The sequence below is a fragment of the Capricornis sumatraensis genome, chromosome 1, assembly GCF_032405125.1.
Source record: "Capricornis sumatraensis isolate serow.1 chromosome 1, serow.2, whole genome shotgun sequence".
NCBI classification, from domain to species: domain Eukaryota; kingdom Metazoa; phylum Chordata; class Mammalia; order Artiodactyla; family Bovidae; genus Capricornis; species Capricornis sumatraensis.
The window spans coordinates 36,755,575-36,827,663 of NC_091069.1; positions in this window are offsets into that span (position 1 = coordinate 36,755,575).

Below are 72,089 nucleotides of genomic sequence, written 5' to 3' on the forward strand. Positions count from 1 at the left end.
CAACTGTGCCACAGTTTCAAATTCAACTGTGGCACAGTTTCCTCACTCAGGGTTGGCAGAGTTTCTGGGGACCTGGCACAGTGTGCATCATAGAGAAATGTTCTATGGTCCATGGTCTATCACTAACACGCTCAACTTCCAAGCCCATGAAATCTCACAAAGGTGAGCATCTCCTCTTTCCTGGGCTCATGGCCAAGGCTGAGTGTCCAGAGTACCACATCCAGCCTGTTTTGGTGACCCATGAGCCACTCTTCTGAGACCCTCCCTCCTCCCTGAAGTACCTTCCAGGGCCACGCACTGGTGCCTACTCTCCTATGAACCCAAGAACTTTTCTTTCTCTCCTGGCCTTAGGGGATATTTAAAAATCTTCTCTCTCCTCTGGCAGTTTCAACATCGAGAGCCTCTTGAGTGCCAAGCACTTGCCTCTACTGTCTTCCCTTCTCTTGAAGCTCAACACATTCCCCTCTGAAGCACAGCTTTTGGCAAAACAAAAGCCAGGAGAATCACTGTCTTCTGAGGGGAGTAGGAAGCTCCTGGGATGAAGAAAAAGAGGCCTTGGTGGATTACAGAAAATGTCCACTGTATAGCTTTAACAATAAAGCCCCAATTACCATTGCTGGTACTAATGGTACCAAAAATCATGTTGTCACTATTAAATAAGTGCAATTATAGGAAATAATATCTTTTCCAACAGTTTTTTAATCACCCGTACATTCCATAGTAAATTTGAAAAGGTCCTCCAGCTACCTATAATCTGAATCATCACATCTTCTTCAGCCATTAGCATGTTGCCTTCCGTCTGTCTTTGATTAAGAATGGTTTTGTCTGGAACTCTCTCTCCTACTAAACTGAGAGTTTCTTAAGAGCAGGGTCTGAGTTTTTGTAACAGGTCCCAAAAGAAAACAGATGGCATGTTGAAACCGGATAATTCAAAGAGGGTTTATTTACCATGATGCAGGAAAGACACAGGAAACCTAAAGGACAGTGTGGAAATCCAGAGCTAGCAGAAACTCAGAGGAAAGAGAGGAGGTCAGGCAAATGGATCGCAGAAGGAAAGAGTGAGAAAGAGTCAGTAGCTGAGCCAAGATAACCACAGAAAAGGAGCCATGGTAGGCCAATACGCTGGCCTCTCTCTCCTCCCACCAACTGGGTTCTCCATTGGTCAAAGCCAACTATAAACCAGAAAGCATCAGCACCATTAATGTAATCCATACACCTCAGCCTTGGGGCAGAGAATGAGGTGGTTTCTGTGGGCTCCAAATATAAGTAGTTCTCCCAGGATCAGCTTTAGTCTATGCCCTCAAGAGTCTTAGAGCCTAGTAATAAAGAAGGAACCCAAACCCATATCTCTTCATCACAAGTTTAGAGCTTGCTCCACTCCCCTGGATGGAGTGAATTCCCCTGAAGATTCTGAACCCTACAACTACTTAATTCTTAGTCTGAGATATGCAATCCATCTCTTGATTATAAGGTGTTCTGTAATTCACATTGGTTATATTATTACCCCTAACTCAACCGTAAGCTCTTCTGTAAGGAAAAGACTTGTATCCGTACCTTCCTTGTAAATGTTATAGCTCTGAATATGGTATATTATCCTTATTGGCTGCTTGATACTTGTCAAATGAGTGAGCTATTGAAGTGATCTTAGAATCTCCCTATAGATTTTAACTGGAGGCGGGCATGGCAACCCACTCCAATATTCTTGCCTGGAGAATCCCTGTGGACAGAGGAGCCTGGTGGGCTAAAGTCCATGGGGTCACAAAGATCGGACACGACTGAGTGACTAAGCACAGATTTACGGTACAAGAGTAGGGAAGGCACATCTTTTTAATGACAGCCATGCCCAACTCCCATAGAGATTTTCAGGGAAAAAACTACCTAAGAGGACGTTGGTATAGCTTCAAACCTCCCTCTTCCCTTGTTCCAGTAATTAAAGCCCCAGAGGTAGTCCCATACATGCCCCAAGAACAGAAACCTAAGACAGAGGCATGGACTCATTTATTAATTTAGTCTTTGAATTAACAAATAGTTACTGAGGCTCTACCAGGTTCCACACACTGAACTAAGTATTGGGTATACCGTAGCAAACAAGACAAGTATTAGACATAAGAACTGACCAATTAATAGAAAATTGAAAAGTGCAGTAAGTGTAGTAAATATTTTTTAATGAAAGAAAGGATGGATTAAGAGATTAGCAAAGACATGGCCTAGGTGGTCAGTGCCTTGCCCACATTCCCAGCTTACCCCAGAGGTCACCATACAGTTTTTCCCATGTGGATGGCTTTCTACATTGTTTCTCTGCTTCAAAGCATTTTCTGGCCTCCAGTCTGCTCTGGCAGTTGGTACCCTAGGAACAATCTTTACCAAGTAAGGGCTGAGAGCTGTGGATAAATATGCTGACTTCCTCAGCCTTCGGAGATAATTCTAAGGCACACTGCACACAGGCTTTCTCAGGGTCTGGGAACAGAGCCCCAGGTTCCACAGCAACGACTTACTCATTACCCCACACTTGGTTGGCTTGGTTCCCTTCCCTCTATTGCTTTCTCACTCCCCTACTGGTGCTTCCTGAAGCTCCCCCCCACCAAATAAATAACTTGAATTTATATTTTTATCTCAGAGTTTCCTTTTGGGGGAAAGTAAGACCTTCAAAAGTAAGACCATAGAAAACTCACTTATATTAAGGTCAACATATGTAATAGTAAGACAACTCCAAAATGAGGAGTCTGTGACATCAGTTATATACTCCAAAAAAGAGACAAGTCACTGAAATTTTGGAAGAGAAGTGAGTCAAAGGCTGGTGGTCCTTCTTTATGGGGTGGAGAGTGATGAGGAGAGATGCTTTGTACTAGAAGAGGAGTACAAGGGGAGGTGGATGGAACAGGGAATGATGTCATGACTGCGTAACAGAAGCAGCTGGCAGCCACAGGGAAGAAGGAAAACAATTGTTTCACTCTCATCATAGAAAGACAGAACTCAGTTCCTTTTCCACCACCTCGTGGTGACATGGATTACACAAAGCTGAGATGAGGGCATTAAAATAGCAAGTGATGCCCCACATGGATTTCTTTTCTAAACTCAAATGACAGAGGAAAGCACTGTGTGAACCACTGATTGAGTTGCTTAGAATTCATGTTTAATAACCCCTCCTCACCCAATGTTAGATTTCAAAGAAAATACTACTTATTACTAACGTCGTGATTTCTCTAGTAGCCAAGATAACATCATTAAATCCTTGTCCTATAGCACAGAGAAAGAGAAGATGCTTAAAAATATTTGATGGACAAATGAATTGAGTATGGAAGGTGAGTTTGGAGAGAGTATTTCTTCCTTTTTTCTGTGTTTCTTCCTTCTTCCCATTAACATAACAGTACTGGTTCCTCCTGTCCCATCACTCACTGTGCCCTGGGAGGTATACTGAATGGCCCATCCAATCGCTGCATTTGGAAGACAAACCTGGGTAGGGTAGCCTAGCCCTTTTCTCTCCTCTTTCTCTTCAAAGTGAGGCATCCACGGGTGCATGCATTCTCTCGGTTCCAGTACCTCTAGGACAGGGTGGACAGCTTTGCCTAGTAATGGAGTTCAGCCTCCACCTAAAAGACAATCATCATTTCTAATGTCAATTATGTGATTAATAGCAATATTGTGGTCCCCATCAACTCTTTCATCTGATGTCTTAAAATTCAGTTGGCTCAACACCCAACATTATGGAAAGAGAATCACACAACTTTAATGGAACAAAAGCAGTTCAGTTCAGCCATTCAGTCCTGTCCGACTCTGCGACCCCATGGAATGCAGCACACCAGGCTTCCCTGTCCATCACCAACTCCAGGAGTTTACTCAAACTCATGTCCATCAAGTCAGTGATGCCATCCAACCATCTCATCCTCTGTCGTCCCCTTCTCCTCCTGCCTTTAATCTTTCCCAGCATCAAGGTCTTTTCCAATGAGTCAGTTCTTCGTATCATGTGGCCAAATTATTGGAGCTTCAGCTTCAGCATCAGTCCTTCCAATGAATATTCAGGACTGATTCCCTTTAGGATTGACAGGTTTGATCTCCTTGTAGTCCAAGGGACTCTTAAGAGTCTTCTCCAACACCACAGTTCAAAAGCATCAATTCTTTGGCGCTCAGATTTCTTTATAATCCAACTCTCACATCCATACATGACTACCGGAAAAACCATAGCTTTAACTACAGGGCTTTGTTGGCAAAGTAATGTCTCTGCTTTTTAATATGCTGTCTAGGTTGGCCATAGCTTTTCTTCCAAGGAACAAGCATCTTTTAATTTCATGGCTGCAGTCACCATCTGCAGTAATTTTGGAGCCCAAGAAAATAAAGTCTCTCACTGTTTCCATTGTTTCCCATCAACTTGCCATGAAGTGATGGGACTGGATGCCACGATCTTAGGTTTGTGAATGCTGAGCTTTACGCCAGTTTTTTCATTCTCCTCTTTCACTTTCATCAAGAAGCTCTTCAGTTCCTCTTCACTTTCTGCCATGAAGGGGTGTTATCTGCTTATCTGCAGTTACTGATATTTCTCCAAGCAATCTTGATTCCAGCTTGTGATTTATCCAGACTGGCATTTTGCATGATACACTCTGCATATAAGTTAAATAAGCAGGGTGACAATATACAGCCTTGACATACTCCTTTCCCAATTTGGAACCAGTTTTTTGTTTCAGGTCTGGTTCTAACTGTTGCTTCTTGATCTGCATACAGATTTCTCAGGAGGCAGGTAAGGTGGTCTGGTATTCCCATCTCTCTAAGGACTTTTCACAGTTTATTGTGAGCTCCACAGTCAAAGGCTTTGGCGTAATCAAGAGTCAAATTTCCAACATCTGTTGGATCATAGAAAAATCAAGAGAATTCCAGAAGAACATCTACTTCTGGAACAGAATAACGGGGTGAAGAAAAGAAGCCTGAGTTTGGTTGGTCTTCCCCTTACCAGCTTTTATAAACTTGAGGTTTTACTTTACTTCTCTGGGACTCAATTTCTTCACTGTTGCAAGAATTGGACAAGATGAATTTTAAAGTTTCTTTCATGATTCTCATAATGCAGGATTTGTAGGGTCATCTGCCTCTGGGAAGGTTTCCCTGTGCTACCTGCTCTGAGTGAGATATCCCTTCTCTGTGCAGCCCTGAAACCCTGTTCAGTCCTTCATGGCAGCACTTGCTGCTGCTACTGCTAAGTCGCTTCAGTCGTGTCCAACTCTGTGCGACCCCAGAGATGGCAGCCCACCAGGCTCCCCCATCCCTGGGATTCTCTAGGCAAGAATACTGGAGTGGGTTGCCATTTCCTTCTCCAATGCATGAAAGTGAAAAGTCAAAATGAAGTCCTTCAGTCGTGTCTGACTCTTCAAGACCCCATGGACTGCAGCCTACCAGGCTCCTCCATCCGTGGGATTTTCCAGGCAAGAGTACTGGAGTGGGGTCTTACTACCCTGCAATGGCCTGTATCCTGGGCTAGCAGATAAGCACCAAGGAAGGCTTCATGATTGCCTTGTTCCCTGCAGCACCCCCAGCACTTGATACGTTTCATGCTGCCACTGCTTAGTCACCTCAGTCATGTCTGGTTCTTTGCGATCCTGTGGACTGTAGCCTGCCAGGCTCCTCTGTCCATAAGATTCTCCAGTCAAGAATACTGGAATGGGTTGCTTGTCCTTCTCCAGGGGAATCTTCCCAACCCAGGGATTGAACCTGCATCTCTTACATCGCCTGGGGAGCCCCTTGATACATCTCATGGCAGGAGAGATAAATATTCACTGAATCCATAAATGTGATATAATCTAAGGGAGCAGAGTGCCCCTGTGACAGGGTGACCCCTGTCAGCTACCTTCTCCTGGGTGAAAGGAAAAGAAAAGCATCATAGTGCTGGATATAGCCACAGCTCTCATGCCACACACCCTCAAAGAACCTGGGAAGTAGACCGAACACTGGAGAGCAAGCTTGGATTTTGTATCTATTCTGAAAAATCTTCTTATATTGTTTTGCAGATAAATCTACTAATGCTGGGGAAACAATATGTCATCTTTAGGGGAGAGGCAACTCTCCCCTATATTCATCTATATTTATGGGCCTCTGCATTGGGGCTATTGTTGCGTGTGCTCAGATTCTCAGTGAGGTTTCAGCCAGTTGGAAAGCACAATAACCTCCTCTCTATTCCCATCTGCATAGGCTAAACTACAACCTTTCCCTCTACCAGTCCTACCTGACATCATGAGACTTCTCCTCCCAGGGATTGGAGGAAATGAGCAAATCAACCCTGAGCACACTTCAGGTGGCTCTGTGACCTTGCATTCCTCCCGTGACCTTTTCCATGTTACTCTTTGCATGGGCAACTTCAGCCATTACATTAGCAACACACAATTACACCTTCAAGGTAGATTCAAGTTCAGCCTCTGCCAGGACATAAATACCTTAATGAGGTGACAGCCATGCAAAACTTCTGAGTGGTGTAAATCCAGGCTCTGATAGATTGCAAAGATACGCTGGCAGGTTCATGTCCCAGAACAAAGAAAGGAAAAGAGAGGAGAGAAAAGATGGAGGAAGGGAGGGAGGGACGGAAACAGGAAGAGAAGGAGGAAGAGAGCAAAAAGAAGGAAGAAGAATGGGCCTTTCTGTGGTCATGCTGGTGGTAGTATGCAGCACAGTGTTTTTAAAAGTGATTTCTACTGTTTTTAATCCACACTTGCACCCTAATCCCTACTGCTTTAATTCCTACTGCTAAAATTCCTGCAGTCATACTCAGGGTTCCACACTCATGTTGGGCACATACTCCCAAAGGACAGAATACTCTTCAGTGCTAGGTTTTTCTTGCCTCTCTTCATATCCTCCCAATATTGCTTGGCCCATGAGGTGCAGTGAACAGACTACTACCTTCTGTCAGGGGTCCAAGGGAATATAAATCTCTCAACCAGAGGCAGAGTGCATGGGGGCAACTAGCCAGCCTCCAACACCAGCCAGGAAAGTAGAAACCAGTGCTGGTGCTCTGGCCATAAAGTGATAGAAGGACCCTCTCATTCCTGAACCTGCTCATCCATACTCAGTGTTTGGCTCAGTTCTATATTGACTGCATGGGAAAAAAAAGGCTATTATTCAAAATGTTCCTCAAGTCCTCAATCCCAAATATGTGCCAGATCCTGAGAAAGTAAGGAGAGGTAGAAGCCAGGGTCAGAGGTCAAATAAAAGGAAATGACAACGGATCTGTGAAATGCAGCCAGCCTGCAGCTATCCCTGAGACTGCTTTTCCTTTAATGGTACAGTGGCCACTCCACAGGCATGTATTTGCCTATCTTAAAGGCATAACTGTCTGAAGTGGTATGACATTTATTGTCCTGGATATTTCCCTCACAACAGTCCCATCATGTCCTATGAGTTTTACAGTGGTTGTCCCCATGATAATGAGAATAGAATGAGTAACCATCTTTCCCCAATTTACCCTGGGAATGGGAGGGACCCTGTGTGATGCTGTTCATAGAAATATAATGTCACTTCAATATACAATTTTAAAGATCATTATTTGAAAAATTAATAATAGCAAGTGTTGGTGAAGATAGAGAGAAACTGGAACCCTATACTGCTAGTGGGAAAATAAAATGGTACACAGCTTCTCTGGAAAACAGTTTGGCATGTCCTCAAAGAGTTAAACATCGTATGATAAAGCAATTCCACTCCTAGATATATGTGCAACACAAAACTTATATGCAAATGTTCATAAGAGTATTATCACAGTACCCCAGAAATGAAAACAAATCAGATATCCATCACTGATGAATGGATAAACAAAATGTGGAGAATCTGTCAATGAATGATTATTCAGCAATAAAGAGAAATAAAGCATGCTACAACAGGGATGAACCTTGAAAGCTTTATGCTAAGTAAAAGAAGTTGATAACAAAGAGGACCACATATCACATGATTCCATTTACATGAAATGTCCACAACAAGCAAATCTACAGAAAGAGAATAGATCAGCAGCTGCCAGGGAATCAGGCGATGGGGGAATAGGTAGTAACTGCTGGCTGGCACAGGTTTATTGCGGGGGTCACTAAAATGTTCTGGAATTAGACAGTGGTGGTGATAGGTGCACAACTGTGAATGGACTAAAAACACTTTTAAAAGGTAAATTTTATGTCAAGTAAATTATATCTCAAGAATAGGAAAGGTTTGGGCCTTACCCAAAGGTAAGGCTTTTGGGCCATGTGCCATTCAGCAACTCATCCTTTTTGTCATAGTCTATTCCTGGCCAACTAGAAATAACTGGCCACATGAGAAAAAATAGTTATCTAGTATTATGTCCTCAACTTTCCAAACTTGCCCCTGCCCTTTCCTACTTCTATGAAAGCTTAAATGAGTATTCTTCCCAAAGATCTCCCAATCCAATTAAAACTCATACCCCTCTTAAAAATTTTCTTTCCATTATCATACATAATATGTCCTCCTTTCCAAAGCCAATCTATCCATGGTGTTGGTGGCCATACACCCTCCAGGCTCTAAAGTCTTGCTATATCCCCAAACCCTCTCAGTTTATATCTCCAACTTCCCTTTCCGGTATATCTCTCTTTCTTGTTATACTGAAAATATGCTCAGATGGCTCAAGTCCTTAAGAGGAAATCTTCCTTGCTACTGGATCCATTTCCATTCACGATCTCATCTTTTCCCTCTCTTTTTAGGTAAACTTTTCAAAGAATGGTCACAGTCTTTCTATGAACTTCAACTTACTCTACTCTCTTTCCCACTCCCATCCTTCCTATATTGAACCAACTCTACGACCACTAGATGACTCACATACCATAGGCAGTTGGGAATTTTTTTTCCCCCTGTATGCTACTGCATGTGATATTGATGATCACCCTCTCCATCTTGAAGTCCTAGTCCTTGATTTCTAGGAGACCACACACTCCTAGTTCGTCTCCTATCTTTCCAACCATTCTTTCAGGGCCTCTTTTGACAGCTCTTTTAACTCCAGCACAATGCTTCAGTATTGGTATACTCAGGGTTTTTCTCAAACGTGCTACTCTTTGTACCCCACTTTTCTCCTTAATCATTTTAACTATATGATGATTGCTGAATGTCTCTCTCCAACCCAGACCTCTCTATCAAGCCACAAATTCATATATCCATTTGCCTGATGGATTTATCTATCCAGTCATCCCTCATGTACCTTAAATTTAGCATGTCCAAAACAAAGCTCCAATACTTTAATGTGAAGAACCAACTCATTGGAAAAGACCCTGATGCTGGGAAAGATTAAGGGCAGGAGAAGAGGGGGCAACAGAGGATGAGATAGTTGGATGGCATCATCAACTCAACAGACATGAGTTTGAGCAAACTCTGGGAGACAGTGAAGGTCAGGGAAGCCTGGCATGCTGCCATTCATGGGGTCGCAAAGAGTTGGACATGACTGAGGGAACAACAACAAAGGACAATGCTTGTCCTTCCTCTGTGGTTACCTACAGATTGCTGCAAGCTGCTGCATGCACAATGACCACCAACACCAGGCTGTTGACTGTCTGAGGGGTGGGTCATTACAGACAGCACCAGCAGCAAATGAGTCTGTGCCGGGCAAATGTCACAGAGCAGGTAGAGGCTCTGGTTGGGAAACCTTTTGCCTTACAGAGTGTTGAGTATTTATTTGGATTAATGGCTTTCAGGGTTGCAAGATTTCAAATGTAAATCAAATATTTATTGGTGATAGATGGCAAGAAGAAAGAGTATAATTTGAAGGTAATCATTTATGTATTTCCTCTCCTCCAGCATTGAATTTTAAACCCATAAACCGGGACCCAAGTGGTAATAATCATATTTATAATTCCTTGCACTCATACAGTGCTTTAGCACTTTCAGTCTTCCCTTATTTTTTTTTAAGGGTTCACTTTATTTAATTTAATTTTTTTTATTTTTTTAATTTTAAAATCTTTAATTCTTACATGCATTCCCAAACATGAACCCCCCCTCCCACCTCCCTCCCCATAACATCTCTCTGGGTCATCCCCATGCACCAGCCCCAAGCATGCTGTATCCTGCATCAGACATCAGTCTTCCCTTAAGTTATTCATTTTGGCTTTAAGTCATATACCTGTGCAAGTAAGATCTGTTATTCCCATTCTACTGATGAGGAATATGAGACTCCAGGTGTTGAGTGATTTATCTATAGGTCAAGGATCAGAACCCACACTGCCTGATACCAAAGTCACAGCTCTCACCAAAATACCACACTGCCTCCTCACCTCCTTTCCTTGAGAGTCCCCACAAAGCATAGTAACGATATTAGTTGACGGTTTTTCAGGTTGCCACACCCTGTCATACACATACATATTTTATATACATTTTATTTTTACAACAACCTGTGAGATGGATACTACCATAGTTTCTGACAGGGGCTTCCAGAGCAAGAATTGTGACTATGACTAGACTAGAGAGGTGAGTCAGAGATAAAAGGTACTGCTTGACCAGCCACTATTTTCCTCAAAATCCTTTGCTGTATCTGGCTTCCCTTGAGAGATCCAGATGAATGCCAGGTCCTGGCTATTTCTGATCATTAATCAAATGCACAGCACAATCGTCACAGAAACGTTCTTCCTTGAGCATTCTCTCAAAATGAATCTATCATCTTAGTTTAAGTCCTCAACCATCATTCTTACAGATAGTTGTCTGTTTGTACAAACCAAACTTCCAACCTTTTAAAATTTTTGTCAGCCTTGCAGATGATGAGCCTTCACTTCCCAGGTGTATCTGACCTTTCTGGACTCTTCAGTGTCAGCCAACAGCTCTTTTTCTTGACCCACTTAAGCTTCCTTTTACATTTGTTTAACCTCACAGAGAATTTGATGAGTTCTCTGTTCCTAATAATGGCCAATCATCTCCTGCAATCATGAAATGAAGTACTTCTTTTCACTGTGGCTGCAAGGCTAGGCTAGCTCAATGACCTTGGATACACTGCAGCAATAAGGTCCGTTGTGTTGCTACCTGACTCTATCATTCCTGAGTCACCAGGTAACAAGGAAGGCACTTTCTATACTTCATATTATGTGTTCTGTTAAATTTTATATCGCAGAATACTGGGATCATAATCTGACCTTTCCTGTCTTTAGATAAACTAAAATCTTCAAAGTACCTGATAAAAAATTTGGCTTTAGAGTATGAACAATTCCTCCTATGCCAAGCTAACAGACAAGATCCTTCTTCCTTAGTTTCTCTTAGAAAATAAAGTTTAATGATATCTTGATCTATTTTAAACTCTAGATTCCCCTGTTTTGTATATTCTTACACTAATTTCTTCTTTACTGGAGTCATAATCTATTTTAACAAGATATATATTCAGTGATGTTGTCTTCCACACTAATGTGGTAGAAAGAATTCTAGGCCTCAACTCACTAGGTCTGAGTTCTAGTCCTAGCTCTACCACATCTGACTCGGGGGGTACCAGAAAGCCTCTATGAGTCTCCTCTTTCTGATACATAAAACGAGGTAACACCCCAGTCATCAGGGAGTGCTGCACCATGAGAGCAGCTCATATGTGTAGGTGGAATACTACTGCTCTCACCACATCCATCACTTCCAGATGACTGTTACAGACTGAGGGAGGAAGACACCATATCTAAGAATTCATTCAGGTCAAATGATTACTTTAAAAGAGTATTAAATAATTATTACATCATTATCAAATCACTAATATTATAGTTTGATATTATTTAAAAAGAAAATATCCAAGGTCTTTGACCACCTTTCTCTTTAGAGCAATGGACCTGGGATGCATGGAAGGATGAAGAAAGAACAACTGATCCAGCACTCTCTGCTCCTGACAGCATAATCTATGCAGATGATATTGCAGAAAAGGTCATGTCATTTTTCCTTTATACCACTGCTTCAGAGAAATACTGTGTGTCTCTGTGAGATGTCTGTGTGTGTGTGTGTGCATGCACACATGTGTGCAGGTTTGAAGACAAGGAATAAAGAAGGGACCTACAGTCGCAATGATGGATCTCCAGTGGGCATCAGACCTTGCACTGCCAAACTCCACCCTGAAATATCCCATTAAAGTATCTCTTTCCCATCCTATTTACGCTGTTACAGATCAAGTCCCTGATTTGAGGTATAGTGAAACAAGTAGATTCTGGGATGAGATCAATTTCTGTGATACAGCGTATGAGTTCAATGTTTTCAAAAGGTGGAAGTTTTATGTTGGATAACGGAAAAAGTCTTTCAGAAAGGAGTTGAAGAATACTGAAGCACAGGAGGCAAGGCTAGGTATCAGGGGGGTTCCAGTGAAAAGTTAAATTACCTAGTTGAGTTTTCCCCCCTTGGACTATGGAAAAAGTCAAAGCAAGCATTGGTTCATCACCATTTTACCTCTAACTCGGTCAGTTCAGTTCAGTTCAGTCACTCAGTTGTGTCTGACTCTTTGTGACCCCATAAATCGCAGCACGCCAGGCCTCCCTGTCCATCACCATCTCCCAGAGTTTACCTAAACTCATGTCCATTGAGTCAGTGATCCATCCAGCCATCTCATCCTCTGCAGTCCCATTCTCCTCCTGCCCTTAATCCCTCCCAGCATCAGAGTCTTTTCCAATGAGTCAACTCTTTGCATGAGGTGGCCAAAGTATTGGGGTTTCAGCTTCAGCCTCAGTCCTTCCAATGAACACTGAGGACTGATCTCCTTTAGGATGGACTGGCTGGATCTCCTTGCAGTCCAAGGAACTCTCAAGAGTCTTCTCCAACACCACAGTTCAAAAGCATCAATTCTTCAGCGCTCAGCTTTCTTCACAGTCCAACTCTCACATCCATACATGACCACTGGAAAAACCATAGCCTAACTACCTTAATTTATTGCTACCACCCATTCAGCTTTGTATGGAGGTGGGTTGGAGGATGGAAGATGCAGGGAAGTGTGTGGCCTTCCTCCAATCTCCCTTCTGCTGAGGTCCGCAGGACTGTCCTAGCATCACACTGTGTGTGATAGCAGTCCTTGAGTTATAGGTGGTGACAGCAGTGAGGTGAAGGGACTAGTGAGGGAACTCTGAGGGATGAAGGCCCTTGCCTCACAGAGAAGTGAATACCAATGTAAAATTCAGTGGCAGCTATGACCCTTAAATGGGTAGAGCTTGACAGGTGACAGGCATGTGATAACTGTCTCAACTACTAAGACCACCCCGGTAAGAAAGATTATCAGAGCTGTAAAACTGTCCTCTCTGTGGTTCCTACTCCTCCTCAGGTCTCCTGTGGCACAATCTAATTGTCAGAGAGCAGCCACCTCTCCCAGTTCCCAAACACAGTCCCTGTGTCGAAAGGTTCCAAAGGATGCTCTCCTGGTCCCTGGCAGGAAGGAGGAAACTCGACCTACTGTGATGGCATAGGTCAAAACTTTTCCCGTACCAGTCACTGGGCATAGCCAGAGAACTTCCGGACGCTCAGCTGTTGCTATCTCAGATAACCTTGCTGTTTCCCACTGCTTGGAACAAGAGCATGAATGTAGTGAAGTAGCTCCCATTCCTTGGCTCCCCAGTGCCACAAGGCCTTCTTGAGAGCAATAAACTGTATACTGATCTGAGACAATCACTATACTTCCCCTTGATTAACTTCTTTAAAAATTAAGCCACTATCCCAGGGTAGAAAGCCCCTCCTCAGTCATAAGTTGCCTCCAGTGTCTCACTGTGGTAACATTTGCATCTTTGCAAACTTGAATAAGGTACCCACATTGCCTCAGTAGCCAAACGTGGGGAATTTCCCATCTTGCAGAGGCACCACCTCTGGGATTTACCTGAGATCATAGCGCTGGTTCTCACCTCATAGGGGAGGTACATCCTTATCTTTCAAAGAAGGGCCCAATAGATTACTTCTGGAGCTCATAAATCAAGCAATGGGAATATATACATTATTAAGAGATATGGAAATAACCTCCAGGAACTCTAAAACCAGAGACAGTCAGGCATGGTTATCTTCAGGGAGTAATATTTGGGAGGATAACAGGTGGAAGCCAGACACTTTTTTCATTGTAAGCACTTATATATTATTCAAAAATTTAATGTATTAATTGGATTTTTAGACTGATTCATACAAAAAGATAAGTAAATAAAGGAAGATTAAAATACATCAAAACACAGACTTCCCTGGTGGCACAGTAGATAACAATCTGCCTGTCAATGCAGGGGACATGGGTTCGATCCTTGGTCTGCAAAGATCCCACAAACTGTGGAGCAACTAAGCCTGTGTTCCACAACTATGGAGTCTGTGCTCTAGAGCCTAGGAGTCGCAACTACTGAGGTCACATGCCACAGTTACTTAAGCCCACACACCTAGAGCCTGTGCTTGGCAACAAGTGAAGCCACCACAATGAGAAGCCTGCTCACCCCAACAAGAGAGTAGCCCCTGCTTGCCTCAAAAAGAGAAAGCCCATGCAAAGCAATGAAGACCCAGCCTAGCCAAAAATCAACTAATTAATTAATTTAAAAAATCAAAACACCATGTAAAAAATGAGTATTTATGAATTAGAGTCAGAGAATCCTTAGAGCTAGAGAAGAAAAAAAAAATCTTAAAATTCCCTCTTCTACCCCAGATGGCTCAATTGGTAAAGAATCTGCCTGCCACTGCAGGAGACACAAGAGACATGGGTTCGATCCCTGGGTCAGGAAAATCCCCTGGAGTAGGAAATGGCAACCCCACTCCAGTAATCTTGTCTAGAAAATCCCATGGACAGAGGAGCCTGGCAGGCTACAATAGTCCATGGGGTGGCAAAGAGTCAGACACGACTGAGCATGCATGCACACGCTATGCATTTCACCCTCAATCCTCTACTTATTTATAAAAGATGAGAAAAACAGGCTCAGAGGAGGAAAAATTACTTTCCTAAGGTCTCACAAGGAATTGACTCCTACAATAATCTTATTTCAACAACACAGTCCTAGAGCAGTAGTTGAAGCAGGGAAGCAGAGGCAGGAAAAATAAGGTCCAAAATCCAATCTGTCATTTCCTAAGGGTCATGTGGGTTATATTAGCAGAACTAATTGCAGCTCTTACAATTCCACCTTCTATGGTTATAGGGTTTAAGTGAGTGGTAGGATGATGCCTTGGGACAGTCAGGCTATAGAAGCTGCTGGCCCCAGCAGCAGCCCCTGGCTGATGAGGAGAGAAGTGCAAGAGGAAGCTTTCTATCTGACTTAAAGACCTGAGTTTGGCGATATGCTGGATCTGTGATCTTGGGGAAGCCACTTATTATCTCTGTGCCTCATTCTCCTGGTCTATAAAATGTAGATAAAGAATACCCACTACAGCAATGTTGGAAGGAATAAATAAGCTAGTGCATGTTAAGTAAGTACATAGCATACATTCAGCTCAGTTCAGTCGTTCAGTCATATCCTACTCTTTGTGACTCCATGGACTGCAGTACACCAGGCTTCCCTGCCCATTACCAACTCCCGGAGCCTACTCGAACTCAAGTCCAAAGAGTTGGTGATGCCATCCAACCATCTCATCCTCTGCCGTCCCCTTCTCCTCCTGCCTTCAATCCTTCCCAGCATCAGGGTCTTTTCAAATGAGTCAGTTATTCGCATCAGGTGGCCAAAGTATTGGAGCTTCAGCTTCAGCATAAGTCCTTCCAATGAATATTCAGGACTGATTTCCTTGAGGAGTGACTGGTTTGATCTCCTTGCAGTCCAAGGGACTCTCAAGAGTCTTCTTCAACACCACAGTTCAAAAGCATCAATTTTTCGTTGCTCAGCTTTCTTTATAGTCCAACTCTCACATTCATACATGACTACTGGAAAAACCATACCTTTGATTAGACAGATCTTTGTCGGCAAAATAAGTGTCATTTAAGTATTAACTTCCCTATCATTCTATCTTAAACCCCTAAAAGTTTATTTTAATAAATACATCAAACAGAAAAAATTTGGTATATCTGAAGTTGAGAGGCATACTGGGAGGAAAAAAAGGAGAAAGGAAGGCATGATATAAGCTAATATTCCACAGGGTATCCTAATACTACCTGGGAAGACAATGCAAGACTACCATGGGAAACTGGTGGGTCACCACAACAGCAAGCACAGGAGGCTGTCTTACCTGCCATGCCAAGAAATACCTGATGACACCAGCTGAGAGGGCATCTAGATACTTGGAAAGAAATCAGCATGTCCCAGGGTCACAGGGAAGAATGCTCTCACTAAAAATGAATGAGAACCAAGAACTATTAAATATCAGATGAAGGTAAACATAAAAGGTAACTCTCCAATAATGCAAAGAAGTTCCATGTGGGGGAAATATTAATAGAAAAAATTTAAAGGACTTTTTAAAGATGCAGTTAAAATCTTCATAAAAATTAAATATACATGTTTTTCAATAAAATAGGAATAAAAGGTTTTCAAATGAGTAATTTCTTCAAAGAACCAATAAGAGATTTTGAAATTAAAAATACAGTAAGTGTTTAGCAGTAAAGGAGACATAACTGAAGAGAAAATTAGAGAACTTGAAGATAAATCTGTAACAATATCCAGAATTCAATGAAAGACAAAGACCAGAAAATATAAGAGTATGGTAGATGAAAAAGTATGATGAGAAACAGGACAGTATCTCCCCCATGAGAGGAGATAATTAATTACAAATTATACTTAATTATAATTATAATTAATTACAAATTAATAAACTAGTTAATTCTTATGAATTATGAGAGGAAAAGCATGACTTCTATGTTGGATAATCCTGGCAGGCAGCATCCTAATTATATGGTTGAAGTTAACATTACCAGTGATATGACAAACCAACAACATGTCCCCACATATGATGCACTAAAAAGGGCACATCACCTCCGTGGTACTCTTGACAAAGATGATTAACATCAGTCTACTCAAAAGAAAACATCAGACAAGCCTAAAATGAAATATATTTTACAAAGTAATTGGCATGGATGTTTTAAAAGTGCCAAGGTCATGAAAGGCAAAGAAAATCCAACAAACCATCAGACTGAAGGAGTCAGAGACGTGTGCTAATTCAGTGTGAAATCCTGGATTAGATCCTGGACCAGAAAAAGCACATTAGTGGGAAAACTGATGAAATTCAAATGAGGTCTGTAGATTAGTTATTAGTCTTGCATCAGTGTCAATTTTCTGGTTTTGAGAACTGTGCTATGGTTACAGTAAGATGTCAACATTTACAAAAAGCTTGATGAAGATCATACTAATATTCTATATTCTATTTTTTGCAACTTTTCTACACACCCAAAATTATATAAACGTTAAAAGTTTTTCTTTAATCACTTAGAACAGTGCCTAATACAGAGTAAGCACTCACTATATGGTTGTTGCTATTATGGGTTTTTCTTGGAAGTCACATTTGAGAGCATTTCCGACTCCATGGTTCCTAACTTGTTTTCTGAAAGTCCACTTCAAATACTGTCTTTAAATAGAATATCTCTTCTACTACCATGTACTAATACTTTACAAAAGTATATAAAGTGCATTTGTGGACTAATAAAAAGCATGCTGATTTTAAAAATAGCAGCTAATACAAGTCAACAGCTGTTTATTATTCTGAAAACTTGTAGCAAATGAGAAATAGATGGTAAAGTTCTTAATTAGGTGAAGACACTTATCAATATCATGTAAGAAAAGAATGTTTATTATCATTGCTATTATTCAACACAGTGCCGAAGAAGAAAAACTGTCAAAGAAAGTAAGTTATTTAAAAATTGTAAATAAAATAAAACTGCTATTATTCACAGATTAGATTATATACCTAGAAAATTGAACAAAATCAACTGGAAAATAATTGGAATTCATGAGAGAGTTTAGCAAAGTACTTAGATCACTACACAAAAATCAATGATTTTTCTATAAACTAGGATTTATCAATTTAAAATATTTTAGAAGAAAAATCTTACCCATGACAGAAAAAGCTACCTAAAAATAAACCTAACAAAAATAATGCAAAGCATTTTTTTATTAAAAAAAAAAAAAAACGTAAAACCTTACTGAAAAGTTTTTAAAGCCATGAATAGAGACCAATCCAGAGAAGGCAATAGCACCCCACTCCAGGACTCTTGCCTGGAAAATCCCATGGATGGAGGAGCCTGGTAGGCTGCAATCCATGGGGTCGCAAAGAGTCAGACACGACTGAGTGACTTCACTTTCACTTTTCACCTTCGTGCCTTGGAGAAGGAAATGGCGACCCACTCCAGTGTTCTTGCCTGGAGAATCCCAGGGATGGGGGAGCCTGGTGGGCTGCCGCCTATGGGGTCGCACAGAGTCGGACATGACTGAAGCGACTTAGCAGCAGCAAAGACCAATCATGTTTATGTAGAGATTTAATATTATATTTCACCTCTCTCCAAAACAATCTAAATATTCAATTCAATCCCAATCAGAATCTCAAAGTAACTGTATCATTCAGGGTCCCAGTAAGAGACTAAGAGCACACTTGGATTAGGATGATTCTGGGCAGAGGAGGGGGATGTTGATAAAGGGACTATTTACACACCAGCTATTTACACAATATAGATCGGGTCTAGGGAAATCACAAAGAAGAATGCCATCCCTATGCCAGAACATGCAACAATGGGGCCATTACCCCATAGGAAGATAATCCATAATCCAAAATCTAGAAGAAAGGAGTTGTGAGGATGTGCACCCTTCCATAGCAGGGGACACAGCCAGCCCAAAGAGCAATCCTGCAGGAGGACAGCCAGGAGAATAAATGTCCCAACCTCATCTTGCTCACTCCCTCCGTTACTGGAGGCCCTTTATTGGCCAAACCCACCTGGAAGTCCAAGTGTAGTAGTAACTCTTAATATAGTCCATGTACTCCATACAGCTTCCCAGGGCAGTTACGCATGTGCATGCTAAGTCACTTCAGTCGTGTCTGACTCTCTGCAACCCCGTGGGACTGTAGCCCTCAAGGCCCCTCTGTCCGCAGGATTCTCCAGGAAAGAATACTGGAGTGGGTTGCCATTTCCTTCTCCAGAGGATTTTCCAGACCCAGGGATAGAACCAGCGTCTCTTACATCTGCTGCACTGGCAGACAGGTTCTCTACCACGAGCACCACCTGGGAAGCAGGGCAACTGGCAGGGTGAAAAAGTGTAGAGAATGGATTTGAAGAGGTAAACATTACCCATCTATCATTGTAAGGAATAGATCAATGGAACACATAGAGAATCAGAAACAGACCTTTGTAGGTATGGAAATTTGATAAATTATAGAGCATTTCCAGTAAGTAAAGATGGATTACTGAAAAAGTGGTATTAGAGCAGGAGGCTCTCTCTTTGAGGAGGGAGAACAGTTATATACCTATGTCATACGATAATAAAAATAACTTCTGGATGGAATAAAATGTAAAACAGAAACCCATAAAAAAAGTAGAAGAAAATATAAGATAATATTTTGATGTCCTTGAGAATAAGGATGCCAAGAGTAAAAATCATAGAGATAAATAAATCTAACTTTTTCAAATGTTATATACTAAAATACAGCATTAAATAATTATTTAAAAACTGCAATAAAGCATTTGTAAATACAAAAAGGACGAGCATCCAGAGTATTCAAACACCCTGGAGAATCAACAAGAAAAATACAGCCTAGTTAAAAAGTACTGTCTGGGGATATGAGCAAACAGTTCATAGGTGATTTATAAATGAGGAATAAATAAATAGAAAATGAACAATCTTGGTAATAGACATGAAAAGGTAAACTCACAGATGATCTAAACGGTAAGTAGTACAATATCATGTGGGAGAAGAATACAGGGAAACGGGTACTCCGCTGCATCACTAGGAGGAGACACAGATCAACACAGCACTGAAGGTCAACTGACAACGTCTGTTAAAACTAAAAACATGCCTATCTGCTGGCCCTTACTGCATTTGTCTCAGGCATTATTTGTAAATATTTCTTACAAAAACAATCTAACAAAATTCCATTTGTCTCAAGCATTATTTGTTAGACTGTTTTTGTAAGAAACATTTACAAAGTTCTTAGAAAACAGAGGCAAGTACAAAGATGCCCTCATGACATTGGCTGTATAAGCAAAACCTGGAAACAAACAAACCTAACTCTATATACATCTATCAATGGGAGAATGATCAGATGACCAGTAATACATTCATACTGGAATACCATGCTCCTCTTAAAAAGAATGATCTAGGTCTGTATGTGACAACATGGATAGATTCTAATACATATTGGAAGGAATGATGCTAAAGCTGAAACTCCAGTACTTTGGCCACCTCATGCAAAGAGTTGACTCATTGGAAAAGACTCTGATGCTGGGAGGCATTGGGGGCAGGAGAAGGGGACAAGAGAGGATGAGATGGCTGGATGGCATCACTGACTCGATGGACGTGAATCTGAGTGAACTCCGGGAGTTGATGATGGACAGGGAGGCCTGGCGTGCTGCGATTCATGGGGTCGCAAAGAGTCAGACACGACTGAGCGACTGAACTGAAGAAAAAAAAAAGAGCAAGTTACAGCATAACAAAAGTAACATCACACAAGAAAAATGTTTGTGGAGAACACAAACCAAAGATGACATACAACACTGTCCGTGCCAATAAGTGAAAAGCTGAAATCTGCTGGAGAATTCAGAACAAGTTTGCATTTTCGTATATCACTGGCACCATCACTTCCTCTTGACATTTCCCCTTTCCTGAGCTATAAGGAAAGTGGTAAAGTGTAGTTTTCACCTGGGCACACTGCTGCTGTTAGAAGGAATATCAATGTTTCTCAGGTACCTGCAACCCAAATGGCCAAAACATATTCCTCATGTGCCTCCCTTATAATGCTCCTTTCCTATCTATGTTCTCCATCAACACCACCCGTCTAACTCTGGGCTTTATCGTTGACTCCTTATCCTCAAATTTCACATAAGAACTTGTCATGTCTTTCTAAACACACTTCACATTTATCCACTTCCCTCTGTGCCCTCATGCCCATAATCCTTTTCCTGGACTTCTGCCAGACTTAAGTCTCCTTGCCTCACTAACCTTGTCTTTGCAATTAGTCAGCATGATTTTTCTAAAATGCAAAAGCATATCATGAAATGGTCTTTCATTATCTTTAGGAAAAAAGTGCCAATTTCTCATCATGGCTTACAAGGCGCTTCAAGTGGCCCCAACTCTCTCTTCAATGTATTTGATTCCACTCTCCCTTTCCTGTTCTTCAGCCATTCTCAAGTTCTTTTCCATTCCTCTAATGAGCAACACTCCTCCTGAATTCAAGATCATCATAGGTTTTTACCCTCTACCTGGAATACTCCCCATCCAGATTCTCTACGTCAAAAGAGTATTCAGAATATCTTCAGGGCTCAACCTAGAAATACTTCTCTCCAAAGAATCTTCCTTAATTCTCCTCTCCTATGAAAGGATGATAATATTATCAGTCATCTTTGCTACAATAACAACTGCAAAATCTAATGACTTATGACTAGCTCTTAACTTTTTTCCCATGACAGTGGCTTCATGCTCTTCCCTGAGTCTTCTCATTTCAAAACCCAGACTGTTGGAGCAGTCCCAATCTATAACATGACATTCTTTTGGAAATATAGAATGCTTCTAATAAACTTCTGCTCAGACATGGTACACATGACATTCTGCTAACACTTGTTGACCAAACTATGTCACATAGACAAGTTCACTGTCATTAGACTGAGATGTATACTCCTCCCATGAAGAGACACAGTAAGTGACAAAGAAATAGGAGATGGCATTGAATTCTCTTACTCGGAAGTGAGGGGAAAAATTGAGGTTAATTGTATAATTTACTACAATGATAATAATGACAGTGACAGTTATCATTTATTGTTTACTATGTGCTGGCTTCATGTTAAATGCACTAATATAAAATTTTCACTGTAGCCTCACAACAACAGTAAGTGTTTATCACTGCCCCCATTGTGCAGATAAGAAACCTGAAGTGAAGGGACTTCATATCACACAGTGAGTGGTGAAAGCCTAGGTTCGAAACCAATTCCACTTCTGTCTGATCCAAATCCATGCTTTAAGTCACTACACTACACTTCTCCCACAGGTCCTTGTTCCCCACCCCTCAAGCTTAGTACTTACACATTCAATTGTTTACTGGGTATTTCTGAAAGCAGGAGATACTATCACAGTGCCTGGCCAAGAGCAGGGCTCAATCAATAATTATAGAGTGAATAAACACACTTCTGCACTTCCTTCCCCTATTCTCCATTTAGCTAACTTCTGCTCCAAGTTTCAATTTCAGTGTTAATTCCTTCCAGAAGCTTCCTCTGACCATACAGGCTGAGTTAGGACTCCTCTTCTGTGTTCCCACAGGGACTTATGCATACAGCTACGCTTGTTCTTACCATAATGACTGTAATGAGTTTTGTGACTCTCAAGAGCAGGAATTGTATCCAATTTTTCTTTGTCTCCATAGTGCCTAGGAAAGTGCCAATCACAAGTGCTCAATAAATATTTCATGAAGGAATGAATGACTACAGGAATACAGGAATGAATAAATGATAAGCAGACACCAAGACACCTTGTGGTACTCATACCCAGGCTCAGACCTAGCTAAAAAAGCTGACATGTCATTTTCAAAGCAGAACTTGGCATCCTCAATCTTCTCTTACTCCCTCACAGTCAGAACCTACTGCTTCCTCCTGTGCTGTGCGCTGTGCTTAGGCGCTCAGTCGTGTCCGACTCTGCAACCCCCTGGACTGTAGCCCATGAGGCTCCTCTGCCAACGGAATTTTCCAGCCAAGAATACTGGAGTGGGTTGCCATGCTCTCCTCCAGGATGTCTTCCCAGCCCAGGGAACAAACCCAGGCCTCCCGCATTGCAGGTGGATTCTTTACCATCTGAACCACCCGGGAAGCCCACTGCTTCCTCCTGCTGCTGCTGATGCTGCTGCTAAGTCGCTTCAGTCATGCCCGACTCTGTGCGACCCCATAGATGGCAGCCTACCAGGCTCTGCCGTCCAGGCAAGAACACTGGAGTGGGCTGCCATTTCCTCCTCCAATGTATGAAAGTAAAAAGTGAAAGTGAAGTCGCTCAGTCGTGTCCGACTCTCAGCGACCCCATGGACTGCAGCCTACCAGGCTCCCCCGTCCATGGGACTTTCCAGGCAAGAGGACTGGAGTGGGGGGCCACTGCCTTCTCCGCTGCTTCCTCCTATTGCTCCTCAAATGCACAATACTAACTTTCACATCTCTTACCCTCTCTGCTGCTCCTGCTGCTAAGTTGCTTCAGCCGTGTCCAACTCTGTGCAACCCCACTAGTTGTTGAGATACGGAACATTTTCTTGGCTGAGTATTCCAGGCACAGGAGAGGCAGAAAGTCAAGCAGAGACAGGAACTGTCTGCCCACTCTGCATGGGCACTTCTCCAGCACAAGCAAGGTCTTCCTTTCTTTAAACTCATTCCAGAAGGCACAGACCTGTGATGGACTAAAATACTGCCACCTCATGTAGGACCACAAGAGAAACCACTGAGATACTCAGGAATAAGAATAAGATCCCCAATAAGAAGGTCTGTGAAATGTTCCCAAGCAGGCTCATGACTAGATCTTGTGCTCCAGGTAAGTTGAGACACCTGAAGCCATGCCAGTCTAAAGCAAAATTCAGAGGCCCCGTTATTTGCTGGCAATGCACATGACTCCTCATGTCTGAAACCTTCTCTCTCTTCCTCCATTCTTCTTTCATTCTTGCCCATGGTTGGTACCCCTGACAGAGCTATTATACTCTCCAGATGGAATCTGATACATTCATTCACTCTCTTAAGGGTCTGCTCTGGGCACCAGGTAGTAAAGCCAGCTTCTTTCCCACCGTCAACTCCCTGCCCTTACACAGTCCACAGCCCAATGAGGAAGCAAGATAAGACACATGTAATCAGACCAGAAGCATACAGTAAGTACAGATTGTAAGGTCAAAGACAGATGTAAACAAGAAACTGAAATAGAAAATGATAAGTCATGGAACACCCGTTTACAAAGGTATGGTCAGAGAAGGATGTTTGAAGATCATGATGTTTTAAGCTGAAACCTACAAGACGAAGAACCAGCCACACCGAGACAGTGGAAGTACATACATTCAGATAGAGAGAACTATATATCCAACAACACATCCAAAGGTGCAACAAAGTTTGCTGTGTTCCAGAAGCCAAAAGAAAGTATACAGCTGGAGCATGTGGTCTTCAGGAAAACATAGCATGAGATGGGGCTAAAAGGGTGGCACAACCTGCTCCCGCAGGGCCTTGTGGGTACTGTGAAGAATTTGAATGCGTGTGTGCTAAGTCACTTCAGAGGTGTGCGACTCCTTGTGACCCTACCGACCAAAACCTGTCAGGCATCTCTGTCCATGGGATTCTCCAGGCAAGAATACTGGAATGGGTTGCCATGCCCTCCTCCAGGGCCTCTTCCCAACCCTGGGATCAAACTCGCCTCTCTTACATCTCCCGCACTGGCAGGCGGTTTCTTTACTACTAGTGCCACTTGGGAAGAGGCACTCCCGGAATGGGGAGTCTCTAAAAGGGTTTCAGTATGGGAAAGACTGTCTGCTTTTCGTTTTAAGAGCATCATCTGGTTGCTGTGGAATAAAGTAAAAGGAGATCAGTGTATTTCTCAGAAGACAGATGATGGTGGGAGCACAGACTGGAGAACAGGCCATGAAGACAGAGAAGCAGATTTTATATATGATATGGTTTAGGCAGGTCTCATATGTGCTGTCTGCAGACATCTTAAGTAAAGCTGTCAGGTAAGCAGCCTGAGCTTAGAAGAAAGGTCCACGCTCAAGGGATAATTTGGAGTCACTACCATACTAACGCCGCCTGCCGGGGCAGGGGGAAAGGACAATGGCACCCCACTCCAGTACTCTTGCCTGGAAAATCCCATGGATGGAGGAGCCTGGTGGGCTGCAGTCCATGGGGTCGCTGGGAGTTGGACACGACTGAGCGACTTCACTTTCATTTTTCACTTTCATGCATTGGAGAAGGAAATGGCAAGCCACTCTAGTGTTCTTGCCTGGAGAATCCCAGGGATGGGGGAGCCTGGTGGGCTGCCGTCTATGGGGTCGCACAGAGTAGGACACGACTGAAGCGACTTAGCAGCAGCAGCAGATTTTAAACTGAGGAGACTGATGATATTCCCCAGGCTGCTGCTGCTGCTAAGTCGCTTCAGTCGTGTCCAACTCTGTGTGACCCCAGAGACGGCAGCCCACCAGGCTCCCCCATCCCTGGGATTCTCCAAGCAAGAATACTGCAGTGGGTTGCCACTGCCTTCTCCAATGCATGAAAGTGAAAAGTGAAAGTGAAGTCGCTCAGTCGTGTCTGACTCTTCACGATTCCATGGACTGCAGCCCACCAGTCTCCTCCATCCATGGGATTTTCCAGGGAAGAATACTGGAGTGGATTGCCATTGCCTTCTCCGATTCCCCAGGGAGAAAGAGCCTAAGAGCAAGCTTTGAGCATGAAGTCAGGGAGAGGAGAAGCTAGTAAAGGGAGCTGAGGAGGGTGGCCAGGGAGGTAGGAAAGATATCAGGAGACTCTGGCATGACACACCAAGATTAAGAGGTTTTACAAAAGGCTTAATATTTCTGTTCTTGTGATAGCTGAAACAAGAGGTTCTGAATAGATGTTAGTTTTCTTTCTTCCCGAGACTTAGATATTCATACGTTAATAATACTTATATGCTAAACCTTTACATCAAAAGAACTGTTCTCTATTTGTGAGATTTAAATATTAGCCTACATACCAGGTGCTGAGGGGAAGGGGGAATAGTGATAATGAAAGCACATCACATATCAAGACATATATTCTTTGTCCATAAGTAAAAATTTCTGCTGCCAGGAGACTCCTTAGAAATTATCTAGTGCCCTACCTTATACAGTTAAGACCAAACTGGTGACACCAATGATGAGTATCACATGACAAAGTCACTTAGAAATACTAATAATGTGCCAATCACCAGTCACTCTGGAGGTGGGATCTGGCAGCAGGGCTTTAACAAGCCATCCAGGTGAGTCTGCCACATGCTCCAGTCTGAAAACCACTGTATCACAAGAGCCTGCTGGACTGTTACTCCATTCCCAGCTAATTGGCAATGTAGTAGGCACTCTGGAATAAACAAATCAAAACTGGTGTTGATAATCAGGCACAGCCTGTTATGTCTTGTCAGCCAAAAGTGACAGAACAAAGGGAGTCATCTAGGATTTATCCCAGGGCCTCTGGGGGGACCCTACAGGTAGCAGAGTAGTCAAGGACCCTGACTCGGTTGGACCAAAGCCCCTGGATTATAATCCTTTCTCAAAGATTCTCCATCTCAGTAATGCTGATATGCCAGGGATTATGGTCAAATGAAAATGCATTAAATTGTAAATGATCTTCCCCATCTGAGCCAAGAGAAGCCCTGGAAGAATTCATTAGAGTCTGATGGCACCTGAACCTGTCACTGTTGCACATCTCACTCTAGTTAGGCCACAGAATACAGATTATTCACCCTGAATATGGCCACTCCATAATGAGCCCCTCCAGGGTTAGCTCCTAGCAGAAAGTAGGAAATAGGGAGGCAGAAACTTACAGCAATGTGCTTCTAAGAATAGCAAGGATGCTGGCCTGGAGGCCTTGTCTCATCTCTTCCACTACCTCACTGCATGTCCACGAGCAAACTGCTTCCATTCTGGCCACCATCTCCTCAACTGGGAAATAAACTTTGCTTCCAGTGCTGCTCAAACTTTAGCATGCACAAAAGCCACCTCATGAAGGAACCAACCATCTGGTGTTGCTATGACTGAGGGAGGTCCTGGGACATCGGAGTTTTAGTGCTAAAACCAGGAAAGTTCTAGGCAAACCAGGATGACCTGGTCACCTCTACACCTGGAGAGCTTGTTAAAACAGTGCTAGGCCTCACCCTTAGATTTGTGTTTCTAATTAGCTTTCTGCATGCACTGTTACAGACTAGATGGTATGGAGGCTTTTAAATGCCTTTCTACAGACCAGCTACATTAGACAGACATGAGGAGCTTATTAAAAAATATAGATTCCAGGGTTCCAACACCAGAGATCCTTATTCAGTGGGGCTGGAGCTACTTATCTTTAAAAAGTTTCCTAAGTGATGCCCAGCAGACTGAACTAGATCATCTTATAGGTCCCTTGCAATACAAACATTCCATTGTATTTTCACTGTCTATATCCATCCCCATTTAGTAAAAGCTCCCCCATGAATTGAGGGAGCTCCAAGTCACTTTCTCTGTGCTTGGATCAGTCATGCCAGGCATCAGGCATTTCCATTTCTGCCATGAGCAAATACATCTGTTAGGAATGGCACAAGGGTCCCTGGGAGATAGGCGCATAAGTTCGGTGTGGGCGAACACAGGCGCTTACTCATGGATGTTGCTCTCACTTGCCCTGGGGAGATCCCAGTCTGCGTCAAGGAGCTCCAGAGAGCTGCCCGGATATGAGCCCATCACCAGGGCCTCAGTGGGGATGAGTGTGCCCTGGTCTGTGTGTGTCATGCCAGATGAAGTCAGACGCAAGCAGAGAGGGAGCAATCAGTGCTTCCTGTACTCAGGGCCTGGCAGTCTGCTGGCAGTCATGACCCAGGAAACTACAAACAACCTGCAGTGGGACTTAAGTGAAGAGTCCAATCAGAAAGCTCTACAGCAGTAACGGCCCAGAACCCAAGGCTGCAGCTGAGGCTATGGGCTCTGAACAGGGCAGATGCTGCCACCTCGTGGCCCCGGCTCAGTCTGAGCCAGCCATTGGCAGTCTTTTCTTGAATCTGGAATCTCAAATCACAAATTCTGAAGAGTTTGATCTAAAGGAGACCCCAGAGATTATCCAATCCCTTCTTCCACTATGCATAACGGGAAACTAAGTCCCTTAGATGCTGCCAGGCTCCCACACATGCACCCTAATGTGTGGCAAAGCCACAGTCAAGTCCAACCTAATGCTTTCCCTAAGCACCTTGCAGGTTTCAGCTTCTTTAAGCCAAACCACTATATCCAGTAACCCTGACTGCTGAGGCAGGTGAGGTTTGTAGAATGATCTTTGTAAGAAAAGCAGCCTGGCTGCTATTCAGTGCTGTAACCATCTGCCTCCTCCATGCTTAACCTTCTACTGGAGGGAAACAAACACTGGCCAACAAAGAGTGCTTGCTGCTTTCCAGAGGAGAGTAGAGAATGCTCCACAAATGCACATTTTACTCTCCAAAGCAAACAACATCCTATAGAAAAAGGTCCTATCTTCCTGATACCAGACCTTGTTGACTTTACAGTTTCTTTGTTCTTCTCCTTTAAAATTTGTTTGGAAGATGGACAAGATACTGAGCTCACCTCCTCCCAAAGTCACACCAAAATTACAACTATTTACAGAGCAACTATTAATGAGAATAGACCTAGAGACAAGCAAAAAAAAATCCACAACTACTGACATAAAGAAGGAACCACAGTGACATGGGCTGGAGGGGCAGAGACAGCGTAGTCTAGACCCACACTCCCAGGTAAGCAACCCACAAAAAGGAAAACAGTCACAACTGCAGAGGTTCTCCCTAGCCTGGCAGTCCTGCGCTGGAAGATCACTCCCTCAAAACATGTGGCTTTGAAGGGCACAGGGCTTAAATATAGGACAGCCAAAGGGCTGTAGGAAACACAGACTCTACTCTTAAAGAGTGTACACAAAACCTCACATACTCCAATACCCAGCACAGAGGCAGTGACTTGAAAGAAGCCTAGATCAAACTCACTTGTTGATCTTGCAGAGGCTCCCAGAGAGGCAGGAAGCAACTAGGCCTTCTTCAGGAGACATAACCAGGTGCCAGTCACTTGGGGGAGACCATTCTAACACAAGTGTACTACTGCTCACACACACTATTTTGGAGTCCTATCTGTAGCCTAAAATTACCAAGGATTACCTGCCTACCTGTAAGTAAGCATCAGTCCCAAGATGCCCCAGGTTGATTAGCCAGCCACTTGGGGACCCAGCCCCTACCAGCAGGGATACACCAGCCCAAAGACCCCACATTGGGCCCTATAGCTGGATACCTTAGGACAGGGCCCTCCCCACCCACCCGTGGGCCTTCGCCAGCCCCACCCCCTCCCCCAAAGCTCCATATGCAGCCACACGAGAACCTGGCCCTGCTTAGCAGCAGCCCAGCAACCTGCATATGGGGCAGGTCTGGCAGCTAACTGGGCCAGAGGCCAGCCCCGCCTGCCAGTGTACCCACAGTGTCCCTAGCAAGACAGAAGGGCCCATGCAGGCCACACAAAGGGTGCCCCAGAGCATATGACCTTCCCCAGAGAGGAATACACTGCTTGGCCCCAAAGCACACCTCCTACATAAGGCCACTTCTCCACAATAGGGAGACATACCTAATCTGCCTACCACATAGAAATAAAAACAGCAAGTTGGGCAAAATGAGGAAACAGAGGAGTATATTTCAAACAAAGGAACAAGATAAAATCACAAAAGAATTAAACAAAGGGGAGATAATCTACCTAATAAAGAGTTCGTGGTAATAATCATAAAGATATTCAACAAACTCAAAAGAATGGATGAATACAGTGAGAAGTTTAACAAAGAGTTAGAAAACATATAAAGGAACCTAATGAAACTGAAGAATATAATAACTGAAACAAATAAATATACTTTTTTTATTTATAAGGAATCAAGAGTAGATTTGAGGATACAGAAGAATGAATCAGCAAACTGTAAGAAGGTATAGTAGAAATCACCTACTCTGAAAAGAAACAGAAAAAAAATTTTAAATGAGGATTAGACTTTTGGGACAATATCAAGCATACTAACATTCACACTATAGGTATTCCAGAAAGAGAAAAGGGAAGAGAACTTATTAGAAGACATAATAGGTGAAAACATTCCTAAACTGGAAAGGACTAGACTTGCAGATCTAGGAAGCCCAGAGTCTCCCAAATAAGATGAACCCAGAAATCCATACAAAGAAACACTGTGGTTACAGTGGCAAAACTTAAAGAGAAAATCTTAAAAGCAGAAGTCAAATGCAACTAGTTATGTATAAGGCAACTCTTGTAAGACCGTTGGTCAACATTTTACCAGAAACTTTGCAGGCCAGAAGGGAATAGCACAATATATTTAAAGAGATGAAAGGGAAAGACCCTATAACCAAGAGTACTCTGTTGAACCAGACTATCATTCAGATTTGAAGGAGAAACAAAGAGTTTTAAGACAACCAAAAGCTAAAACAGCTAGGAGCACTAAACTGGCTTTACAAGAAATATTAAAGGATTTCTCTAAGTGGAAAAGTAAAGACCAAAAATACAAATACAAAATTTATGAAAGGAAAAATACCACTGGTTAATGCAAATATATAGTACAACTTCCCTTGAAGCTCAGTCAGTAAAGAATCTGCGTGCAGTGCAGGAGACCCGGGCTCAATCCCTGGGTTGGGAAGATCCCCTGGAGAAGGAAATGGCAAGCCACTCTAGTATCTTTGCCTGGAAAATCAGAGGAGCCTGGTGGACTGCAGTCCATGGGGGTCGCAAAGAGTAGGGCACGACTAAGCAACTAACACTAACACTTATGAAGCTAACAGAGAGGTTAAAAGACAAAAGTAATAAAATTATCTATATCTATGATATAGTTAAAGGATAGAGTACATCATGAGAAACGCTGGACTGGAAGAAACACAAGCTGGAATCAAAATTGCCGGGAGAAATATGAATAACCTCAGATATGCAGATGACACCACCCTTATGGCAGAAAGTGAAGAGGAACTAAAAAGCCTCTTGATGAAACTGAAAGAGGAGAGTGAAAAAGTTGGTTTAAAGCTCAACATTCAAAAAACGAAGATCATGGCATCCGGTCCCATCACTCCATGGGAAATAAATGGGGAAACAGTGGAAACAGTGTCAGACTTTATTTTGGGGGGCTCCAAAATCACTGCAGATGGTGACTGCAGCCATGAAATTAAAAGACGCTTACTCCTTGGAAGAAAAGTTATGACCAACCTAGACAGTATATTCAAAAGCAGAGACATTACTTTGCCGACTAAGGTCCATCTAGTCAAGGCTATGGTTTTTCCTGTGGTCATGTATGGATGTGAGAGTTGGACTGTGAAGAAGGCTGAGCGCCGAAGAATTGATGCTTTTGAACTGTGGTGTTGGAGAAGACTCTTGAGAATCTCTTGGACTGCTTCAAGATCCAACCAGTCCATTCTGAAGGAGATCAACCCTGGGATTTCTTTGGAAGGAATGATGCTAAAGCTGAAACTCCAGTACTTTGGCCACCTCATGTGAAGAGTTGACTCATTGGAAAAGACTCTGATGCTGGGAGGGATTGAGGGCAGGAGGAGAAGGGAACGACCGAGGATGAGATGACTGGATGGCATCACGAACTCAATGGACGTGAGTCTGAGTGAACTCCGGGAGATGGTGATGGACAGGGAGGCCTGGTGTGCTGCGATTCATGGGGTTGCAAAGAGTCGGACATGACTGAGTGACTGAACTGAACTGAACTGAATAATGTAAAAAACATTAAACATCACTCAGGGGGAGTAAAAATGCAGGGTTGTTAGAATGCATTCATATTTAAGAGACCAATTTAAAATAACCATATAGAGGGCGGTCCTAAGATGGCGGAGGAATAGGACGGGGAGACCACTTTCTCCCTCACAAATTCATCAAAAGAACATTTCAACACCGAGTAAACTTCACAAAACAACTTCTGAATGCTGGCAGAGGACATCAGGCACCCAGAGAAGCAGATCATTGTCTTCAAAAACAGGTAGGAAAAATATAAGAGACAGAAAAAAGAGACAAAAGAGGTAGGGAGGGAGCTCCATCCTGGGAAGGGAGTCTTAAAAAGAGAGAAGTTTCCAATACCAGGAAACACTCTCATGGCCAAGTCTGTGGCGAGCCTTGGAAGCACAGAGGGCAACATAACAGAGAGGAAAAATAAATAAATAATTAAAAGCAACAGATTACGGACCCAATGGTAACTCCCCCAGTGGAGAAGCAGCGCAGACGCCTGCATCCGCCACTAGCAAGCAGGGGCTGGACAGGGAGGTGCGTGCTGCAGTGCTTTTTAAGAATCGGGCTGGAACGCCCCAAGCGTAACCAAAGCGAACTAACTTGGGCTAGCAAACCAGACTGTGGGATAGCTACCATACGAAAAGCTCTAACATAAGACACCACCAGGACCACGCACAGAACCAAGGACGGAACAGAATTAGCCCACTGCAGACCATCCCCCTCTGGTGACAGGCAGCCAGAGCCGGGAAGGCTGGAAAGAGGCAATCACAGCCCCAGAAAAACTTCCAAACTGCAAGCAAGTTTCTTTGCTAACTAAGACTTCTTGGGGTTCTGGACAGTCACCATCTGCCTAAAAAGAGGCGCCAGTTGTACACCCAGAAAACTGAGCAGCAGGGATGGGAAAGGCGATAAGTCACAGTGACCGCACTCGCCAAACTCCCAAGCTGCTAGGACCTGGGAAGGGCACAAAACGAGGCCCAACCGGGTCTGCGCCTCTGAGGACTACCTGAGTGCCTGAGCCTGAGCGGCTTAGACTGGGGAGGTGCATGCAGCCCAGGGCCGGCCTCAGACGGTTCCCGGCAGAGCAACCTAGAGCCTGAGCGGTGTGCGCCGTGAGCGAGGACAGGCCCAGCGGGGCTAAGAGACTGCGAACACACGCCAGTGTTATTTGTTTGCAGCACCCCTCCCTCCCCACAGCGCAACTGAACAAGTGAGCCTAAAAAAAAAAAAAAAAAAAGTGTCCACCACCGCCCCCCTTGTGTCAGGGCGGAAAACAGACACTGAAGAGACCAGCAAACAGAAGAAGCTAAAACAGAGGGAACCTCCTTGGAAGTATAGATCTTAAGAAATATAAGCCAGTCCAAGGAACTATCTGAAAATGAACTGACCCCACACTGCCCACAACAACACCAGAGAAAGTCCAGATATACCTTTACTATTTTTACGATCATTCTTTTTTTGTTTTGGTTTCTTCTTCTTCTTTTTTTTAAACATTTTTTAATTTTTAAGTTCTTAAAGCAAATGCCATATATATATATTTTGTGTGTGTGTGTGTGTGGTGGTTGTTGTTTTTTTTTAATAATTCTTGTGACTTTTTTTTTTTCTTTCTTGTCTTTTCTTTAATATTGTATTTTTGAAAATCCAACTTCTACTCTATATTTTTAATCTTTGCTTTTTGGTATTTGTTATCAATTTTGTACCTTTAAAAACCCAATCTTCAGTACCCATTTTCACTTGAGAGCGAGATTACTGGCCTGACCACTCTCTCCTCCTTTGGACTCTCCTTTTTCTCCACCAGGTGGCCTCTGTCTCCTCCCTCCCCCTTCTCTTCTCTACCCAACTCTGTGAATCTCTGTGTGTTCCAGACGGTGGAGAACACTTAGGGAACTGGTTACTGGCTGGATCTGTCTCTATCCTTTTCATTTCCCTCTTTTACCCTACTGGCCACCTCTGTCTCCTTCCTCCCTCTCTTCTTCTCTATATAACTCCATGAATATCTCTGAGCAGTCCAGACTATGGAGTGCACATAAGGAAGTGATTACTGGCTAGCTTGCTCTCTCCTCTTCTGATCACACCTCATCTCATTCCAGTCACCTCTAACTCCCCCCTCCCTCTTCTCTTCTCCATGTAACTCAGTGAACCTCTCTGGGTGTCCCTCAATGTGGAGAAACTTTTCATATCTAACCCAGATGTTTTATCATCGGTGCTGTATAGATGGAGAAGTCTTGAGGCTACTGTAAAAATAAAACTGAAAACCAAAATCAGGAGGCTTAAGTCCAAATCCTGAGAACATCAGAGAACTCCTGAATCCAGGAAACATTAATCAATAGGAGCTCATCAAACGCCTCCATACCTACACTGAAACCAAGCACCAGCCAAGGGCCAACAAGTTCCAGAGCAAGACATACCACGCAAATTCTCCAGCAACACAGGAACACACCCCTGAGCTTCAATATACAGGCAGTTCAAGTTACTCCAAAACCAATGACATCTCATAACTCATTACTGGACACTTCATTGCACTCCAGAGAGAAGAAATCCAGCTCCAGCCACCAGAACTCCGACACAAGCTTCCCTAACCAAGAAACCTTGACAAGCCACTGATACAACCCCATCTACAGCAAGGAAACTCCATAATAAAGAGAACTCCACAAACTGCCAGAATACAAAAAGGACACCCCAAACGCAGTAATATAACCAAGATGAAGAGACAGAGGAATACTCAGCAGGTAAAGGAACAGGATAAATGCCCACCAAACCAAACAAAAGAGGAAAAGATAGGGAATCTACCTGATAAAGAATTCAGAATAATGACAGTGAAAATGATCCAACACCTTGAAATCAAAATGGAATCACAGATAAATAGTCTGGAGACAAGGACTGAGAAGATGCAAGGAAGGTTTAACAAGGACCTAAAAGAAATAAAAGAATCAATATATAATCAATAACACAATAAATGAGATCAGAAACACTCTGGAGGCAACAAATAGTAGAATAACGGAGGCAGAAGATAGGATTAGTGAAATAGAAGATAGAATGGTAGAAATAAATGAATCAGAAAGGAAAAAAGAAAAGGTATTGAAAGAAATGAGGACAATCTCAGAGACCTCCAGGAAAATATGAAAAGCTCCAACATTCGAATTATAGGAGTCCCAGAAGAAGAAGACAAAAAGAAAGACCATGAGAAAATACTTGAGGAGATAAGAGTTGAAAACTTCCCTAAAATGAAAAAGGAAATAATCATCCAAGTCCAAGAAACCCAGAGAGTCCCAAACAGGATAAACCTAAGGTGAAACACCACAAGACACATATTAATCAAATTAACAAAGATCAAACATAAAGACCAAATATTAAAAGCAGCAAGGGAAAAACAACAAATAACACACAAGGGGATTCCCATAAGGATAACAGCTGATCTTTCAATAGAAACTCTTCAAGCCAGAAGGGAATGGCAAGACATACTTAAAGTGATGAAAGAAAATAACGTACAGCCCAGATTACTGTACCCAGCAAGGATCTCATTCAAATATGAAGGAGAAATCAAAAGCTTTACAGACAAGCAAAAGCGGACAGAATTCAGCACCACCAAACCAGCTCTCCAACAAATGCTAAAGGATCTTCTCTAGACAGGAAAACAAAAAGGGTGTATAAACCCAAACCCCAAACAATAAAGTAAAAGGCAAAGGGATCATACTTATCAATAATTACCTTAAACGTAAATGGGTTGAATGACCCAACCAAAAGACAAAGACTGGCTGAATGGATACAAAAACAAGACCCCTATATATACTGTCTACAAGAGACCCACCTCAAAACAAGGGACACATACAGACTGAAAGTGAAGGGCTGGAAAAAGATATTCCACGCAAATAGAGACCAAAAGAAAGCAGGAGTAGCTATAATCATATTAGAAAAAATAGACTTTAAAACAAAGGCGGTGAAAAGAGACAAAGAAGGACACTACATTATGATCAAAGGATCAATCCAAGAAGAAGATATAACAATTATAAATATATATGCACCCAACATAGGAGCACCACAATATGTAAGACAAATGCTAACAAGTATGAAAGGGGAAATTAACAATAACACAATAATAGTGGGAGACTTTAATACCCCCCTCACACCTATGGAGAGATCAACTAAACAGAAAATTAACAAAGAAACACAGACTTTAAATTATACAACAGACCAGTTGAACCTAATTGATATCTATAGGACATTTCACCCCAAAACAATGAATTTCACCTTTTTCTCAAGTGCTCACGGAATCTTCTCCAGGATAGATCACATCTTGGGCCATAAATCTAGCCTTGATAAATTCAAAAAAACTGAAATCATTCCAATCATCTTTTCTGACCATAATGCATTAAGATTAGATCTCAACTACACGAGAAAAACTATTAAAAATTCCAACATATGGAGGCTGAACAACACGCTTCTGAATAACCAACAAATCACAGAAGAAATCAAAAACTAAATCCAAATATGCATAGAAAAGAATGAAAATTAAAACACAACAACCAAAAAAAAAAAAACCACAACAACCCAAAACCTGTGGGACACTATAAAAGCAATGTTAAGGGAAAAGTTCATAGCAATACAGGCATACCTCAAGAAACAAGAAAAAAGTCAAATAAATAACCTAACTCTACACCTAAAGCAACTAGAAAAGAAAGAAATGGAGAACCCCAGGGTTAGTAGAAGGAAAGAAATCTTAAAAATTAGGGCAGAAATAAATGCAAAAGAAACAAAAGAGACCATAGCAAAAATCAAGAAAGCCAAAAGCTGATTCTTTGAAAGGATAAATAAAATTGACAAACCATTAGCCAAACTTATCAAGAAACAAAGGGAGAAAAATCAAATCAATAAAATTAGAAATGAAAACGGAGACATCACAACAGACAACACAGAAATTCAAAGGATCATAAGAGACTACTATCAGCAGTTATATGCCAATAAAATGGACAACGTGGAAGAAATGTACAAATTTTTAGAAAAGTACAACTTTCCAAAACTGAATCAGGAAGAAATAGAAAATCTTAACAGACCCATCACAAGCATGGAAATTGAAACTGTAATCAGATATCTTCCAGCAAAAAAAAAGCCCAGGTCCAGATGGCTTCACAGCTCAATTCTACCAAAAATTCAGAGAAGAGCTAACACCTATCCTACTCAAACTCTTCCAGAAAATTGCAGAGGAAGGTAACTTCCAAACTCATTCTATGAGGCCACCATCAACCTAATATCAAAACCTGACAAAGATGCCACAAAAAAAGAAAACTACAGGTTGATATCACTGATGAACATAGATGCAAAAATCCTTAACAAAATTCTAGCAATCAGAATCCAGCAACATATTAAAAAGATCATACACCATGACCAAGTGGGCTTTATCCCAGGGATGCAAGGATTCTTCAATAGCTACAAATCAATCGATGTAATTCACCACATTAACAAATTGAAAAATAAAAGCCATATGATTATCTCAATAGATGCAGATAAAGCCTTTGACAAAATTCAACATCCATTTATGATAAAAACTCTCCAGAAAGCAGGAATAGAAGGAACATACCTCAACATAATAAAAGCTACATATGACAAACCCACAGCAAACATTATCCTCAATGGTGAAAAATTGAAAGCATTTCCCCTAAAGTCAGGAACAAGACAAGGGTGCCCACTTTCACCGCTACTATTCAACATAGTTCTGGAAGTTTTGGCCACAGCAATCAGAGCAGAAAAAGAAATAAAAGGAATCCAAATTGGAAAAGAAGTAGTAAAACTCTCATTGTTTGCAGATGACATGATCCTCTACACAGAAAACCCTAAAGACTCCACCAGGAAATTATTAGAGCTAATCAATGAATATAGTAAAGTTGTGGGATATAGAATCAACACACAGAAATCCCTTGCATTCCTATACACTACTAACGAGAAAGTAGAAAAAGAAATTAAGGAAACAATTCCATTCAACGTTGCATCAAAAAGAATAAAATACTTAGGAATATATCTACCTAAAGAAACTAAAGACCTATATATAGGAAACTATAAAACACTGATGAAAGAAATCAAAGAGGACACTAATAGATGGAGAAATATACCTTGTTCATGGATCAGAAGAATCAGTATAGTGAAAATGAGTATACTACCCAAAGCAATCTATAGATTCAATGCAATCCCTATCAAGCTACCAGCGGTATTTTTCAGAGAACTAGAACAAATAATTTCACAATCTGTATGGAAATACAAAAAACCTCGAATAGCCAAAGCAATCTTGAGAAAGAAGAATGGAACTGGAGGAATCAACCTGTCTGACTTCAGGCTTTACTACAAACCCACAGTCATCAAGACAGTATGGTACTGGCACAAAGACAGAAATATAGATCAATGGAACAAAATAGAAAGCCCAGAGATAAATCCACACACCTATGGACACCGTATCTTCGACAAAGGAGGCAAGAATATACAACAGAGAAAAGACAATCTCTTTAACAAGTGGTGCTGGGAAAACTGGTCAACCACTTGTAAAAGAATGAAACTAGAACACTTTCTAACATCACACACAAAAATAAACTCAAAATGGATTAAAGATCTAAATGTAAGACCAGAAACTATAAAACTCCTAGAGGAGAACATAGGCAAAACACTCTCACACATAAATCACAGCAGGATCCTCTATGATCCACCTCCCAGAATATTGGAAATAAAAGCAAAAATAAACAAATGGGATCTAATTAAAATTAAAAGCTTCTGTACAACAAAGGAAACTATAAGCAAGGTGAAAGACAGCCTTTGGAATGGGAGAAAATAACAGCAAATGAAGCAACTGACAAACAACTAATCTCAAAAATATACAAGCAACTTATGCAGCTCAATTCCAAAAAAATAAACGACCCAATCAAAAAATGGGCCAAAGAACTATATAGACATTTCTCCAAAGAAGACATACAGATGGCTAACAAACACATGAAAAACGCTCAACATCACTCATTATCTGAGAAATGCAAATCAAGACCACAATGAGGTACCATTTCATGCCAGTCAGAATGGCTGTGATCCAAAAGTCTACAAGCAGTAAATGCTGGAGAGGGTGTGGAGAAAAGGGAACCTTCTTACGCTGTTGGTGGGAATGCAAACTAGTACAGCCACTATGGAGAACAATGTGGAGATTCCTTAAAAAAATGGAAATAGAACCGCCATATGACCCAGCAATCCCACTGCTGGGCATACACACTGAGGAAACCAGAATTGAAAGAGACACATGTACCCCAATGTTCATCGCAGCACTGTTTATAATAGCCAGGACATGGAAGCAACCTAGATGTCCATCAGCAGGCGAATGGATAAGAAAGCAGTGGTACATATACACAATGGAGTATTACTCAGCCATTAAAAAGAATACATTTGAATCAGTTCTAATGAGGTGGATGAAACTGGAGCCGATTATACTGAGTGAAGTAAGCCAGAAAGAAAAACACCAATACAGTATACTAACACATATATATGGAATTTAGAAAGATGGTAATGATAACCCTGTATGCGAGACACCAAAGGAGACACAGATGTAAAGAACAGACTTTTGGACTCTGTGGGAGAGGGAGGGGGTGGGATGATTTGGGAGAATGGCATTGAAACATGTATACTATCATGTAAGAAATGAATCGCTAGTCTAGGTTCGATACAGGATACAAGATGCTTGGGCTGGTGCACTGGGATGACCCAGAGAGATGATATGGGGAGGGTAGTGGGAGGGGGGTTCAGGGTTGGGAACTCATGTACACACCTGTGGTGGATTGATGTCAATGTATGGCAAAACCAATACAGTATTGTAAAGTAAAAAAATAAAATATAAAATAAAATAAAATAACCATAGATATAGACAAAATAGACTTTACAACAAAGACTACATAAAGAAACAAAGAGGACATTACAATAATGATAACTAGATCAATCCTACAAGAAGATATAACAATACAGTAAGTCCCTTTATACAAATGTTCAAGTTGCAAACTTTCAAAGATGCAAACGTGCATTCATATGTCCAATCATGTGAGTTTACGTGTCTGGCATACATTATCATGTGCATGCATCTTCTAGAAGTGGTTGTGCTTTTCAGTACTTTACTGTACAGTACTATATAGAGTACAACAGTATAGTATCTTTAGGTCAAGTCCAGGATGTCTGCAAGCAAGTGTAAAAGCAGTGGTGATGCAGCTGGTTCTGCTAACAAGCACCAAACAATAATGATAGAAACAAAAGTGAAAATAATTGAGAGAGTGGAGCAAGGCAAAAAGAAGGTAGATATTGCTCATTCTTATAACATGAACTGTCACAACCATGGGCACTAATTCTAAATAATTAGGATAATATCATATAAAGTGTGAAGTCTGCTGTGCTGATTATGTCAACAATAATATCAAAGAAGCATGGAAAAGTGATAGAGAAAATAGAGAAATTTATCAATTTGTGGATACAGGATCAACATTAGTGTCAAGTTCTGCTCAGCTTAATGTTGATTCAGTCAGTCAGTTCAGTTCAGTCGCTCAGTCATGTCTGACTCTTTGCAACCCCATGAATTGCAGCATGCCAAGCCTTCCTGTCCATCACCAACTCCCAGAGTCCACCCAAACCCATGTCCATTGAGTCGGTGATGCCATCCAACCATCTCATCCTCTGTCATCCCCTTCTCCTCCTGCCATCCATCTTTCCCAGCATCAAGGTCTTTTCCAATGAGTCAGCTCTTTGCATCAGGTAGCCAAAGTACTGGAGTTTCAGCTTCAACATCAGTTATTCCAATGAACACCCAGGACTGATCTCCTTGCAGTCCAAGTTCTCTCAAGAGTCTTCTCCAACACCACAGTTCAAAAGCATCAATTATTCTTTGGCGCTCAGCTTTCTTCACAGTCCAACTCTCACATCCATACATGACTACTGGAAAAACCACAGCCTTGACTAGATGGACCTTTGTTGGCAAAGTAATGTCTCTGCTTTTGAATATGCTGTCCAGGTTGGTCATAACTTTCCTTCCAAGGAGTGAGCGTCTTTTAATTTCATGGCTGCAATCACCATCTGCAGTGATTTTGGAGCCCCAAAAAATAAAGTCTGACACTGTTTCCACTGTTTCCCCATCTATTTCCCATGAAATGAGGGGACTGGATGCCATGATCTTCATTCTCTGAATGTTGAGCTTTAAGCCAACTTTTTCATTTTCCTTTTCCACTTTCATCAAGAGGCTCTTTAATTCTTCTTCACTTTCTGCCATAAGGGTGGTGTCATCTGCATATCTGAGTTTATTGATATTTCTCCCGGCAATCTTGATTTCAGCTTGTGCTTCCTCCAGCCCAGCGTTTCTCATGATGTACTCTGCATAGAAGTTAAATAAGCAGGGTGACAATATGCAGCCTTGATGTACTCCTTTTCCTATTTGGAACCAGTCTGTTCTTCCATGTCCGGTTCTAACTGTTGCTTCCTGACCTGCATACAGATTTCTCAAGAGGCAGGTCAGGTGGTCTGGGATTCTCATCTCTTTCAGAATTTTCCAGTTTCTTGTGATCCACACAGTCAAAGGCTTTGGCATAGTCAATAAAGCAGAAATAGATGTTTTTCTGGAACTCTCTTGCTTTTTCCATGATCCAGCAGATGTTGGCAATTTGATCTCTGGTTCTTCTGCCTTTTCTAAAACCAGCTTGAACATCAGGAAGTTCACGGTTCATGTATTGCTGAAGCCTGGCTTGGAGAATTTTAAGCATCACTTTACCCGTATGTGAGATGAGTGCAATTGTGCAGTAGTTTGAGCATTCTTTTGCATTGCCTTTCTTTGGGATTGGAATGAAAACTGACCTTTTCCAGTCCTGTGGCCACTGCTGAGTTTTCCACATTTGCTGGCATATTGAGTGCAGCACTTTCACAGCATCATCTTTCAAGATTTGAAATAGCTCAACTGGAATTCCATCAACTCCACTAGCTTTGTTTGTAGTAATGCTTTCTAAGACCCACTTGACTTCACATTCCAGGATGTCTGGTTCTAGGTGAGTGATCATACCATCGTGATTATCTGGGTCATGAAGATCTTTTTGTATAGTTCTTCTGTGTATTCTTGCCACCTCTTCTTAATGTCTTCTGCTTCTGTTAGGTCCCTACCATTTCTGTCCTTCATTGAGTCCATCTTTGCATAAAATGTTCCCTTGGTACCTCTAATTTTCTTGAAGAGATCTTATACTTTCCCATTCTATTGTTTTCCTCTATTTCTTTGCATTGAATGTTGATTCAAGAGAAAGCTAAAAACTTTTATGATGACTTGAAAAAAAATACAGGGAAGAATCAGAGGGCATTTCTTTTAATGGCAGCCATGGCTAGTTTCATCAGTTCAAGGCTACAGCCAACCTTCACGATACAAAAGCAAGCAGTGAGGCCATGTGTGCAGATACAGTAGCTACTTAGGAATTTCCTAAAATGCTTGAAGAAATTATTGATGAAGGTGCAAGTTTACCCAAGCAGGATTTTAATGTGGATGAGATAGGACTGTACTAGAAGAGGATACCAGACTGAAATTATATCACTAAGGAGGAAAATTTGATACCAGACCATAAAACAGCAAAGTATAGGCTAACTCAGCTGTTTGGTGACAATATTTCTTGTGAAATGAAGCTAAGTCTCTTTTAGTTTATCATTCAGAGAACCTAAGAGTCCTTAAAAACAACCAAGCGCTCCCTTCATGTTGTGTGGAAGATTAACCCCAAAGTCTGGGTAACACAGGTCATTTTCTAAGACTGGTTTTTCCACCACTTTATCCTGGAGGTAGAGAGATATTGCTTGGAGAAGGACATCCCATTCAACATTCTTTTCTGAGCCACCCCTATTCACAGACAGCTTTCATCTCACTGTAAAAATAGTACATCTGCTACCACATAACAGTATCACTCATCCAACCTAGGGACCAGGGAGTTATAGCAACTTTCAAGAAATATTACTTATGTCACACTTTTGATCGGGCAGTAAGGGCAGTGATGAATCAGGAACAAACAATCTTGTGACAATTCTGGAAGGACTATAACATCCACAAGGCCATAAAAAAGAACACTGACTTTGCCTGGTGTGAGGTTACAGTCATCACCATGAATGGGGCTTGGAAGGATCTTTGCTGCAGTTTGTTCATGATTTTTGTGGCTCTGAGAAGGTCACTGAGAAGTCTAAAGAGGTCTTCAGCAACTTAGTGACCTTCAGCAAGAAGCTGGAGCTAGATCTGCAAGAGGACAACTTAACTGAACTCCCTGCTGTAAAACACAGGAAGCTTACTAATACAGACCTGATGGAACTGGAGGCCCAGAGAAAGGACAAAAAGAAACAAGAGGAAGAAGAAGGAACTGAAGAACCAAAGAGATTCACAACACAGGAAATGACAAGAGGATGTTCTTTATTTTAGGAGACACTGGTAGTTTTTGAGGCACAAGACCTGAAGGTAAAATGGTACATGAAGGTTAAAGTAGCCATTCAGAATGCAATCCAGTATGACCCTGCCATTTATGATGAGAAAAAAAGAGCCACTACCCAGACACCACTGAATTGATTTTTTAAGAGAGTAGATAGAATCAAATCCATCAAGGAACCAGAAACTGTGCCATCAATGTCAGGTGTGGGTGATATTGTGGCTTGCCTCCATCTCCTGATTATTGATGATCCTTCAGCTCTGCCATCTCCCACCTCCTCTCCACCCAGCAGTCAGTAAACTCTTCTTGACTGTTCACTTGATGTCAGCCCCTGTAGGCCAGCTGTTGTACAGTACTGTACTGTGCAGGCACCAAACTGTAAAATTAAAGATGTTTTCTTTATTTTTGTGTTTGTATTTATATATATATATGTGTGTTATATATATATATGTGTATGTGTTTTATATATATGTGTGTGTGTGTGTGTGTGTGTGTGTGTGTGTGAAAAGTATTATAAACCTATTATTGTATAGTACTACATGGGAAATAGATGGTGAAACAGTGGAAACAGTGTCAGACTTTATTATTGGGCTCCAAAATCACTGCAGATGGTGATTGCAGCCATGAAATTAAAAGACACTTATTCCTCGGAAGAAAAGTTATGACCAACCTAGATAGCATATTCAAAAGCAGAGACATTAGTTTGCCGACTAAGGTCCATCTAGTCAAGGCTATGATTTTTCCTGTGGTCATGTATGGATGTGAGAGTTGGACTGTGAAGAAGGCTGAGCGCCAAAGAATGCATGCTTTTGAACTGTGGCGTTGGAGAAGACTCTTGAGAGTGCCTTGGACTGCAAGGAGATCCAACCAGTCCATTCTGAAGGAGATCAACCCTGGGATTTCTTTAGAAGGAATGATGCTGAAGCTGAGGCTCCAGTACTTTGGCCACCACATGTGAAGAGTTGACTCATTGGAAAAGACTTTGATGCTGGGACGGATTGGGGGCAGGAGGAGAAGGGGACGACAGAGGATGAGATGGCTGGATGGCATCACGGACTCGATGGACACGAGTCTGAGTGAACTCCGGGAGTTGGTGATGGACAGGGAGGCCTGAGGTGCTGCAATTCATGGGGTCGCAAAGAGTCGGACATGACTGAGCGACTGAACTGAACTGAACATAGCCAATTGTGTTAGCTGGGTGCCTAAGCCAAATCTGTTGGGCTTATGAACAAATTGGACTTACAAATGCACTCTTGGAATAGAAATTGTTCATGTGCAGAAGACCTACTGTAGTAAATGTATATGCACACTCAACAAAGGAGCACCTAAATACATAAACCAAACAAAAACCTAAAGGGAGAAATTAACATAACTAAATAACAGTAAGGGACTTAAATACCCCCTTACATCAAACCCACACATATTAATAAGGAAACACAGACCTTAAAAAGAAGCACATTATACCAGATGGAGTTAAGATAGGTGGTTAGATAGAGAACATTCTATTCAAAAACAGCAGAATATTCATTCTTTTCATGAACAGAAAAAAGAAGATCTATTTGTGTCCAAAATAAATCACAAGTATGCCACAAAATAAGTCGCAATAAATTTAAGAAGACTGAAATCATACCAAGCACATCACACCAAGTATCTTTTCTGACCACAATAGCATGAGACTAGAAATCAACTACCAAAAAAACTGCAAAAATCCACAAATATATGGAGACTACAAAATATGTCACTGAAAAAACTAATAGGTCACTGAAAAAAATCACAGAAATGTTCTAAAAATCTAGAGACAAATGGAAATGGAAACATAACAAACCAAAACTCTCTGAGACAAGAAAAGCAGTGCTAAAAGGAAAGCTTAGAGCAATACAGCCTACCTCAAGAAACAAGAAAAATCTCAAATAAACCATCTAATCTTACACCTAAAACTAGGAAAAAAGAATAAAACCAAAAGCTAGTAGAAGGAAGGAAGTAATGAAGATCATAGCAGAAGTACAGACTCTAAAAACACAGAAAAATGAAACTAAGACCCAGTTATTTGAAAACATAAACAAAATTGATAAACCTTTGGCCAGAAAAATGTAAAAAGAGACAGGGACCATATAACGAAAATCAGAAATGAAAGATAAGATATTATAACTGATCCACAGAAATGAAAAACATTAAAGAGATTATTACAAAAAGAAAATAACAAACACTGTACATCAATAAATTGGACAACCAAGAGGAAACAGATACATTCTTAGAAACATACAATATTCCAAGACTGAATAAGGAATAAAAAGAAAATATGAATGGACAGATTACCAGTAACAAAACGGAGTTTGGAAAAAACTCAAACTCGGGTTTGATGCCTAGTCAGAGATTTAAGATACCATATGCTGCAGGGCCTGCAATGCAGGAGACCTGGGCTTGATCTCTGGGTCAGGAAGATCCCCTGAAGAAGGAAATGGCAATCCACTCCAGAATTCTTGCCTGGAGAAGCCCATGGGCAGAGGAGCCTGGCAGGTTACAGTCTACAGGGTCACAAACAGTGGGACATGACTAAGTGACTAACACACACACACGCTGCAGGGCGACTACTGAGCCCATGTGCTCCAGAGCCTGTGCATGGACAACTAGAGAGTCCACACACAACAAAAGATCTGGTGTCCCAAGGCAACCAAATAAATAAATAAAATTTTTTTAAACCCTTAGACCAAAAGTAATAAATTTTAAAATTCCATTTAAAAAAAGGACCACAAACAGTAAGTGCTGGTAAGGATATGGAGAAAAGTAAACATTTACACATGGTAGGTAGAATATAAATTGGTACAGCCACTGTGGAAAACAGTATGGAGATTCCTCAAAAAATTAAAGATATAACTACCATCAGTTCAGTTCAGTCACTCAGTCGTGTCCGACTCATTGCAACCCCATGAATTGCAGCATGCCAGGCCTCCCTGTCCATCACCAACTCCCGGATTTCACCCAAACTCATGTCCATCAAGTCGGTGATGCCCTCCAGCCATCTCATCCTCTGTCGTCCCCTTCTCCTCCTGCCCCTAATCCCTCCCAGCATCAGAGTCTTTTCCAATGAGTCAACTCTTCGCATGAGGTGGCCAAAGTACTGGAGTTTCAGCTTTAGCATCATTCCTTCCAAAGAACACCTAGGACTGATCCTTTAGAATGGACTGGTTGGATCTCCTTGCAGTCCAAGGGACTCTCAAGAGTCTTCTCCAACACCACAGTTCAAAAGCATCAGTTCTTCAGCACTCAGCCTTCTTTATGGTCCAACTCTCACATCCATACATGACTACTGGAAAAACCATAGCTTTGACTAGATGGACCTTTGTTGGTAAAGTAATGTCTCTGCTTTTTAATACACTGTCTAGGCAATGAGTCGGACACAACTGAGCGACTGAACTGAACTGAACTAGGTTGGTCATAGCTTTTCTTCCAAGGAGCCAACTGTCTTTTCATATCATGGCTGCAGTCATCATCTGCAGTGATTTTGGAGCCCAGGAAAATAAAGTTTCTCACTGTTTCCATTGTTTCCTCATCTATTTGCCATGAAGTGATGAGACCAGATGCCATGATCTTCATTTTTGAATGTTGAATTTTAAGCCAGCTTTTTAACTCTCCTCTTTCACCTTCATCAAGATGCTCTTTAAATCCTCTTCCCTTTATGCCATAAGGATGGTGTCACCTACGTATCTGAGGTTATTGATATTTCTCTCCCTGCAATCTTGATTCCAGCTTGTGCTTCAGCCAGGCTGTCATTTCTCATGATGTATTCTGTATATAAGTTAAATCAGCAGGTATAAATATACAGCATTGGCATACTCCTGTCTCAATTGGGAACAAGTCCATTGTTCCATGTTTGATTCTAACTGTTGCTTTTTTACCTGCATACAGGTTTCAAAGGAGGCAGGTAAGGTGGTCTGGTATTCCCATCTCTTTAAGGATTTTTCACAGTGTTTTGTGACCTACACAGTCAAAGGCTTTGGTGCAGTCAATAAATCAGAAGCAGGTATTTTTCTGGAACTCTCTTGCTTTTTATATGATCCAACAGATGTTGGCAATTTGATCTCTTGTTCCCCCGTCTTTTCTAAATTCAGTTTGAACATCTGGAAGTTCTCAGTTCAGGTACTGTTGAAGCCTGGCTTGGAGAATTTTGAGCATTACTTTGCTAGCATGTGAAATGAGTGCAATTGTGCGGTAGTTTGAACATTCTTTGGCATTGCCTTTCTCTGGGATTAGAATGAAAACTGATCTTTTCCAGTCCTCTAGCCACTGCTGAGTTTTCCAGATTTGCTGGCATATTGAGTGCAGCACTTTAACAGCATCATCTTTTAGGATCTGAAATAGCTCAGCTGGAATTCCATCACCTACACTAGCTTTGGTCATAGCGATGCTTCCTAAGACCCACTTGACTTCACACTCCAGGATGCCTGGCTCTAGGAGTATTACTAAGTCATAAAAAAGAATGAAAACTTTGCCATTTGCAACACCATGGATGGACCTAGATAATACTATGCTAAATGTAACAGGTCAGAAGGAGAAAGATAAATATCATATGATTTCATTTAGATATAGAATCTAAAAAAACAAATGAACATACATAACAAACAGAAACAGACTCATAGATACAGAAAACAAACAAGTGGTTGTCAGAGGGGAGGATAGTGGAGGAATGAGTAAAATAAGTGAGAAAGATTAAAAAGTACAAACTTCCAGGTACAAATATGAGTCATATGAATGAAATATACATGGGGAATACTTCCAATAATATTTCAGTAACTTCGTATGGTGACAGATGGTAACTAGACTTATCACAGTGATCATTTTGCAATATATAGAAATATTGAATCACTACATTATGTCCCAGGAATTAACACAGTGCTACAGGTCAATTACACTTCAATATTTAAAACTCCAAAAATATATTGTTAGAACCATCAAAAACTCCCCATATAGAAGGAATCACCATTTGGAGAAATCAGGTATGCCCAGCAGAACTATTTAGAGACCAAGGCTTAGAAGCAGGTGTCACAAAGGAAAAAAAAAAGAGAGAGAGAGGAAAAAAAGAAGGTAAAGAAAGAAGAGGGAAAAGTACGAGTTAAATAGAGAAGGAAGGGAAAGATAAGACAGAAGCAACCACTGGGTGCCAGTATGGGCCAAAGACTGCTAACCCTTGCCTCAATAAACCTCTCATTCATTTGTCAAACATTTTAGGAGGACCACTCAGTCCAAGACATCCTGCCTGACCCTAGAGTAGACACAATAAGGAATCACTGTACTCCTGCCTTCAAAGAATATATGAGGTAAAGACATACAGGAAAGAAACTGTACCAAGCAACTATAACACAAAGGGGAAGGTGATGAGTATTATGGTAAGAAAGACACAGTACTGTGGGAGCCCAGAGGAGGAAGAGGCATGTCTAGTTTGAGGAGAGGAATTAAAGAAGGAAATAGCATTTCACCAGTGTTCTAAAATCATGAGGAAAATGGCCGTATGCAAAGATGAGATCTGGGGCATTTGAGGAACAAAAAAAAGACATGAACTAAAAAAGCAGGGAAAGAAGTTATGCAGAAAACAGTGGCTGAAATGCAGGGCACAAAAAGGGAAGTATGGGTGACGTGTGGAAAGGCAGAAGTGGAAAAATCAAGCAGAGGATGGTAAACTTTAGTGCCAAATTCACTCTATGCTAGAGAACCCCTCCAGGTTTTTAAACAAGAGAAGGATGTGACCAGAACTGCACTTGAGGAAAATTAATCAGTAGCAGAGCAATAGAGAATCTTATTGTTAACACAGCAGCTTGAGGGAGGAGAGGGCATGAGTTCATGGGAAGAGGGGTCTTCCGTCCACCCGGATTTTATTTTGCAATTCAACTGCAAGTGCTGAACAATATGTCCCAGTGTTCATATTGCCAGAATTATATCCGCCAGTTACTGCTTCCTATGCATTCATTGCCAGGTTTTCTCTTCTATGAGCTGCCCTAGAGAACAATAATGATATCCACAGCTTCCTATGGCCTCCATTCTGTTCCACTGTCTCAACGAAGCATTCATCTTTGCTCCCAGCTGGATAAGGCCTGTTTCTGAGGGATACTCACCATCAAAAGGCAAAAGCTAATGTACTGGCACATTTGAGTGCTAGGAGGAAGGTGGTCTAATGGTCACTCCTGCAGAGAGACACCCAGGACTCCCTTGCTCGGATGATACCATTTCACCAGTGCTCTAAAATTATGAGGATAGACATGTTCAAACCTGTAGGATAGACACGGAGGGCTTCTCTGACTCATCCCTACCCTGGCCCTCATGAAAAAGTGACATTAAACAACTAAAACAATTAAGCATCTCAGAATGTACAGACAGAAGATGAAGGAAGCCTGACCATCATGGGGCCCCACCCAGAACAACTGACTGACCAAAACAAATTCACCAAATACCTAAACTTTAATTTTAAATGACTAGGTCCCCTTGTTCACAGCCAGATAATCAAATCCATATATTGGAAACACAGTTCAGTCTTTTTGAGTTGGTTTTTTCCCCAATTTAAATAAATAAGGGCTTTTTTCCACGGTATTTTTTTTTTAATTTCCTATGCTTCACAGCTTGATTAATGACAGACTCAGCTTCACAAAAAGCCAAGGAAAGGAAAGAAAATTAGTGTGAAAGTCCAGCCATTTCAGGTCTCCTCTGGCCTTCCCAAGGTTCAATACACACTGCTACTCCTGGAGATGACACAGCTTCAGACCTGAGCTGGGCCCTGGGGTCAGGTGTAGGATAAACCCACATGTGTGACTTAGCCAATTATCCTTTCTGTTTTAGCCTAAACATTATCTTGAAAAACCAAGCGGAAATCAGCAGTATTCTACAAACTTCCAACCCTTGGGTTTCTGCCAAGTGGGAGTATAGGAAGCAGTGGACTTGAAGTTAAAGGCCCAGTATTTAGACTTAAATATGCTCTTTACCAGTAGTGGGACTTTAGCCAAGTCATCTTCCTCTCCACCTCCAGCTTCCTCTTTTAAAAAGGAGCTAACCTCTTTAAAAAGGGATTACTCACAAGCTTTAATAAAACAAAGTGACTTAAGGTACAACAATATGGTATGAAGGCTAAGTGCACCCTCTTCCTACCTGATGATGGGAGAGGTCATGCAGGTAAAGGACTTTGAAATCCTTAAGAGGACCTTAAAAGCAGCATGAAATGGTGAAAACAGCACAGGATTTGAGATCAAGCAACCTTATTTAGGATCGTGGCCCTGTGGTGTTAAGCAATTCACGAACTCATTCCAAGCCTCAGTCTCCTCAAGTGTAAAAGCGGATAATGATGCCCACTTCAAAGGGTTTAAAAGGGGCTGATTCCAAATCTCTTAGGGAGAGATTCCTTTGTACGAAAGCTGCCCTGAGAAGCTCACCTGGGTTATACATAACCTGTAAAGCATGGATATCGCTGGTACCAAGAGCTCAGAGAAGGGAGTGAAACTTCTCTGCATGTGACAAGAAAAAAGATTTCTAAAAGAAAAGGCAAAGAAAAGCATGAGGGAGTGACAGGGAAAGCTAGGAAGATGGCTAGTGGCTTTGACAGGAGAACACAACCTCCTGCCCCCCCTTCCTAACCCACTCCATCATGCCTCAAATCTTTAGGAAAATTACCAATAAAAAACCTTGGTACAAGTGAGGAGTGTGAGTATGTCACAAGGCTGCATTTTACATTTGGCCAATCCAGTGCAACTTGGGACCATGAATCTGCATAAACCGAGAGGAGAGGCTTAGGCCTTCCTTGGGCTCCAGAGGCCCCAGGTGACATCACTGTTGTATTATTGTGGTTTCAGTAAGAAAGGGGTATAGCACATCAGGAACATTTCATTCAAATAATTAAACTTCTAAAGAATGGGCTTAAACCAGCTTAAACCAGGCAGAACTTTAATACCTCACCATTCCACTCTGCACATTTCCTAGGGAACACAGAATGGCTGGAACACCTGACCTGGACAGGGAACAACCAGGAGCCTCCTTTCCGTTTTCAACCTACTATGAAAATTTGAGTGGGGAGAGAATGGGGAGTTCTGGTAAAAAGGACAGAGCTTCCAAACAGGAGGGGAAAAAAAAGATTAAATTCATTTCAAGAGGAAACAGAACTAAAACTTCATTGGCAGGTTAGTTTTCTGTTGCACCTGTTCTACAGGCCTCCTTCCTTTTGCCTCCATGGAATTTTGCATATTTTATAGACAGTGCCTTGCAACAGTTTAGCTTTTAATAGGTTGCTTTTGGCCATTTCTCCCAACCTAATTAGGGGACTGCCTAGGAAGTGCCACTTTCTCTGGCTGAAGTTCCTTCTGGGATCATAAGCATGCCCAGGATATCCAAGTTCAACACTTACAGTAGACATTGTTTATGTAGCTTGACTAGGAAGGCCCCGATCTTTCATCTTCACCTGGTATCTATAGTCTATTAGACTTCATTTGAAGAACATTATCCATGGTATTACCTGCCAAATTATTCATCCTTCGGTTACGGTAGTAAACTAGTAAGCAGAGGGGTTTTAGATTTTCCATCCTGTCTCAAAGAAAAATGGACAAGGAACACAGGACACCTACAGTCCCTCATCCATCATTGCCCACTGGCAGGTGATCTGCTTCAGTTATTCATACAGCACACAACTCCTGCATTTCTCTCTTCTATTCTGTTATCAGGGAGAGATGTGAATCAATAACAACTCTGATGTCAGTGATAGCCAGATTTTGGGCCCTCCCTCTTCCTGTGTAGGTTTCATGTTCTGACCTCTCCTGGCTTCTTACTGACATTTATTCATAAACCCTAGCTCTGGCTTCCATTCACTTTTCTCCTCACGTTCCTAATCCTGGCCTCATCTTCAAAGCTTCTTAGTGCTCTGCTCTAACAGACCAAAATTCCCTTATTTTCATCAGGGTCTATCTATACTGGGTCACTAATTAACTTCTGGCTCTCCAAGTTACAGAGCTCATTTGCTTACTCACAAGAGACTACCAAAGGAAACCCTTCATTAGCATTCCTGAGCTGCTCATTAGCCACTAGGAGAATCACACCATCCAAACTGACAAATCCACCAGTCTGCAGGAAGGAAAAATGACTGACTCTACTTGGATTAACGGCCCTTTACCTCCACAACAGCTCACTGGACATCCAGCACTATTGGGAGAGGGCTATCAAATCTGTGCAAGGCAAACTCCTATTCTCAAAGCAACAGGGACAAGACTCACATTTATGCAACAATTAAAATACAATATACAAGAAAAATATAAGACATCAAAACAAAGGCAGTTTTATTCCAAAAAGTAAAACTGATTTAACATTTTGAAAATGTATCAATATAATTTTCCAATTTAATAGAAAAATAATTTTAAAAAATCAGTTTAACAAGGAAAAAATCATCTGATGAAAATCAACCCATGATTTAAAAGAAAAAACTAACTTAGCCAACAAGGATTAGAAGGGAACTTTCTTCATCCAATAAAGGATGTTGCTCAGTCATGTCCGATTCTTTGCAGCCCCATGGACTATAGCCAACCAGGCTCCTCTGTCCATGGGATTTCCTAGGCAAGAATACTAAAGTGAGTTGTCATTTCCTACTACAAAAGAATGGCTACCAAAAATCCTACAGCAAACACTGCATTTAAATGAACCATTGAAAGTTTTTCCTCTGAGACTAGAAGCAAAACCAAGACGATTACTCTTTTCATTTTATAATTACTGGGTAAACTGAATATTCACCTGGGGAAAAAATTGACCCCCTCTCGCATTATACATAAAAATCAATTCCAGGTGGATTACAGGTGGAAATATAAAAAGGAAAACAATTAAGCTTCTAGACAATAACATAAACCTTGGTGGTAGGCAAAGATTTCTTAAACAAGATACAATAGCACAAAGCATAATTTAAAAATTGATAAGTTGATATACATTAAAATTAAGAACTGCGGTGCTTTGAATCACAACATTGATAGAGGAAAACACATTACATATAACTGAAAAAAACAAGCTTATCCAAATATATATATATTGTATATAAATAGCTTCTGCAAATCAATTACACAGACAACTCAATTAAAACTAAAGCAAAAGACTTAAACAGGCATTTTACAAAGGAAGTATCCAAATGGCCAATAACCATAAAGGTTTCTTAAAGTCATTAGGGATCAAAGAAGTGCACATTAAAACCACAATACAATACCACTACACTTCTTTCAGAATGGTTAAAATTTGGGGAGTTGACTACATGAAGCGTTGATGAACATGTGGAATACCTGAGCTTTTCAGATACTGCTGGTGGGGGTAAAAATAGGTCTAATCATTTTAAGAAAGAGATAATATCAACTAAAGTTGAACATTTGTAGACTCTATAAGCAATTCCACTTCTCAGTATACGCTTGATAAAAATGCCTACATATGTGCAGCAAAAGAAATGCACAATAACATTCTGGGCAGCAGCATCCAGAATAGTTAAAAAATAGAATCAACCCAAATGCTAATCAACTGAAGAATGGATAAATACAGTACACTTGCACGATGAAATATGAACAACAACGGAAATGAACGAACTACTGCAACACAATATGGGTGAACCTCACAAACATGATACTGGGCAAAAGAAGCCAAACTTGAAAGAGTAGATACTGTATTATTCCATTTATATGAGATTTAAATATTGGCAAAACAAATCTGTAGTATTACAGGTGAGTCTTCCAGAGCACTGATGGGTGGTGGTTCATGAGTGTGCTCACTGTGTGATATTTATCAACCTAAAGAGGTATCCCAAGGAAGGGGGACCATGAGGGTGGTCTATCACAGCAAAGATGAGTATTCTATCACTGACACTGTTTAGAACAGCCAACGTACAGTGATAATAAAAAGCAGACTGATTGCTTTTCTCTTTTCTAATTTTCTGTGGACACGAAACCCTCTTTATCACCTAAAGCTGCAATGAACTGCTCCCACTACCCCCTCCACACTACTACTGATCAAGCTGTACACTTAGAATTTGTACAACTTCTATAATACATTTCAAGAAAATTTTTATTTAAAATTTTAAAGGCAATGATTAAAAGAACATAAACATAATCTATCATTTCTAAATCAGACAACATTAATATAAAATATAAATCCAAATTCATGACAGCGGTTGGCTTTAAGAAGGGAAGAAAATGGAACTTCAATTTTATCTGTAGGTGTGCGTGTATAACAAAAAAAAAATTCAGATCAAAGGGACACCTACACGAAAGTCATTTCTTTGGGATGGATAAGTGTGGGCAGACACCATCAATCATGCAGTACAGGCCCAAAGGAAAGGATTCATCCAAAAACACACAAGGAAATAGCATCAGTGAAAAATGCCCATGGTGCCCCATTCTTTCATTCTCCCTTAATCCTGAGGACTAGGGCACATGCAGAGGATGAGCTCAGGGAAAGGAATGTGATAAAGCTGCCCCTGTCTAGCAGGGTCTAAACTCATGCAGGAAGCAAAAAGACCTTAGGGCCTGAAACTGTGGAAGGTGTTTCTGGAAATCCCTTAGGACACTCCAAGGGAAAGGGCAACCTGAGGGGTAGGTAGCAGGTACCACAGCAAAAGTGAAACAGAATCAGGGTCTCTGCCAACCTCTAATACAAGCATACCTCATTTTACTGCACTTTGCTTTTTTTGCACTATAAAAATAGTGTTTTGTTGGTTTTTTTTTTTTTTTTTTTACAAATTTAAGGTTTATGGCAACTCTGTGTCAAGCAGGTCTATTAATGTTCTATTTTCAACAGCATTTGCTCACTTTGTGTCTCTGTGTCACATTTTGGTAATTCTCACAATATCTCAAACTTTTTCATTATTACTATATTCGTTATGTTGATTTGTGATCAGAGATCTTTGATGTTACTACTGTAATTGTTTTGGGGTACCATAAACCATGCCCATTTAAGGTGATGAACTTAATGATAAATGTGTGTGTTCTGATTGCTTCATTGACTGGCTGCCCACTTCCCTCTTCAGGTCTCCCTATTTCTTGAGATAAAACAATATGAAAATAGGCCAGTCAATACCCCTATAATGGCCTCTAATAAGTGTTCAAGTGAAAAGAAGAGTCGTATGTTTCTTATTTTAAATTAAAAGTTAAAAATGGTTAAATTTAGTGAGTAAGGAACACCAAAAGCTGAGACAGGTCAAAAGTTAAGCCAAAAGCTAGGCCTCTTACACCCATGTAGCAAATGCAGTGGAAAAGTTCTTCAGTTAACACACAATGATAAGAAACAACTTTCTTGATGCTACAGAGAAAGTTTTAGTGGTCTGAGTAGATCAAAACAGCCATAACATTCCCTACTCCAGAGCAAGGCCCTAACTCTCCAATTACATGAAGGCTAAGAGAGGTAAGGAAGCTGCAGAAGAAAAGTTGGAAGCTAGCACAGGTTGGTTCATAAGGTTTAAGGAAAAAAGCTATTTCCACAACATAAATATACAAGGTAAAGCAGCAAGTGCTGATGTAGAAGCTGCAACAAGTTATCCAGAAGATCTAATTAAGGTCATTAAATGAAGATGGCTACACTAAACAATAGACTTTCAATGTAGACAAAACAGCCTTATATTGGAGAAGATACCGTCTAGGACTTTCACAGCTAGAGAGAAGTCAATGCCAGGCTTCAAAGGAGAGGCAGGGACTTTCCTGTTAGTGACTTTAAGTTGAAGCTGATGATAGTTTGCCATTCTGAAAATTCTAGGGCCTGCAAGAAGTATGCTAAATCTACTTTACCTGTGCTCTCTAAGTGGCACAACAAAGACTGAATGAGAGCATGTCTGGCAATATGGTTTACCAAATATTTTAAGCCCACTGTTGAGACCTGGTGCTCAGGAGAAAGATTCCTTTCAAAATATTACTGCTCACTGGCAATGCACCTGATGACCCTGATGGAGATGTACAATAAGATTAATGTTGTTTTCATGCCTGCTAACACAAACATCCATTCTGCGGCCCATGGATGAAGGAGTAATTTTGACTTCCAAGTCATATTTAAGAAATATATTTTGTAAAGCTATAGATGCCATACACAGTGATTCCCCTGATGAATATGGTCAACTTTTAAACTTCCTAGAATCTATTTATCATTCTAGATGCCATTAAGAACATCTATGATTTATGAGAAGAGGTAAAATGCCAACATTAATGAAAGTGTGGAAGAAGCTGATTCCAATCCTCATTGATGACTTTGAGGGGTTCAAGTAACTGCAGATGGGGTAGAAACAGCAAAAGAACTAAAATTAGAAGTAGAGCCTGAAGATATAGCTGAATTGCTACAATCTCATGACCAAAGTTTCACAGATGAGGAGTTGCTTATTATGGATGAACAAAGAAAGTGGCTTCTTGAGATGAAATCTACTTCTGGTGAATCAGTTGTGAAGACTGGAAATGTCAATAAAGGATTTAAGAATATTACATAAACTTAGCTGAGAAGCTGAGCAGGATGTAAGAGGATTGACTCCAATTTTAAAAGAAGTTCTGTGAATAAAATGCTATCAAATGGCATTGCATGTCACAGAAGTCATTTGTGAAAGAGTCAACTAATGTGGCAAACTTTAATGTTCTCTTATTTTGAGCAATAAGCTACAGTCCATGGGGTCGCAAAGAGTCGGACACGACTGAGCGACTTCACTTCTTCTTCACTTCACTTCTATTTTGAGCAATAAGCCATCCCAACCTTCAGTAACCATCACCTGGATCAGTCAGTCAATTAGCAGCCATCGACAGCAAGGCAAGACCCTTCACCAGCAAAAATATCACAACCTGCTGGAGTCTCAGATGATGGTGAGCAATTTTTAGCAATAAAGTACTTTTTAATTAAGGTATAGTTTTTTTAGACATAATGCTACTTCACACTTAATAGGCTACAATATAGTATACACATAGCTTTTATACATGCTAAAAAACCAAAAAATTCATATGACTTGCTTTATGGCAATATTCACTTTATTATAATATTTGCTTTATTGAAATGATATGAAACCAAACCCACAATATTGCTAAGATGTGCCTATAACATCTCCTTGAGTTTTGAGGACCCAAGGGTAAAGGGCCTAGCAAAAAGAGCACCGCTTCAACAAGCGAAGGGAGACCCACTGAATCACAGTGCTTCAAACCCACAAGGGTAACCCTCATGACACTTTATGGTTTTCAAAGTGCATCTAAATACATTTTGTTTCATTTACTGAACAATTCTGTATAGTTGATAGAGACTATGCTTTTTTCTTTTTTTCTAAACAAAAATAATAAATACTTACTCGTGAAACTGGGAAAATACAGGAAAGGAAAAAACTACCCATAGATTTTCATGCTTAACATTTTTTTAAAGTATACCACATTCTAAGAGTTAACTGTGTTGAGTTTTTCATTAACCTTTAATCATAGTAAATACACAAATACGCATATCAGGGATTATCACACCCATTTTGAGGATAAGTAATCTGAGGCTCAAAGCAGTTAAATAATTTGTCCAAAGAGACAGAGCTACTGAGTGAAAAGTCTGGGTCTAGAACTAAAAAATTCAGATACTCTGTTCTAGTTTTTGATGAATTTGAGAAATAAGTAGAATCTCTCACTTGTCAATCTACCACCTCAGGCAAGTCATTTCCTCTTTTATCTGCCTTTGCTGGCAGGAAAAGAAGAGAAAACACAAAGTCTCGATTAAAAAAAAAAAAAAAAAAAGTTCTGAAGCTGCCACAAGAGAGTTGAGATCCCCTGCAGTTATGGATGGGGAATTAGGGAGGCTGTAGTTGGCTCCCACTATGTGTTTCTTCCTTTGGACAGTACATGAGTCAGGGACCTGGCAGAAAACAGGCAGCTCCTTCTAAAGTGGGTAAGAAAAGCAAGTTTAATAAAGGCACAGTTTACACAAAAGTGTGAAAAGAGCTAAGAGAGCACACCAAAGAAAACGACAATCCTGAGTCAAGAAATACTGGGACTGGAAGCTGCAAAGATTTGGGACTATAGGAAAGGAACTATTTCTCCAGTCCACTGTAGCAGAGAGGGAGCTGAGAAACAGGCACCCTGAACCCCCCACCCCCTCCCTTCTCATGCTCTGAATACCTGCCAGTGCTTCTAAGACACTGAAATCAACCAGAGGCAAGAGCACAAAGGGAGTTGATAAAGCTACCTAGGGTTAGCCTGCTAGGACAGGGGCAGTAGCGAGAAGTGAGGAGAGTGCATCTGGAGGGCAAGCAGAAAATATCCAGGATGGGCTTTCCTACCACAGGAGGCCAAATGTGGCTGTTCCCGAATTAATGACTTACAGGAAAGGCATCAGAATTCAGAACTATTCAATGAGTCTATAGCAGGGATAGGCAAACTATAGCCTACAGACTAAATCCAGTTTAAGTCCTTTTTTTTTTTTTTTTTGCAAATAAAATTTTATAGGAACATAGCCACACTCATTTGTTTATATATTGTCTATGGGGCTGCTTTCAGGCTACACAACCAAGTTAAGTCTTTAGGACAGAGACTGTACTGCCTGCAGTTTAAAATATTTACTATCTGGTCCTTTGCAGAAAAAGTCTGATTTTCTTTTTCTTTTCTACAAGAAACACATTCATTTAACATTCATTCTACAAGTATTTATGGAATGATTTTTTTTTTGGTTTGGGGGGTATAGCAGTGAACAAAGCAAACAAAAAACTCTATCCTTGTGGAGCTAGAGGGAGGAGATATATACTAAACAAATAAGTAAATGATGCAGAATCTAAAAATTGATGAGTGCTATGCAAAAAATGAAGGTGAACAAAGGGCAGGATGTACTGGGGAGCTGGGGAGAGGTTACAGTATAATTCATATCATGCTTTATCTAAATCACTCCACTGAATCACAACATTTATGCAATGATGTAATCTTCTCCCTACTTCCTAATTCAATGAAGCTATGAGCCACGCTACACAAGGCCACCCAAGATAGTGAAGAGGTCTGACAAAACGTGGTCCACTAGAGGAGGGAATGGCAAACCACTCCAATATTCTTGCTGCAAGAACCATGAATAGTGCAAAAAGGAAAAAAGTTATGACACTGCCCACCCCCCATCAAAAGGTGTCCAATATGATACTGTGGAAGAGCAGAGGGAAATTACTAATAGCTCCAGAAATAACGAAGGAGCTGGGCCAAAGCAGAAATAACGAGCAATTGTGGGTGTGTCTGGTGATGAAAGTGAAGTCCGATGCTGTAAAGAACAATATTGCATAGGAACCTGGAATGCTAGGTCCATGAATCAAGATAAATGGGTGGTAGTCAAGCAGGAAACAGCAAGAATGAACATTTGTGTCTTAGGAATCAGTGAATTTAAATGGACAGGAATGGGCGAATTTAATTCAGATGACCATTATATCAACTACTATGGACAAGAATCCCTTAGAAGAAATGGAGTACCCCCATAGCCAACAAGAGTCCAAAATGCAGTTGCTGCTAAGTTGCTTCAGTCATGTCCGACTCTGTGCAACCCCATAGATGGCAGCCCACAAGGCTCCCCCATCCCTGGGATTCTCCAGGCAAGAACACTGAAATGGGTTGCCATTTAATTCTCCAATGTATGAAAGTGAAAAGTCAAAGTGAAGTCACTGAGTCATGTTCAACTCTTCGCGACCCCATGGACTGCAGCCCACCAGGCTCCTCTGTCCATGGGATTTTCCAGGCAAGAGTACTGGAGTGGGGTGTCATTGCCTTCTCCACAATCTCAAAAACAACGGAATGATTTTGGTTCGTTTCCAAGGCAAACCATGTAACATCACAGTAATCCAAGTTTATGCCCCAACCACTAATGCCAAAGAAGCTGAAATTGACCAGTTCTATGAAGACCTACAAAATCTTCTAGAACTAACACCACAAAAAGATGTCTTTTTCATCATAGGGGATTGGAATGCAAAGTGAAAGTCAAGAGATACCTGGAGTAACAGGCAAGTTTGGCCTTGGAGTACAAAATGAAGCAGGGCAAAGGCTAACAGAGTTTTTCTAAGAGAATGCACTGGTCATAGCAAACACCCTCTTCCAACAACACAAGAGAGGACCCTACACATCAGTTCAGTTCAGTTCAGTAGCTCAGTCATGTCCGACTCTTTGTGACCCCATGAACCACAGCACACCAGGCCTCCCTGTCCATCACCAACTCCCGGAGTCCACCCAAACCCATGTCCACCGAGTCAGTGATGCCATCCAACCATCTCATCCTCCATCACCCCCTTCTCCTCCTGCCCTCAATCTTTCCCAGAATCAGGGTCTTTTCAAATAAGTCAGCTCTTCTCATCAGCTGGCCAAAGTATTGGAGTTTCAGCATCAACATCAGTCCTTCCAAAGAATACCCAGGACTGATCTCCTTTAGGATGAACTGGTTGGATCTCCTCGCAGTCCAAGGGACTCTTAAGAGTCTTCTCCAACACCACAGTTCAAAAGCATCCATTCTTCAGTGCTCAGCTTTCTTTATAGTCCAACTCTCACATTCACACATGACCACTGGAAAAACCATAGCCTTGACTAGATGGACCTTTGTTGGCAAAGTAATGTCTCCGCTTTTTAATATGCTGTTTAGGTTGGGCATAACTTTCGTTCCAAGAAGTAAGCATCTTTTAATTTCATGGCTACAGTCACCATCTGCAGTGATTTTGGAGCCCAGAAAAATAAAGTCAGCCACTGTTTCCCCATCTATTTGCCAGGAAGTGATGGGACCAGATGCCATGATCTTAGTTTTCTGAATGTTGAACTTTAAGCCAACTTTTTCACTCTCCTCTTTCACTTTCATCAAGAGGCTCTTTAGTTCTTCACTTTCTGCCATAAGGGCAGATGGTCAACACTGAAATCAGAATGATCATATTCTTTGCAGCAGATGATGAAGAAGCTCTATGCAGTTAGCAAAAACAAGACCTAGAGCTGACAGTGGCTCAGATTATGAGCATCTTAATTCAAAATTCAGGCTTAAATTGAAGAAAGTAAGGAAAACCACAAGGTCATTCAGGTATGACGTAAATCAAATTTCTTATGATTATAAAGTAGAGGTGATGAGTAGATTCAAGGGATTAGACCTAGTAGACAGAGTGCCTGAAGAACTATGGACAGAGGTTTGTAACACTGTACAGGAGTCAGTGACCAAAATTATCCCCAAGAAAAATGCAAGAAGTAAAGCAGTTGTCTGAGAAGGCTTTACAAATAGCTAAGCAAAGAAGAGAAGCAAAAGGCAAGGGATAAAAGGAAAGATACACCCAACTGAATGCAGGGTTTCAGAGAACATAAAGGAAAGATAAGAAGGCCTTCTTAAATAAACAATGAGGGATGGGATGGGGAGGGAGGGGGGAGGGGGTTTCAGGATGGGGAACACATGTACATCCATGGCTGATTCATGTCAATGTATGGCAAAAACCACTACAATAGTATAAAGTAATTAGCCTCCAATTAAAATAAATAAATTTTAAAAAGAAAGGAAATAGAGGAAAACAATAAAATGGAAAAAACTAGAGATCTCTTCAAGAAAATTGGAGATATCAAAGGAACATATCACCTAAGGATGGACACGATAAAGGACAGAAACAGTAAAGATCTAAAAGAAGCAGAAAAGATTAAGAAGAGATAGCAAGACTATACAAGAGATAGAAGAGCTATACAAGAAAGGTCAACAACCCGAATAACCACGATGGTGTTACCACGATGGTCACACACCTAGAGCCAGGTATCCCCGAGTGCGAAGTTAAGGGGGTCTTAGGAAGCATTACTATGAACGAAGCTAGTGGAGGTGATGGAATTCCAGCTGAGCTACTTCAAATCCTAAAAGATGATGCAGAGAAAGTGCTGCACTCAATATGCCAGCAAATTTGGAAAACTCAGCAGTGGCCACAAGACTGGAAAAAGTCATTTTTCATTCCAATCTTGAAGAAGGGCAATGCCAAAGAATTTCCAAACTACCATACAATTGTGCTCATTTCATATGTTAGTAAGGTAATGCTCAATATCCTTCAAGCTAGGCCTCAGAAGTACATGAACTGAGAATTTCCAGATGTATAAGCTGGATTTAGAAAAGGCGGCAGAATCAGAGATCAAATTACCAACATTCGCTGAATCATAGAGAAAGCAAGGGAATTCCAGACAAACATCTACTTCTGTTTCATTGACTATGCTAAAGTCTTTGACTGTGTGGATCACAACAAACTGGAAAATTCTTAAAGAAATGGAATACCAGACCACCTTACTTGTCTCCTGAGAAACCAGTATGTGGGTCAAGAAGCAACAGTTAGAACTGTACATGGAACAACAGACAGTTCAAAATTGGGAAAGGAGTATGACAAGACTATATATTGTCACCCTGCTTATTTAACTTTTATGAAGAGTACCTCATGCAAAATACCAAGCCAGACGAATCACAATCTGGAATCAAGCTTGTCAGGAAAAATATCAACAACCTCAGATATGCAGATGATACCACTCTAATGGCAGAAAGTAAAGAGAAACTACAGAGCCCCTTGATGAGGGTGAAAGAAGACAGTGAAAAAATCTGGCTTAAAACTTCAAAAAGCTAAAATCATGGCATCTGGTCCCATCACTTCGTAGCAAATAGAAGGGGGAAAAGTGGAAGCCATGACAGATTTTATTTTCTAGACTCCAAAATCACTGTGGGTGGTGACTGTAGCCATGAAATTAAGAGACACTTGCTCCTTGGAAGGAAAGTTGTGACAAACCTAGACAGCATATTAAACAGAGACATCACTTTACCAACAAAGATCCATATAGTTAAAGCCATGATTTTTCCAATAGTTAAGTATGGATGTGAGAGTTGGACCATAAAAAAGGCTGAGCACCAAAGAATTGATGCTTTTGAATTGTGGTGCTCAAGAAGACTTGTGAGAGTCCCTTGGACTGTAAGGAGATCAAACCAGTCAATCCTAAAGGAAATCAACCTTGAATATTCATTGCAAGGACTGATGTTGAAACTGAAGTTCCAGTACATTGGCCAACTTATGCGAAGAGCTCCCTCACTAGAAAAGACCCTGATTCTGGGAAAGACTAAAGGTAAAAGGAGTAGAGGGCAGCAGAGGATGAGATGGCTAGATAGCATCACCAACTCTGTGGACATGAATTTGAGCAAACTCCAGGATATAGTGAAGGACAGAGGCCTGGTCTGCTGTAGTCCATGGAGTCACAAAGAATCAGACAGGACTTAATGACTAAACAACAACAACACCACTTCCAAGATGAAAAAAAATGAGACTCACAAGCTGACCCAAGAGGACATGGCTAATCAATGCTTCTGTTGGGATTTGAACCCACATCTTGCTGCTCCAAAGCTCTTGTTTGTAATAACAACTCCTGAAAATGAGCGCACTGGCTCAGAAAAATAAAGTGATTTCCAATAAGTTTTCTCTTTTAATGCCAAGAGAGCCAAAGCTATTTATCTTTAACCTCCTCAAGGGGACTAGCCCAAGCTCACTCTGAGTTACCAGACAAGCAAGACTTAGAATCCATATCGTCTGAAGCCAAACACAGACATTTAATCTACAGCAATCCAACAAAATTCTTAGCAAAAAATGTTTTGAGGAGTTGATAGGAATTGAGAAAAGTTAAAAACAAGTGTGGAACAGACTCAAAGAAAGCAAAAAGCAGTTTTAACACCATAAACTGGGTTGCATGTGTGCTAAGTCACTTCAGTTGTGTCACATTCTAGGCAAGAATACTGAAGTGGGTTGCCATGCTCTCCTCCAGGGGATCATCCAGACTTAGGGATCGAACGGGTGTCTCTTACGTCTCCTGCATTGGCAGGCAGGTTCTTTACCACTAGCACCACCTGGGAAGCCCCAAACTGGGTTGCACAGAGATGCAATTAAGCAAGCAAACATAGAATGACAATGCTACTAAACACATACTTACCCAAAGACAGAATGAGGAGTCAAACGACATCATAGCTACTAGCTTGCCAAGGTTAGACATTCCCAAACATCTATAATCAATTGTTTGCCCATTTTCCAAAGGCCAGATGATAATCAGTTTGATATATAGGATGTATACCTGGGTTGTAGAGAAGAGGAATAAACATTTTGGATATCACTGTTTTTGTTCAGTCACCAAGTCGTGTCTGACTCTTCTCTGCAACATGTCAGGCTTCTTTGTCCCTCACCATCTCTTGAGTTTGCCCAAGCTTATGTCCACTGAGTCGGAGATGCCATCCAACCACCTCATCCTCTGTCGCCCTCTTCTCTTTCTGCCTTCAATCTTTCCCAGTATCAGGGTCTTTTCCAATGAGTCCAGTGTTTGAATTAAGTGGCCAAAGGATTGGAGCTTCAGCTTCAGCATCAGTCCACCCAATGAGTATTCAGGGTTGATTTCCTTTAGGATTGACTGGTTTTATCTCCTTGCTGTTCAAGGGACTCTCAAGAGTCTTCACCAGCACCACAGTTCAAAAGCATAATTCTTTGGCACTCTCCCTTCTTTATGGTCCAGCTCTCACATCTGTACATGACTACTGGAAAGACCATAACCTTGACTACATGGACCTTTGTCAGCAAAATTATGTCTTTGCTTTTTAAAACATTATCTAGGTTTGTGATAGCTTTCCTGCAAGAAACAATCATCTTCTAATTTCATGGGTGTAGTCACCATCTGCAATGATTTTAGAGTTCAAGAAGAGGAAATCCTGTCACTGCTTCTACCTTTTCCCCTTCTATTTGCCATGAAGTAATGGGATCAGATGACATGAGCTTAGTTTTTTTATTGAGTTTTAAGCCAGCTTTTTTCACTCTCCTCCTTCACCCACATCAAGAGGCTCTTTAGTTACTCTTCAGTATAAAACCACAAAAAAAAATTTTTATCTCTCAAACATCCATTCTAAGATGACACAGTTCCTGTTCTTGGATGGAATGGCCTTGGGAGCACTAAGTAGGAAGCCCCGGGTTTTAAAGAGCCTGTCATTGATTTTCCCTCCAGTTAATGAAGTCCCTAGGCTGGTAGAGCTACTAAATTTCAGTGCCAAGTATTAGTACCTTTTCCTGATTGTGGTGATTCAACAGCCCCCAGTGAGGGTGAATCACAGGAAGAGCTAGAGGGCTGAATGTGACGCTGGAGTCCACACAGTCGTCATGTTCATGGACATCACCTGGCATTAACATCAGCCAAGCAGCTGGGCCTATGGAACATATATCACCAGAGTTAATCCATCTGGTCACCATCATTCCAGCCATGGCTGTTTGGTCCTTGCCCTCAAAGCCAGGACACACGGAGGCTAGGGCTGCTCTTACAACAGATAAAGAAAGGGAAGTTTCCAAGAACCATGTGGAATCATAAAATGTATGCTCCTAAAGGCCCTCCAGATAGTCTAATCAAAGGAGAGACAAAAGCATCAATGAGAAAAAACTGAAGTAAAGATTTAAGTGATAAAGGAAATAACATAAATGATCTCTGAATAACAGGGTTCATAGAGAATAGAAGGGGAAAAAATGGAATCTTTATAATATGGTGTGTCTTGCCAGGACAGAGGCAGTTTCTTAAAAGAGCTGCACAAAACTAGGTGACAGCCACCCTCATTTGGCACTTATACTAGCAATCTCCATAATGGACTTCTTCAAGATTGCCCCATCCACAGGGCAAAAGTGGATACCTGACCCCAGATGCCTCAATTTCTGCCCCTAAATGACCAGCAATACCAAATAAGGACAATCAGAAACTGAGCCAGTCAACCACGAGGAGTCAAGCTGGGCAGTGTTTAGGTTCAGAGGCTCCACTCTGTAGAAGCCAGGATGGACTCTGAGCAAACAGATGTAGAAACAGATGCTCAGAAGGGCAGAGAAAGACTAGGCTGACAACATTAGGTTCCCCTGACTCCATTGAGAAGCCAAGTTCTATTATCAGGAGCACCCTCTACAATTTTAGTTTGTTTGAATGAGTTTCTCTTCTTTGAAATGGACCAATTCTGGACTAAAGGGTTTTGTCCAGTTAAACTAGCCAGATTAGGCCCAAGATGGAGTCCCTCATGCTAAGTCCCAAGTCAGCAAATCAAAACCAAATTTCTATGCTTGGCTCTCTCAGAAAAGGCAGGCCTAGTCAAGCAATCAGTGCTTGTCTGATCAGCACAAGTTACCTGACCAGGCTCCAAGATTCCCTTTGCTCCATTAAAGGAAACTGACCCAGCTTTAACCACTCAACGAATGCCCAATGTAACTTCATTGTTCCCTTGTTCCCGCTCACTTTGGTCTCACTTTGGTGAGAATCTGTCACCTTGTATAGCTTTTCAGAGTTCCTTTCTATCTGCTAGATTGGATGCTGCCCAATTCATGAATTGCTGAAAAGAAGCCTACTAAGTCAGTACACTGCTGTGGAAATTTTTAACAGTCCTCTGCTGTCCTTTGCAGAGCCTTGCAGATAAAGGGGAAGAAATGGCTTCCTTTTAGGGAAAAAGAAGGGAAGTACAGCAGAAGAAACGCTATCCTAGAGTCATGGGGTCAGAGTTCATAAACAGGTTCTAAACTATTCCACAATGTGATGTTGAGCAAGTCACAACCCTTCTCCTGGTATCAGTTTCCTCATCAATACAAGGAACAATGGTTCCCAGACTGATATCCATGAACTCATCCTAGAGGTCCTTGCAGGTAATAATAGGGTTTCATTACAAATCACCAAAATCCTAGTAAAAAGCAAACACTTTTCCACCAAAGGACTGCAGAGGCCACCCTCTCCTTCCTATGCATAGCTCTGTGTGGCTTTCTATATATACCAGCTCTGTGCACTTGACTATTCCCCTCATCAGACTTGTGAGCTCTTAGAAGGGAGGGGCTGTGTCTAATGCATACCATATGAGGATGGAAAACACTCTGCTAGATAAATTCCCAGGAGAGAGAGAGGCGAATGTTAAAAAGTTATAACTCACACCTATGGCTAATTAGCACATGAAAAGATGTTCAATAATGCTAATTATGAGCAAAATGCAAATCAGAACTATAATGAGGTACCACCTCACACAGGTCAGAAGAGTCATCATTAAAAACTCTACAAATAACAAATGCTGGAGAGGATGTGGAATAAACATTCTGTTGGTGGGAAGGTAAATTGGTGTAGCCACTATGGAAACAGCATGGAGGTTCCTCAGAAAACTCAGAGTTGCTATCAGTTCAGTTCAGTTCAGTCGCTCAGTCATGTCCGACTCTTCACAACCCCATGAATTGCAGCATGCCAGGCCTCCCTGTCTATCACTAACTCCCAGAGTTCACTCAGATTCACGTTCATCGAGTCAGTGATGCCATCCAGCCATCTCACCCTCTGTCGTCCCCTTCTCCTCCTGCCCTCAATCCCTCCCAGCATCAGAGTCTTTTCCAATGAGTCAACTCTTTGCATGAGGTGGCCAAAGTACTGGAGTTTCAGCTTTAGCATCAGTCCTTCCAAAGAAATCCCAGGGTTGATCTCCTTCAGAATGGACTGGTTGGATCTCCTTGCAGTCCAAAGGACTCTCAAGAGTCTTCTCCAACACCACAGTTCAAAAGCATCAATTCTTCAGGGCTCAGCTTTCTTCATAGTCCAACTCTCACATCCATACGTGACTACTGGAAAAACCATAGCCTTGACTAGACAGACCTTAGTTGGCAAAGTAATGTCTCTGCTTTTGACTATGCTCTCTAGGTTGGTCATAACTTTCCTTCCAAGGAGTGAGCGTCTTTTAATTTCATGGCTGCAGTCACCATCTGCAGTGATTTTGGAGCCCAAAAAAATTAAGTCTGACACTGTTTACACTGTTTCCCCATCTATTTCCCATGAAGTGATGGGACCGGATGCCATGACCTTCGTTTTCTGAATGTTGAGCTTTAAGCCAACTTTTTCACTCTCTTCTTTCAGTTTCATCAAGAGGCTCTTTAGTTCCTCTTCACTTTCTGCTCTAAGGGTGGTATCATCTGCATATCTGAGGTTATTGATATTTCTCCCAGCAATCTTGACTCCAGCTTGTGTTTCTTCCAGTCCAGCGTTTCTCATGATGTACTCTGCATAGAAGTTAAATAAGCAGGGTGACAATATACAGCCTTGACATACTCCCTTTCCTGTTTGGAACCGGTCTGTTGTTCCACGTCCGATTCTAACTGTTGCTTCCTGGCCTGCATACAGATTTCTCAAGAGGCAGTTCAGGTGGTCTGGGATTCCCATCTCTTTCAGAATTTTCCACAATTTATTGTGATCCACACAGTCAAAGGCTTTGGCATAGTCAATAAAGCAGAAATAGATGTTTCTCTGGAATTCTCTTCCTTTTTCCATGATCCAGCGGATGTTGGCAATTTCATCTCTGGTTCCTCTGCCTTTTCTAAAACCAGCTTGAACATCAGGAAGTTCACGGTTCACGTATTGCTGAAGCCTGGCTTGGAGAATTTTTAGCATTACTTTACTAGCGTGTGAGATGAGTGCAATTGTGCTATAGAATCCAGCAATCCTATTCCTGGGCATATACCAGACAAAATTATCATTCAAAAAGATCCATGCACCCCTATGTTCACAGAAGCACTATTCACAACAGTTAAGACATGAAACTACTTAAATGTCCAGCAACAGATGAATGGATAAAGATGTGGTGCATACACACATGTAATATTATTCAGCTATTAAAACAAAGTAATGCCATTTGCAGCAATGTGGATGGAACTAGAGATTGTCACACAAAGTGAAGTAAGTCGAGGAATTTCCTGGCAGTCTAGTGGTTAAGACTTCCACTGTTGGGGTCTGGGTTCAGTCTTTGGTTGGAGAACTAAGATCCGACATGCCACATGGTACAGTCAATTTTTTTTTAAGTTTTTAAAAAATAAGTGAACTAAGTCAGAAAGAGAAAGATAAATACCACATATCACTTATATGTGCAAGCTAAAATATGACATAAATGAACTTACCTACTACAAAATAGAAACAGACTCACAGACACAGAGAACAGACTTGTGGCTGCCAAGGGGGAGGGGTGGGGAGAAGTGGATTGAGAATATGGGATTAGCAGATGCAAACTATTATACACAGAATGGATAACAAGGTCCTACTGTATAACACAGGGAATTATATTCAATATCCTGTGATCAACCATAATGGAAAAGAGTATGAAAAAGAATGTGTATACATATGTGTGTATGTGTGTGTGTATATATATATATACACACAGGGACACTATATATATATGTATATATATACACACACACACACACACACACACAGGTATAATTGAATCATTGGCTTTATAGCAACGCAACACTATAATTAACTATACTTCAGTAAAATAAATTGAAAACAAAACTACCGCATCTTAAGTTTGAAGTGACTGCCGGAGGTAACCACAAAGACACTCACATCAGGTAAACCACTTCAGTTCCACAGGTTTCATTCAGTTCCTTTATTTATTGCTCATGGTCACTTTCTAGCTCTGTGCTTTGCTTTTCTACTGCCATGGAACAAATTTCCACAAACTTGGCAGTTTAAAACAAGACCCACGGTTCTGAAGGTCCGAAGTCCAGGCCAGTATGACTGGATTCTCTGCTCAGGGTATCATAGGCTGAAATCAATGTATCAGCCTGAGAAAGCTCTTGCTTTTAAAATCAGGGCTCATGTGATTAGAGGTGAGACCCACCAGATAATCTTTTATCTTAAAGGAAACTGACTAGCTTTGTTAATTACATATGCAAAATCCCTTCTGCCATGTAAGATATGTTATCATAGGAGTAGCATGAGGAGTGAAGGTTATGGGGACATCTTAGAATTCTGGCTGTCACACTCTACTACAGTTGTTATTAATCCAATACTTTTTCCTCCTTTCACCATTTCTCATCTATTACATGTGGGTAAGGATACCAGTCTCTCTCACTTCATTTGCCCTTAACATCATTATGGAATAATGTCAGCAGGTTTTAAGCATCAGTGGAGTTAGTTGTTAAATAAGTGTAAAGTATCATTACTTGAAGGTGAAGGAGAGAAGAAATAAGTATCTCCAAATTTCATGAAAAAATCGATTTCTACCCTACTGAGCTCCTGAATAACAATAACAACTATGAGAAATACTCTCACTCTTAAGATTTGGGAATTACATCTGTCAAAGTGTTTTCTGCAAAATGTGAATCGTGCCAGGATCCCCTTAATAAAGAAGCTCCAGTCAAATCAGTTTTTAAAATGCTACACAGAATACTTTCAACCTCTGCCCACCCTACTGCCTCCACCCCCTAGTAACTTAGAAATATACAATAGTATATTAATGCATGTGAGAAACTTCAGTTAATATATATGGCCATAAATCCCACTTATCTCCTATTTTTTAACCTGTTCATACTAAATCAACTATAACATAAACCCCATGAGAGTACAGATTTTGTTTGGTTCCCTACTGTAACCCCAGTGCCTATAACAGAGCTGGATTTAATAAATGGTTATGAGAAAATGAATGAATCAGTGTCTCGGTGAACAAACTTTAGGAACTAGAATCATTTTAGGATCTAGAATCATATATATGAGCCAGTAAGTCCAGATGACAAAGGCTGATCTGGTTCAAGGATAGGAGAAGTCAGGGTCTTGAACTCCACTGATGTTTCCACTGAGACTGACTTCCAAACCAGCAAATCATGCAGTACAGTTACTCACAAGACTAAGGGCACAAATAAGTTAGTGCAGCTCTCCATGGGCACCCAAAGTCTGATGACCTGTGCAGGCCTTACAGAATCAGGCTAGTGCAAGGCTTCTCAAACTCTAATGTGCATGGGAATTACCTAGGACTTTTGTTAAAATGCAGATTCTGACTCATTAGGTCTGGCGTAGGGTGGGTAGGGCTGAGATTTTTGCATGCCTAACAAAACTCAGGTGTAAGGATGCCGTTAGTCCACAGATATCACTTCAAGAAGCAAGTGTGAGAGCATCTCTGACATCGGGGGCTGCCAGCACTCACAGGTTCATTCTAAAACCATGAAAGGAAATCCCTGCTGCACCACAGCGGGATGTTTTCTCTTCTGTTTCTTACAGAGTTACTGGTTCCACACCAGTCACTGACCTTATGCTTACTGGCAAAATAACATTTACCCATATAGTAGAATAAATATTCTTCTATAACATGGTTTTTAATGGCTGCATGCTATTCCATTGTATAAAATTACATTCAGCTCAGTTCAGTCTCTCAGTCGTGTCTGACTCCTTGCAACCCCATGAATCACAGCACACCAGGCCTCCCTGTCCAACACCAACTCCCGAAGTTCAACCAATCTCATGTCCATCGAGTCAGTGATGCCATCCAGCCATCTCACCCTCTGTCGTCCCCTTCTCCTCCTGCCCCTAATCCCTCCCAGCATCAGAATCTTTTCCAATGAGTCAACTCTTTGCATGAGGTGGCCAAAGTACTGGAGTTTCAGCTTCAGCATTAGTCCTTCCAATGAACACCCAGGACTGAGCTCCTTTAGAATGGACTGGTTGGATCTCGAAGCAGTCCAAGGGCTCTCAAGAGTCTTCTCTAACACCACAGTTCAAAAGTGTCAATTCTTTGGCGCTCAGCCTTCTTCACAGTCCAACTCTCACATCCATACATGACCACAGGAAAAACCATAGCCTTGACCAGATGGACCTTTGTTGGCAAAGTAATGTCTCTGCTTTTTAATATGCTATCTAGGTTGGTCATAACTTTCCTTCCAAGGAGTAAGAGTCTTAATTTCATGGCTGCAGTCACCATCTGCAGTGATTTTGGAGCCCCAAAAAATAAAGTCAGCCTCTGTTTCCACTGTTTCCCTATCTATTTCCCATGAAGTGATGGGACCAGATGCTATGATCTTCGTTTTCTGAATGTTGAGCTTTAAGCCAACTTTTTCACTCTCCTCTTTCGCTTTCATCAAGAGGTTTTTTAGTTCCACTTCACTTTCTGCCATAAGGGTGGTGTCATCTGCATATCTGAGGTTATTGATATTTCTCCCAGCAATACTGATTCCAGCTTGTGCTTCTTCCATTACATTAGTTTATTTAATAAAATCCCTATATGACATTTAGAGTGGTTAACACTAAAAATATTAGATTTGTTTTTCACTATTACATACACAATGAAACACAACTTAAACTTTGTTCATGTACTTAATTTTTCCTTAGGATAAAATCATGCAAGTGGAAATATTTCATTTAATGTTATGCTTTTGACTTCTATTTTGTCCTCTTCATTTCTAGCTCCAAATGTCACAGCTGTTATAAAAGGATGTGTCTGTGTGTAAAAAGATAGAAAGGAAGATAGTGAGATAAAGAA